The sequence below is a fragment of the Setaria viridis genome, chromosome 9, assembly GCF_005286985.2.
Source record: "Setaria viridis chromosome 9, Setaria_viridis_v4.0, whole genome shotgun sequence".
Classification (NCBI taxonomy): Eukaryota; Viridiplantae; Streptophyta; class Magnoliopsida; order Poales; family Poaceae; genus Setaria; species Setaria viridis.
Window position 1 is genome coordinate 31,645,052 of NC_048271.2, and position 72,089 is coordinate 31,717,140.

The 72,089-nt window shown below is 45.2% G+C and overlaps 3 protein-coding genes and 1 pseudogene across 4 annotated transcripts; 2 read left to right on the forward strand and 2 right to left on the reverse strand.

Annotated features, from left to right (window-relative positions):
- Positions 1-2,718: 2,718 nt before the first annotated feature.
- Positions 2,719-4,247, reverse strand: LOC117836722 (polyubiquitin-like; annotated as a pseudogene).
- Positions 4,248-32,211: 27,964 nt separating this feature from the next.
- Positions 32,212-37,304, forward strand: LOC117839665 (auxin transporter-like protein 3). Its single transcript, XM_034720059.2, has 4 exons — positions 32,212-32,544; positions 32,641-33,221; positions 34,378-34,843; positions 36,586-37,304. Exons 1-4 carry the CDS (start codon positions 32,344-32,346, stop codon positions 36,961-36,963), a joined length of 1,626 nt encoding a protein of 541 aa, XP_034575950.1. The 5' UTR covers positions 32,212-32,343; the 3' UTR covers positions 36,964-37,304.
- Positions 37,305-40,556: 3,252 nt separating this feature from the next.
- Positions 40,557-41,617, forward strand: LOC117837044 (uncharacterized). Of its 2 annotated transcripts, none has more exons than XM_034716605.2 (2): positions 40,557-40,954; positions 41,407-41,617. In XM_034716605.2, exons 1-2 carry the CDS (start codon positions 40,639-40,641, stop codon positions 41,421-41,423), a joined length of 333 nt encoding a protein of 110 aa, XP_034572496.1. In that variant the 5' UTR covers positions 40,557-40,638; the 3' UTR covers positions 41,424-41,617. The 2 variants fall into 2 exon arrangements, with proteins under 2 accessions (XP_034572496.1, XP_034572497.1); XM_034716606.2 differs by having other exon boundaries at positions 40,558-40,959.
- Positions 41,570-42,304, reverse strand: LOC117837043 (pathogenesis-related protein PRB1-2). The gene has a single exon (XM_034716604.2). It carries the CDS (start codon positions 42,252-42,254, stop codon positions 41,724-41,726), a length of 531 nt encoding a protein of 176 aa, XP_034572495.1. The 5' UTR covers positions 42,255-42,304; the 3' UTR covers positions 41,570-41,723.
- Between the last annotated feature and the right edge of the window lie 29,785 nt (positions 42,305-72,089).

A 72,089-nucleotide genomic window follows, 5' to 3' on the forward strand; every position in this document is an offset into this window, starting at 1 on the left:
CAACATGCTCCTTCTCTCTCCTTGATCTGCTGTTAGAACCTTATCTTCTTTGGTTGACTCTGGTTAAAAACCGGTGTCAACACATGCCCCCCAATTTTGAAATATAATATTATGTGCCAAAATTCTCTTCTCTTGTGAGCACCTTCACAGGTCTCGAGCCGATATCCTTCCAAAACCAAAAGAGTCGTTGCTGCAATCATCACTCCTTTCCTAAATTTTGCGATAGCGTCCTCCTCATTTTTCAGGATTTATCTTGCAAACATCACTATATAATCGTTTCATCCTCTTCATCTTCTTTACCAAGCCAACAGTGATCATCTGCAGTCAAAAATCATTCTTTCTTCATGCGTCCGGCAAAGACCAAGAGCAAGCTCAACTCACTGGCAAGAGGACTGGAAGTACTTTACAAAGAAAGTTGAGGTAGAGGTGAATGGACAAAAGTATGAGCAGTTATGGAAATTCTTCCCAAAGTGCAAGCAAAGGTACACAGCTGAAGGACATAATGGGACAACTGGGTTTAAGAACCATGAAGTCGCAACACAGTATTGTAACAGCTTCTGTGCTCGTGGTCTTGTGGACGTGTGGTGGATGGTGGTGTTCTGCTTGTGCGTTGTGCACTAGTGCTGTGCTTTTGCAAGTGTGCTGAACTGCTGAATGCCTGTGTGTCAGTGTGACAAGGTGATTGTGTGAGACAATCAGACAATATGTTGTGCACTTATGCTATTTAGACCTGTTGCCTATTTGTCATGGTGAATTGGTGATTGCTTGATCGGTGAATGGTGTTTCAATGTATGTGTATAAGTGCACTGTGCATGATCGTGTGTGGCTGTGTCGGTATCGGGCTGTCGGCATGTTGTTATGCTCAACTAGGTTCTACAGGTCGGTGTTCCCGTTTTGCTTTTTCGTATTCTGACCGTGTTCTACATGTTCCCGATCGAATTAGTTCATTTTCGATATCCCATAAGTTCGTGTTCGTTTTCGTTTTCGTTTCCGACTTTTCTGAATTGTTTTGTTTTCGTATTGAAATGTAAAAGTGAAAACAATATTGGTGTTATCCTGACCACTATCAACCCTAAGTATGAGTTTCTTTCAAAGTCAAGGTCCACATCATCAAAGGTACATACCTCAAATCAAAAGTTTCCAGCAGCTTTAGCACTGCTCCTCGGCTTAGAACCTTCAGCTCTGCTCCAGTCTTACCATATGTGTAACATGTCACTTTTTAGCATCCTTTTAATTACACTAAAAATATGATATTTTTCAAAAATTTCAACAAAACTCAATTCATTTTCTTATTTACTTGTCTAGGAATAATAAAAATTACTTTCAAATCCAAAATTTTCATAAACACTCCATGTTATGTTGCACACTGTTTGCTCTCAAATCTTCAACCTACATCTCTGCGGGGAAGACTTCAGAAACGTTACTGTTACCAGAATGGGTACGATAATCTCACTTGATAGTCAGATGCTAGAAAAGCAAACGAGCACGGTCGTGGTATGATTTCAACCAGACAATGACAAGGACGCCTAGAAGAGGGAAGACATAACGTAACATTTCTCGAGAATACGCAGGAGAGCTGCGTATCTTTGTATTAAGAAGAAATAACGATCGAACGTTAAAATACAATGTGGGCCAACCGGGCGCACGCACACGGATTATCTTATCTAAATGTTGTACCTAGAGACATAACACCACAACCAAAGAGCAATGAGCAAGCAGTAAGAAACAAAGAACTAAGCGCCTAGCAGGCCTACTGCCCCCAGCCATCGAAGGAGTGACAGATGCTTAGCGCCAGCACTACACCACAAATGAGCTTGCTCAGTAATCTCCCGGACCAACTGTCCATGAAGCTTGGCCAGCGACCTGTTGAACACCCTGCTGTTACGCTCCTTCCAAATGCTCCATGAGATTAGCATAAATGCCGAATCCAATCCTCTCTTCTTCAGAGCATCCAGGCCATTCCTCTTGTGAAGCCACCAGTCGATGATGCTGAGCTCCTGCGCAGGAGGCTGGTTCAGAATGTTCAGGGTTGATCTAATGGCCTGCCAAACCTGCAGTGTAAACCGGCATTTCGTGAAGATATGATGTGATGTTTCCGGTTCTTGTTCACATAGAGCGCAGGCAGTATGAGCTTGCAGTCCCCGATGGCGCCTCCGTTCAGATGTCCAGAGCCGATCCTTAACAGCTAGCCACATGAAGAATTTAATTTTCAGAGGCGCTCAAGCTCGCCAAATGATCTTGTATGCAGCAAATTTGGTCGCTCCTTGAAAGAAGGCCCTGTAAGCCAATCTAGCGGTGTAGTTGCCAGAGGGATTCCATCTCCAAGACACAATATCCTCAACCCCTGTGGCTAACTGAATCCCGCTGAGCGCATGCCAAAGCTGAACATACTGTGATAGCGCCTGTACTGTAGCAAATCCGACAATATCCCTGATCCATTGCTTTTGATGCAGAGCTTCAGCGACAGTTCGCTTTCTTCTGATTTTTGGCCTTATAAGTTTGCAGAGATGTGGTGCCATGGTACAAGGAGAAGAATCCCCAAATCATCTATCTGTCCAAAATGAGGCCAAATTCCCATCTCCCAATTGAACTTCAATGGATGCATGGAACATCTGTTGCAGTACAGGATCTTGTCCAAAGTCCAATTGCATATGGCTCCAGGGTCTGCTAGAGTCGGTCCTTGCAACCAAAGCCACCTGAGTCTTAGGGCAAAGGAGGCAAGACGAAGATCAGTAATTCCCAGACCCCCAAAATCAGTTGGTCTGCAGGCTGTGGTCCAGGCAACTAGGCAACATAACGCAACATAAAACGACACCAAGTTTAACCATCAAGCTGTAGGGTGAACTTGCCCTGGATATTGTAATCGGTAAGTGTCCGCTCATCCTCAAGCTTCTTGCCATCAAAGTTGAGTTTCTGCTGAACTTGAACCTTTTCCTTCACATCGTTGATCGTGTCATCAAATGGCTCCACCTCGACTCCTCGGGAGGGATGGTCTCACCATTGTCCGTCTTCACAAAAATCTGCATGCCACAGTCAAGGAACAGGGTTGATTCTGTCTGGATGTTGTAGTCGGCAAGCGTCCTCCTATGCTCAAGCAGCTTGCCTTCATAGATAAGCCTCTGCTGGGCCTGAATCTTCGCCATCACATTGCCCATTGTTTCCATTGTGCGAACCTTCTTAAGGCTGATGTCCTTGCTAGGGAGCGCCTTCACGAAAATCTGCATGGCACCATTCTGACAAAGGTCAAGGTGCAGGGTGGACTCTTTCTGAATGTCGTAATCCACAAGTTTGCTGTTATCGTTGAGCTTCCTGCCGTTAAAGATGATCTTCTGCTGGTCCCGTATCTTTGCCTTGACACTGCTGATGGTGTCTGATGGCTCCACCTCGAGGATGATGGTCTTACCACTGGGCATCTTCACGAAGATCTGCATGTCGAAATCATCATAAATGGTAGACTCTACTGGGATGCCGTAATGTGCAATTGTAAGTTTTTCCTCAAGCTGCTTGCCATCAAAAAGGAGCCTCTGGTGGCTACGAATCTTTGCCAAGAGGTTTGTTAATGGTGTCCGATGGCTCCGCCTGGAGAGTGATGGTTTTGCCAGTGATCATCTTCACTTGAATATTTCTTGGACAAGGTCCACAACGAAGGCGCAGTGTAAGGCGTAGCAGGCCCGTACATTATACGGTGCAAACGGCGCGACAGCGCCGGGCCTGCTAGATTGAAGGGCCGCCTAATGAGCAGTTAATCACCACCTAAGTGCTGGCTGACCTCTTTCCACGTTCTTCTTCCATGTTCCAAAGCCCACATGCGCTTCTTCTATGTTCCAAAGCCCACAGCCCAGAGCCAACAGAGGAACGTCGGTAAGATTCACTCTTTACTCATTTAGCATGAAATGCTTATGCTAGTTTTTAGTATTGCAAAACATATGGAGTTATATAATGAAATATGAAATCTAAATATGTTTTGGTTATTCATATTTTTTAATATAGGATCTCATTTTGTATTTCGCACCAGGCCTCCAAAATTTTGGTACGGGCCTGAGGCGTAGCATGGACTCCTTCTCAATCTTGTAAGAACCAAATGTGTGCTCATCCTCAAGCTGCTTGCCACCCCATATAAGGCGCTGTTCTCTCCAGGGGATGCCATCCCTGTCCTGAATCTTTCCTTTGATGCTTTTAATCGTGTCAGAGGACTCCACATTGTAGGTGACGGTCTCGCCACGGAGGCCCTTCACAGATATTTGCATCTGAACGCAGCAGCAAATATGTTAGAATAATGGCCCAAAGTTATAGTCATCATTAAATTCAGAATAATTAATGATTGTAGATTCAGGTTGTATTGTGATAGCAATCACCCTGGAAAAGCATTATCAAATATCAAACCAAACGGCAAGAGAAGACGTACACGAGGAACAATTAGTGTGATCTCCTACTGCACACACACGAGCAAACGAATAGCCTGAATTGTACTTAAAAGGAATGCCTACCTTGGTTGATCCACCATGCATATTAACGTAACACAACACAATTAACAGATAGATAATGTTAACTCAAAAGACATGCATAGATCTAGTTGGAGCGGACAAAAGAATATCTTGAAGTTAAACATGGGCATCGATCAGGTGTGTCCCAAACTTGCTGTTGCAGAGTAATAGGAAAACTGTGTGCAAGAGAAACAAAAGTCTTCGATACAAATTCATTAATGCATGTGCGCCGGTGAGATTGCCGACGTCTGCACGATGCGAGGGGGTTAGAGGAGAGGAGGAGCGCACCTCGTCGGCGGCGATGACCTAACGCGATTGCGCCGTCTGTCGCAGGAGGACGTCGCGGCCGCGGCTAGTTTGAACCCTGGAGAATTTTATTTTAACCTAGCCTGCTACAGTAGATGGATCCAATAGACGTCTCAGATCTCAACTCCTGAAAGCGAGAGTAATCAGGGAAATTTTTTTAGGTTACTTTTGGATTTACTGGGCTGACGTTGAAACAGACCGGTCACGTAAGAGAATGACGAGATTCGAGCCCAGCCCAACTGCTGCTATTAAAATTTTAAATTTTATATTAAGCCTGTGACAGCCAATTTAGGATACATAGCGTATGTGCGTTTCGTTGAAACTCAAGGTGACTGTTTTTGTGCCCGTAAGCCCGTGTTATAAAATAAATTAGTAAGGCCTATTGGAATTATGTGGCTTTTTCCTGTCGGATTAGATGAAGAATTCTTCTCACATTTATTCTGTTGTAAGAAAATAAGCTCGTGTGTTGCTACTCATATGCCCGTATCTCTTATCTCTATTATTTTCAAAGTGATTAATGATTCAACTGTCCATGGGTATATCGGTAGCGTATATTCCTTGGCAAACTTATGCCTTTGACATCACAATTGACTGGGAGCTAACCTTCCCATTCTGCTTCTTGCAAGCTCTATCCTCAGACATGTCTGATCACTGTCCACTCCTGTTGGCCACGAATGCCGCATTCCATGCCAAGCGTCGTTTTCACTTCGAAAATTGGTGGATTAAGATCCCGGGGTTTGATAGCGCGATCCAGAGGGGGTGGAAGTGCCCTGAACATGTGACGGATCCTTTCACCAGAATGGATATCTTGCTCAAGAACACGTCAAGGGAGCTCCAAAGCTGGAGCCAGCGTAATGTTGGCCAAATCAAGGTTCAGTTGCTCATCGCTAGGACAGTAGTGCAATGGTTAGACAGAGCCCAGGAGCACAGACAGCTCACGTAGCAAGAAACTGATTTCAGGACAGAACTAAAGATGAAAATCTTAGGACTTTCATCTTTGGAAAGGACCATGGCAAGGCTGCGATCCCGCATCAACTTTCTGCGTGATGGCGATGCAAACACGAAGCTCTTCCACATCCAATCTAGCAACCGTATCAAAAAGAAGTTCATTGCAAGCTTGCAACAAGGAGAATACACAGCTTTTACACAGGAAGAAAAGGAGGCAATGCTTTTTACTCACTTTCAGAGCATCATGGGTACAGCTGTGGAAAGAAGTGAGTTCATCGACCTTGTGGCCTTGGGCATGCAACAGGCCAACCTTCAGCACCTTGAGGTGCCCTTCTCTGAAAATGAAGTTTGGAACACAATTAGATCTCTACCAAACGATAAAGCCCCGGGACCCGACGGCTTCACAGCTGAATTTTATCGAGCTGCATGGCCGGTGATCAAAGAGGATGTGATGGCAGCTTTCAATGCATTGTACAGGAACAACTGTGCGCAATTGCGAAGGCTAAATGGTGCATTGATCACTTTGCTTCCTAAAGGAGCCGAACCAAAGCATCCAGGCGACTATAGGCCTATAAGCCTGATCCATAGCTTTGCAAAACTCATTGCAAAGTTACTGGCCAATCGCCTTGCACCTGAGCTAGAGCGCCTCATCGACATTAACCAAAGTGCTTTCATACAAAAGCGGTCCATTCACGACAATTTTAAATTTGTCGAGCAAGCAGCTAAAACCCTGCACCGCAAGAAAAAACCAACACTGCTAATCAAGCTTGACATATAAAAGGCGTTCGACACGGTCAGCTGGGCATTCCTCCTCCAAGTTCTGCAAGCTGTGGGCTTCAGGACCAAATGGTGTGACTGGATAGCTTCACTGGTCTCCACTGCCTCGACCAGAGTTCTTTTGAATGGAAGCCCAGGACGTCTCATAAAGAATGCAAGAGGAGTAAGGCAGGGAGACCCTTTGTCTCCAATGCTCTTCATCATCGTGATGGAAGTGCTTCAACGACTGATCAAGCAGGCAGCTCTTGCAGGGGTCCTAACTGCACCGGCAGACACAGCCATACATCATCAGTGTTCGCTTTACGCTGACGACGTGGTGCTCTTTGCTGCGCCTGTTGTCCAAGACATGATCACTATTAGAGAAATCCTCAAGTTCTTCGGAAACGCTTCAGGCCTCAATACTAATTTGAACAAAAGTCAGATAGCCCCCATTGCTTGCTCTGACGCACAACTGCAGCAAATCAGCACCACTATGCCGGCTAGAGTTACTGAGTTTCCAATTCAGTACTTGGGATTACTCCTGTTGACAGTGGGACGGCTCAAGAAATCACATTTGCAGCCACTAGTGGACCAAGTTGCAAACTGCATGCCAACATGGAAGGCAAGTCTCATGAACAAAGCTGGCCGTTTGACTATGGTGAAGGCAGTAATGAGCTCCTCATGCACACATACACTGATCTCTCTGAAAGTTCCAGATTGGGTGTTCCATGAGATTGACAAACGTCGGCGTGGCTTTCTCTGGGCAGCTAAACCATCTACACACGGGGGACAATGCTTGGTGGCTTGGACAGCCTGTAGGCCAACTCATCTGGGAGGACTTGGCATTCCCGATCTCAGGCTCATGTCTCAGGCTTTGCGCATACGCTGGCTCTGGTTACAGAAAATAGAGGATAGCAGACCCTGGAAACACCTGCAGCTTCAGTTTGCGAACGACAGGGTGCTACAGCATCTCTTTCAGGCTTCCATTAAGGTCCAAATCGGAGATGACAATTTAGCCCTTTTCTGGTGTGATAAATGGAACGGGGATTGCTCACCCTGTACCATTGCGCCGGATTTGTGCAATTTAATAAGACCGCACGTAAAAAAGAAGCGAACTGTGGCACAAGCCCTGAACCAGAAGCAATGGATTTCTGATATTGTTGGACCGGCTACAGTAACCGCACTGCACCAATATGTTCAGTTATGGCACGCGATGGATCAGATTCAATTGAGCCCCGGCATTGAGGATCTGGTCACTTGGAAATGGGAACTGCCTGGCACATTTTCAACAAGATTAGCATACAGGGCTCTCTTCTATGGCGCAGCTACATTTGCCGGGGGAGAATTGATTTGGAAAGCTTGGGCTCCACTAAAGGTGAAGCTGTTCATGTGGTTGGCCTCCAAGGATCGCCTTTGGACGGCAGATAGAAGGCACCGTCGTGGGTTACAGGACAACACAGCATGTGCTCTTTGCAATCAGGAATCTGAGACAGTTGATCATCTTTTCACTCACTGTCCTTACTCCCAACAAGTCTGGCAGAACGTCGATGCACTCCTGCATTTGCAACATCATGCACCTAACGATGGAATGGGAATCATGGACTGGTGGATCCACAAACGAGAGGCAACGAATGCTCGGTTGAGGCAAGGCTTGGACTCTACCTTTATGCTAACCTCTTGGAAATTATGGAAGGAACGAAATGATCGGGTGTTCACCAGAGGCTCATTCAAGCAACCGGCACAGCTGGTGCAAAGTATTTTGGAGGAGGCGCTGCTATGGTCTTGCGCAGGCGCTAAGCAGCTATCCATCATAGGCTGGCCGGCACCAGTGGAAGCTCAACGTCAGTAACGTGTTAAGGCCACAGCTCTCCGGTTGTTTGTTTCCAAAATGTAATACCTATAAAAACTAAACCGTGTGCGTGTGCCCGGGAGGCCCGCGTTGTAATTTGAACTATTCTCTTCTTCTTAATACAAAGATACGCAGCTCTCCTGCGTATTCTCGAAAAAAAATATACGCATTCATCCACCAATCATGTGATTACATTATATGTATACCATTTTTCTATGTTTATTTTTCATTCAAATAATGTTATGAGTTGGATTCTAAATTTATTTCAGCCATAGCAACACACCATTGTGAATAATTGTTCAATGCGTTCTCTTATGATCCCAAACTATTTTCTGAATATGCATGGAAACACTAATAATTGTAATTTAATTTTATGTATTGTATGAGCAAATGGAATAGGTGATTAATAGACCGGATATGTGTTTCTTCCACTCGTGATAACCATTCACAGCTAACCTAAAACTAAAAAAAAATACAAATATAAAGAGTACACCGGTCAAAGTTAAAAAAAACATATTAAAAGATAACTCGCCCCTACAATAAGCATGAGCGCAAGAATTACTTAAAAAACGAAGACAAGAGGGGGAAGATATGAACTTTTAGAGGTCATAACGGCTTAAATGTAATAAAAACTAAGTTTGAGTGGCTAATACGAAATTTCCAGAAGAAGAGAATGTGGGTTGATTCGCATAAAGCTACTGTATTTTTTAAAAAAAAAACTTTTTGACACGGCTGTTGACCCAACCCAATAGAGGAATGTGGGCTGGTCGATGGCCCAATACCTTTTTGGCCCAGCACAGCAAATGAAACCCCAAAATGCCACGCGTATTCCAGTCTAGCCTGTCCGATCCGAGACAGACTCGGCGAGGGGGCGACCAAGAAACCTTAGCAGCTACGCTCAAGCCCATGTCGACCGCTTGCCGTGACGCCGGCAGCCACCCAGCCATCTACCCTGCACCATGGTTCGTGGCGTCAGAGATATCACGCAGGACCACAGCCGAAGGAGAGTGCCATTTTATTGAGGGGGAGGAGCAGCGGCAATGCCGGGCGTAGCTGCTGCTGCTGCTGGGCGCGGCCGCGGACGTGGAGGGGCGCCAAGCAGCGGCTATTTGGTTGGCGTCGGCGTTAGGTGACGGCGACAATCTTCTCAATCGTGCCTGTCCTGCGATTGCAAGACTCATTATTTAGCATATCATACCAGGTACTCAAATTATGATGCGTTAAATGTTCTCCGTCAGTAAAATACTTAAGCCTTCTACGTGTTACTCGTATATCTATCAATTAGTCACTTTGATCGCTATGATCTATCAATTAGACGACGTGATTGGTGATCTGCCGGTCACAAGAGCAACCTTCCCGATCAAGTATTTGGGGCTACCACTAACAATAATGCGGTTGAAAAAAGTGCACTTCCAGTATGTTGTCGACAACGCTATTACCAAGCTTACCGCGTGGAATGCAAGGAACATGACCATGCCACCTAGCTCTCACAAAATCAGTGCTAACCTCGCATGCGGTGTACCTCCTCTCGGCGCTTGACGCCCCAAAAGAAGTGTAAGTGTTGAAGGATATCGACCACAAGCGAAAGAAATTTTTCTGATCCGGGGCTGCGGAAATAACAGGTGGAAAATGCAAAGTTAATTGGGTAAGATCTGCAAGACCAACTAGGTTGGGGGAGTGGGGATACTAAACCTCATAAAGTTCGCAAGAGGACTGAGACTGAGATGGTTGTGGCAAGAGTGGAAAGAGCAACATAAACATTGGGTGGGATCAGAAGTTCCCTGTAACAGTACATATAGGAAGCTCTTTGCCGCTTGTACCACTGTCCAAATAGGTGATGGAGCGAGGACCTCCTTTTGGAACACTGGATGGGCGCAGGGGCAGTGGCCGAGAGATGTAGCTCCTCATATTTACAACATTTCTAGAAAAAAGAACAAATGTCCACGAGATGCACTACATAACAATAATTGGATCCACGACATCAACCTTCGGCACTGAGATTTCTCTGTGCAGCACTTCCGGGAATATGTCCTCCTATGGATTATACAGCTTGTGGAACTTCAACTAGGGAAGGCGGATGACATCAAATGGAAGTTAAGCGTGAACGGGACTTACTCAGCTAAATCCACGTACAATGCGCACGGTTCATTGGCTCTACATACACAAACTTCGGCACTCTGATCTGGAAAGTATGGGCTCCTAGAAGCTGTAAGATCTTTTCGTGGCTCGCGATCCAAAATAGGCTATGGACAGCGGATAGACTACAAAAACGGGGGTGGCCCAATCAACTTAATTGCCCGTTATGCCGCAACACTCAAGAGTCGGCAGTTCACCTTTTTACTCAATGCCGAGTGACGCGTAGACGGTGGGATATGGTGGCGAATTGGATACCCTGTGTGGCAATTAAACCAATGCTTTAGGAACATGAGGATAGTTTACATCATTGGTGGTCGACGAGGGCAATGACGCCGTGTTGCTCTAGGAAATGCATGCGCTCCATGATCATGCTTGTTTCATGGACTATTTGGAGAGAGAGAAATTCGAGTATTTTTGAGCGCAAGGAATCTACAGTCAATATGATGTTCCACAAAGTTAAAGATGAGGCTGCGATGTGGACTACGGCCGGAGCAAAACACCTTTCCATTTTAATCATCGACTGTTAATTCTTTCCGCCTAGAGCCTTATACATTTGTATAAATTTTCTTTTCTTGAACTTTCACCGCTTGGTGCTTTGTATTTCTAAACCATCTTCTTTTTAATATAATTGACAGTTCTCCTGCCTGATTCGTTTCGAAAAAAAATACTTTGAACTACCGTTCAAATTTGTCGCACGAGTTCACCCTACCTAAAGTTCTAGGCGAGCTCCCCCACCACAAAGGGATGGGGGATAGGCCATTTCATCTGACTAATTGAACATAGTTCCCATGTTCATATCTGGAACTCCAAAAAAGATATCATTAGTGAACAAACATTACGAGGGTTTGGTTTTCTTCGTAGTCCATGGATAATCATATGGAACAGGAGTAAAGTAATACTCCCTCCGTTCCAAATTATAGGTCGTAGATATTATTAGCATCTAGATATACGCTATATCTAGATGCATAATAAATGGATAAAGTCCAATTTACTACCTCCAAGTATAATCAAAGTCCAAATAACCCTCTAATGAAATAAAAGGTTTATTTAACCCCTCATTTTACTTAACCAGATCAAAATGCACCTTTAACACATTCTGGAAACTAGATTTGCTGACGTGAAAGTTGGCTGTTCGGTTTTGCTGACTAACAACGATACGTCACCAGCCACTCCCTGCTAATCCAACTTCGTGCCTATGCTCCTCCCATGTTGCTTTGGTTTCTCAGACAGCCAGCCCCGCCGCCGCCTACCGCGCTAAGCCCGAGCATCCTCGACCTTTGCGCTACCTGCCGTAGAGTGCCCGTACTCCTGGCAGCCTGTGCTCCCGCACGACTACTGCAGGACGCACGGGCTCGTATGCCTCCACGCAACGGGTGCGGTTATATGTCACCAGAGGCGACAAATCCGCGTTCGTCGCCTGGCGGTATAATTAGCAGGCCACAATTCAACCCAATAAGAATGTTTCTTCGATGATTGTCGTTGAGCTGGTGCATGCATGTAAGAAGAGATAAAACTGCTGATGTCATCTTACATGCAAAACCGTTTGGAACTAAAAAAACTATAAATTTTACACCAAGCATCAAAATTAAATTCCAATTGCACCATTGGATTTCTGATAATAAAAATTTCACAACAAGATTCCACTTGATTATATTTGGATGAACTTTTTTTATTCATATTTTTAATCAAGGTTGCATATTTTATGTGACATATACACATAGAACAAATTCTACAAACTCATGGAACAAAACAATCATACGCGTCAAACAAAATATATGAACTCAAAGAACAAAAATGTATACCCTTAAAATAAATTATACAAACTCACAAAACAAATATAACGGGTGCATGCTTGAAACTGAATAGAGGATGAAATTGATGACATCACCCAACGTGCAAAGAAAGTTTGCATCTAAAAAAACTATAGAACCCTACATCTAAATTAAATTCCGATTCCACCAATAAATTTCTTACAACAAGATTTTTAAAACAAGACCCACTTAGTATATTTGGATAAATATTTTTATTAACTTTTTACAAGTTGGAAATTTTTCTCAAATATATGTATCTAGAACATATTTTACGAACTCACAGAATAAAATAATTATTATTAGCGGCAGAATAATTAGTTCTGACACCTCCGAACAAATGACTATTTTTTGCAAATAAAAAGATTGTGCATCACGAACAAAAAGATTGTGCATCACGAACAAATAGTGGTATACCACAAATGAAAATATTGAATTTCCCAGAGAAAGAAAAAGGAATGAGAAAAAGAAACCGAATATGGTGTGAAAGTTGCCTGCATGCAGTTGCAATCGAAAATAAAAGAAAAGGCAAAAGAAACAAAAGATGAGAAGAAAAGGAAGAAGAGAAATATAAGAAAATAAATAGTATTACCAAAAATACAATAAAAGTTAAGAAGAAAAGAAAAGGGGAAAGAAAGATAAGAAAATAAATAGTATTCACCATAGGGTATACATTTTATTCTATGAGTTTGTATAATATGTTCGCTACGAATGATTGTTTTGTTCCACAGGTTTGTATAATTTGTTCCACGTGTATATGTCTCACAGAAAATATGCAACCTTGATTTAAAAATTTGAATAATTTGTCCAAATATAGTCAAGTGGGATCTTGATGTGAAATTTTTATTGTCAGAAATCCAATGATGCAATCGGAATCTAATTTTGATGCTCGGTGTAAGATTTATAATTTTTTTAAGTTTCAAATGGTTTTGTATGCAAGTCTCCTACATGGAAAGCAGTTGTCCACGGTTTAGAGCTTCTGAAACAGGGTGTGCGCTGGAGAGTGGGTACGGGCGAATTGGTGCGAATATGGCGTGACCCCTGGATTCCTCGGGGATGGACAAGGAGACCGACGGGGAAGAGACGTCCTTGTCGCCTCAAATGGGTATCGCAGCTAATAGATCAGACAAGGATGGAATGGCGTGAGGAGGTGGTCCGGGATTATTTTAGACCAAATGAAGCCCAGCAGATACTAAACATTAGATTACCATCCAGGCCTATAGTTGATTTCATAGCATGGCAGTATGAGAAGTGCGGTGTTTTCTCAGTGCGCAGTGCTTAAGCTTGCAAAGGCAATACTAGAAGAAGAAAGAGGAGGCAGGAGCTCAAGTTCAAGGAATCAAGATGGCAGACCAATTTGGAATAAATATTGGAAAATTGCATTGCCTCACAAGATTCTTGTATTTGGATGGAAAAGGTGGTGAATGAGGGATTAGCAACTTAGGAAAGTAAAAGAAGGCGAACCATAATAACATCTAGCATCTGTGAAATATGTGGAATGGAAGAGGCACTACGGGAAAGCTACAAATTGCCGAGTGCCCCAGGCACTCGGCGAAACCTTAAAAACACTCGGCAACGTGTTTGCCGAGTGTAACACTCGGCGACGAGCACACGGCAAAGTTTTACTCGGCAAAGTTAACTTTGCCGAGTGTCTTTGGTCGGGCACTCGGCAAAGGGTGTGCCGAGTGGCACAAAACACTCGGCAAACAATATTTCCAGAAAAAATAAAAAAAACATACCCTGGCCACCGGGGGCAGCTCCAGCTGGCCGCCGCCGCCACGCCCAGGCCATCCACGGCCACGGCCACCACACCACCCGCTGCCGCCACGCCCGCTGCTGCCCGCCGCTGCCGCCACGCCGCTGCCGCCCGCCGCCACCACGCCGATGCCGCCACGCCGCTGCCGCCGCCACGCCCGCTGCTGCCACGCCACTGCCGCCCGCCGCTACCGCCTGCCACCACACGCCAGATCCGGAGGGGAGAGAGGTGGGGGCCGCCGGATCCGCGCCGGAGGGGAAGAAGGGGGCGCGGATCCGGACGGAGGGGAGGGAGCCGGGGAAGGGGAAGAAGGGGGCGGCGGCGGCCAGATCCGAAGGGGGCGGCAGCGGGCGGGGTCGGGCGCTGGGCGGCGGGGCCAGGGGCCGGGCGTCGGGCGGCGGGGCGGGGGGCGCCGGGCGGCGGGTCGGGGGGCGCCGGGCGGCGGGGGGGAGAGAGGAAGAAGATTCGAGGGAGTTCGGGGGCGGGGCCGGGGGCCGGGTGTGCGGTGCGGGGATAAGGGCCAGGTGAACGGTACGGTGCGGTGCGGGGATAAGGGCCGATTGGGAAAAACAAAAGGTCCCCGAGTGTCCTACGTGGACACTCGGTAAAGGGTTTCTTTGCCGAGTGTCCAACGTAGGACACTCGGCAAACTTATTTTGAAAAAAATTTAAAAAATATCCAACCATTTTAAAAAAATACCAAATTTTCACACGAACTAATATATGTTCTCTATTGACTATACAAAAAGTTTTGTAGTCAAATCAAAACTCGACCGTCATTTTGACTCCAAATCTTATGCAATCCTTCTCAACGTTACTAATCTTCTTCTGAGATGCTTCGGTTTGTAAACATCGTATGTGACGAAATGTGCAAAATATTCTCAATTTTTTTCCACAGCCTCCACCTATGATATCATGACATCATGACAAATCTCATAATTTTCAAACTTTGCTTGTTTTTTTTATAATTTAAAAATACCACTACCACACGTTCGTGGTCGTGTTTCCTGAACAAGATGTTCGAAATTTCTTGTCATTTCATGGGTCAGGTCTCAAATAGGGCCGAATAATATGAATATCATTTTTCTACTCATTTTGTTCCATAATTTGAATCATTTGCAGTTCAAATTTGACTTATACCAAAAATTTCCTTGAAATTCAATTAATTAAATAAATATAGCAAATAAATCCAAAAATATACCAAAATTTAACATGGAGTACCACATGTTGTATGTGGGGAGTAGAAAAAATTTCATGGCGAAAAGAGGAAAAAAAATTATTTTTTTGCCGAGTGTCAAAAAAAACACTAGGCAAACCCCCTATTTGCCGAGTGTTTTTTTTGACACTCGGCAAACCCCCCCTCTTTGCCGAGTGTTTTTTTTGACACTCGGCAAAGAGGGGGCTTTGCCGAGTGTTTTTTATTTGACACTCGGCAAAGCCCCGATTTGCCGAGTGTTTTTGGCTTGGCACTCGGCAAAGAGCTTGTTTGCCGAGTGTCCGAAAAAAACACTCGGCAAAAAGAAAACACTCGGCAAATTTAAGGTTTCCTGTAGTGAGGAATCGGCCATGCATGCCTTGGTCAGATGTGGCCATGCAGTATCACTCAGACAGGCAATGAGACAGTATTGGGACTTGCTGGATGAGGAACAGTTCTTGCATCTTACTCCAGAAAATCTGGTGCCCCTAATAACAGAGCTGCAAATTGATAGGGGAGCCCGGATGCTGGTGCTACTATGGCGAACATGGCAGGTAAGGAATAATTTAACACATGAAACTGCCAAACTATCGGTTGAAGGCTCTGTTAGATTTTTGCAGAAATATTGGACGGAACTGTGTAGCGTCCGGCAGCTGGGGGATTGCAGTGACCCCAAAGGTAAGAGGCCAACTTCTGATTCCTTGTGTGTAGGGAAGAGAAGGGCGCGGGAGAATAAGCCGGATAGATGGAGCGCGCCGCAAGAAGGGTGGGTGAAAATTTATGTTGATGGAGCTTTTGACGATAGCTCAGGGGAGGGTGGCCTGGCATCGGGGTGGTTATCCGGGACTCGAGTGGAGCAGTACAGCTAACCGCATGGAAAAATGTAGCCGATGGAAGGGATGCGGAGGAACTGGAGTCGCTGGCCTGCAAGGAAGGATTGAGTCTGGCTGCAGACTGGTGTCAACAATGTGCAATTCTGGAGACAGATTGCTGCTCCATAGCCACCAATGCCGGTGAACAGGGATGGCTTAAGATCGCGTCTACGTTTCATCGTGGATGAAGCGATTGCAGGGGTGATAGGCTCCCCCAGTGGAAAGTCTTCCAAGAGAAGAGAGAGAAATAGTGTAGCACATGAGCTCGCACAATTGGCTCAGCAGTGTGGTGTTTTGTGTGGAGCAAAAGCTCTTTTCTCCTCAAAAAAATAGTTTTGCATGTGGGATGACATCATCAGTTTTGTCTCTATTGCATGCATCCACCAGCTTTTCCCACGCGCGCCATAGAAGATGACAGGTGGTGAAATTGAAGTATATGCGATATATAGCATCTGCCCCGCGCGGCACCAAACCCTACCTGGCGGCGTAACGTGTACGAGGAGCCGGTTCAGAGTTGGACAGAGGATGATTGCTTGAATGGAGTTATGGGCCTTTGGCTCACTGATATAACGTATAAATTTCTCTATATATTTGTGAACTCTGAGAAGCTACTTCGATTTGCAAATCTGAAAACTTACGAGGGTTCCTTTCCCAATAAAATGCAGGCTCGCTGGTGTTGAACGGCCCCCTACCTGGATGAAGTTCGACCCAATGCTTGGTTGGATTCTGCATTTACTATTGGACTCAATTTGCTCCACATATAATAGCTAAGGAAACAGACCTGGAAATCTTGTCGCCAATTAACTTGTCCGCTCCTTAATCATCCGCTTGATTGATCTGACCACCGGCGCAGGAACCTAATGACGCCGAGCAAGAGCAAGCGAGAGGCAAACCTAACGAGGGGCCGACGAAGGAGACGCTGCGAGGGGGTCGGGCGGGTGCTGATGTGTCCGTCCTAATAAGCAAAACCAATTTTGTAAACCCACCACGTAAGCAAATCTAGTTCCCATTATGTGCTAAAGGTGCATTTTGATCTGGTTTAGCAAAATTAAGGGGGTTAAGTAAACTTTATGTTCTTTAAGGGGTTATATGGACTTATGTTAGACTTGGAGGTAGTAAATTGAACTCTTTTTAATATCTATGAACCTAGAAAAACTAAAACGATCTACAATTTGGAACGGAGGGAGTATTATTCAAGAATTCTAAAAATTATTTTCTATCCGGACAAGGATTCAATATCTTTATTTGAAACGTGCACGTGCGCACGACGTAAACTGCAAGCCACAATTAGCAAAAGTACGAAACAGAGGAAATCAGCTAAAAGAAAAACTTGTTGGATGGAGAAAAGTAAATATTTGGCATAATAATAAAATCTGTCCCTCATTAATTGCATTATGTTACACAGGGGGTATTGTTCTTACATTTGGAATGGTTTGGCTTCCCCTCCTGATTTCTCTTCTTTCTAGTGCTATCTACTAGTACGTTGAGTCGTCGTTGGCTAAATGGAAGTTCTTTTTTTAAAAAAAAAACAAGAGATGTCAGGTATACATGTGTCCCTTTAAAACGTGCTATCTCCTCTAGTAGTCGATTCGAAGGGTGAAGCAAAGCATGCGAAAAGGCGTCAATCAGCTGAACAAACAAAATGATGCGTTTTGCAGAGGCGATGACTAACGCCCCTACATTTAACCTCCTAATATGATGATGCGCACGGCGCTGCATCGGTGGCAAAGCTCCCTCGCTTTGTTCGGTAGCCGCTGCATGCGGCCGGCCTGCTGCTCCTGCCGGCGGCCCTCCATCCGTCCGGGCAAGCAGCCTCTGCGCCCACGTTCCTGTGTGTGCGGGCGCTTCGCTTGGGCTAGCTTGCTGCGAGAGACAGGGTGCTGGACCAGCTGATCGGCCAGCCATGATGCATGGACGCAGGCATGCTGCTGCGGGATCGGGGTCACCGGAGAGACACAAGTGCAGGTGCTCCCTGGGGTGGTCATTGCGTCGCATCCCCCAGCAGATGGGTAGCGCATGTGACGTTGTGATCGCTGCCCGCGCGCTCGCCTGCCCCTGGTGTGCCCAGGACCAACAAAAGCAAGCAATAGCTAGCCTGCACTCGCCAACAAAATATGCCAATGAATAATCATTCCGAGCTCAAAGATTACGCGAATCTCTATGACGTGGAATTAATATAGCTGCCGACTGTACGCTGTAAAACATACGGGCGGGTTTACCTGCAGCATGAACCATCATCAGGGCGACCTGCTTGAGGATTTTGCACACCAAAAGACATGTAGCTAGCTAGCTTGGAGCGAGCGAGCAATGAGAGACGGCATGATGCCTCATAACCCTGCGTATCTTTGTGGAAGTCATGCGAATAAGATGAGGCTGCAGGGATCTCCCAGAGGAATAAAGTAAGCAATATAATTCAACAAGGGTCGACAGGACTGAATGCTCAGGCCTGTATAATACTCGATTCCCTCAGCCTCAGATCATGTACGATATATACATGTCAAATTGTCAATGTCGCGCCCTCAAGACGAATCGATCGATACACTTTAGCGCCGTACCATCACATAAAGTGGCCTTTGACACTTAGTCGAGAGTCGCTTTTGCCAAAGGCGTTGTCTCATCTACACCACTACACGTTCCAAAAGCTACCGTCACGAGCAGCGTGTGTGGTCGATACACTCATTCGCCGTCACGTTCTCCCTCCCTCTCTCTCTCTCTCTCTGTCTCTACAGCTGCGCAGCATCTGCCATGAGATCGATGGATCGAGCATGGAGATTCCAGCTGCTCCAAGTGGAAGTATGTATGATTCGTTATGAGTAGAAACATACGGTAGTGGCGCGTAGCCAGGCGCGCAGGGATACCGGCTTTGTCTTGAGTAGGAGCGGCACGGCAGCCCACGAGACGCGGCGGGCATCATGTCCCCTTCCGGCGGGTGCCCTCGTCTCATCCGTCGTCGCTGCTGCCGCGCTCGCTTCCATGATGGAGGAGGGTGCAGGCCGGCCAGCTCCGCTGTCTGCGTGCCTGCTGGATTTACATGCGCCTTCAAATGCCAGCATGTACGGCACATATGCTTCTGGCCTGACAGTGTGGGGACCGGAATTAGTTTAGATTCAAACACAAATTCAAATGGTTAGCTGAGTTTATATAACTGGTAAAAAGGTTAAAATGGACCGTTCGTTGAACTAGTGACTCGTCATATGAACATGAAAAATTTATAGAAACGAAATGCAGCATACTGTCTTGTGTCTTCTTTTTTTCTGAAGGTGTTAGCACATTTGTTTATTATCATTGCATTGCAAAAGATTCATAGGATCAAAATCAAATAGTCAACAAGGAATCCAGCCATAGCTTGTGGTTGCTGATGGAAACAATCAGAAATATAGTACTTCAGTCACACGATATGACTCCTGTATCATTGAGCTAGAAGCTAATATATATATATATATATATATATATATATATATATATATATATATAATGTTTGGGAAGATGCTGAGCTAATAGCCTGATTGTGAGTGGCCATTCCAGTTGGAGATAAATTAGAATCCGAATAAAGCCTAGCCGGGACTGCTAATACTAATACACATGAGCTCACTGCAAACATGGCGGCAGGAGACGGCCGGCGTGTCGGCGAGAACATGCGGCCATCATTGGTGAGGCTGCTAGAGGAGGAGCCCGGCCGGCCGGACCATCACTTCAGCTTGACCGGTCATAACCTTAACATGCCTTGTCGTTAAGCAAGGTACCCAATAGGGCATGCGTGCCGCTTCAACAAGATGCAGGTTTGGACCGTGTTTGTGGATGCGTTATCTCCCTTGTTTCTAGGATCCTAGAATTAGGGGTACGGGTACCTAATAGCTGGGCTATATAGCTCCAAAATGATGCCTTGCCTATGATAAATTATCTGAAGATTTTGTTTGACCACTATCATGAATTCTACTAGCTACCTTTTGCTTTAATTAATTGCCATGAACATCTATTAAATCCCAATTGCATATGCTGAGATGGGTTTTCAAACTTATGTTAAGACGGGGTCTTCATTTTTCTAAAAAATTTCACTTGAGGTCCAAACAAAATTCTAAATTTAGTTTATTTGACAATTCATCTGGGACTCAAAAACTGAACTTCTAGTTTTGAGACCTTCACTGTTCGCTCCATATAACAACTATTACGATCTTTATATTAGAACCAGATTGACACCTTTGATCTGATGAGGTCATATAAAAAAAATCTCCCAATTGAAAACATCAACTAAATTAAACTATTTCAAATTTGAAGCAAACAGTGCAACTTTCAAGGATATGGGGGGTTTCATCTTTAAAATGGAGCATTTGAACTCCTAGTTAAAACTCTTTTGCCTTTTTGTGAAGGGAAGAAGAGAACTATATTGAAGACATACAATGGTTCATCCCCCTTTTACATGAATAACCTGCTGTCGTCTTCCATGGTGCCTCGGGTGGATGGGACAACGTAGAATGCCACAGCCCCACACCAATCCTCAACAGCCATGTTCAAGCTAGCGTTGGTGAGGAAGAAATAAAACATTTCCTTTCGGATTAGCAAATTAAAATCCCTTGCATGTACTATGAAACAAGTAATTAGGCTCTTGGTCCCACTATATAGAGAGAATTAGAGACTGACCAAGTTGCAGTTGTGTGTCGTGGCCGCTAAGGTGAGTCCCAACCCATGGTGTCGATAGGTAGTATCCTGCCACATAAGCAAGATATTATTTTAGACATTATACTTTACAACCCATGATTTCTTAGTGCGGATCCTTAATAAATTTATCATCTCTCATCTCAACTAATCATATTTGTTCCTCATCAATTACGAAGACATCATCTTCTCCCAATCCAAAATTTGGCAATACCTTATGCATACGTTCTCGTGTTGATATGGATCTTGTATGAGATCTAGTTTCTTGCTCCTTTCGATCTCTCTCATTTAAAATAGTGCTACATGAACTAAAAATTCTATGTGGCAATATAATTAATGCTATAGAAACTACCCTAGTTGGAGGGTTAGGACTGCCCTAGATATTCTATTATGCGGAATCTAAACGTAGTAGTAGGCTCGACGCATAACTTGCTCCAAGCATTTGCATCGAAATGGCCAAAAGAGAGCGGGGAAAGCGGAGACACTGTGGCGAGCGGGGCGAAGGAATGTCCCCCAGGCCCAGGTTGCCGCCGTGCCCCCCGCCCCCCCGTGGCACACGCTCCAACTCGTCTCAGTCTCGCCTCCTCCAGCATCTCCCACTTACATCTGGGTCCCATCTCTGCGTACACGTTGAGAGGGCCCACGTTCTTGCTTCTGGCCCCACCGGCAGCGGCAGGCTGATGCTAATGAGTGCCATGATGAGTGTGTTCCTTGCCGCTGCGTCACTGGCCTCCATGTGTGCAAAGTGCCTTTGGAGTTTGGGAGCGCTCATATAGCAAACTCTCTCGTGCATGGAATGGATGGACGCAGCAACTGAGATAAGGCGGGTGCACTCCGGCTGGAGAGAAGGGTAAGAAAGATATTATATATAGTAAATAATTAAACAAGAGGAGGGAACGCATTTGCAGTTCTCAAAAGCTGGTGACACGCTCGCCACAAAACGCAATGATGCGGTTCTCCGCTCTCCATGCCCTCCGGTCCTCTCCCCGATGCCCACCAAGGATTGTTTCTTTTTACCATTCCTTTTCCCTCTTCTTGTTTCGATGCGTTGATGCAGCTCCAAGTCTCCATTCTCCAATGAGACGCCATGCATGCTCTAGCTAGCTTGTGTTGGGTCGAGGTGCAAACCATGTATCCATCACCAGTAACCAAACTAGTGAACTATATAAAACGCAATTCCATATACGCAAACTGGGTATGCATCCTGGATAGCACTAGCAGCTCTTGTATGCATCGCACAAACAGTATTGTATCCCCGATCGCTGTGCTCAAGAAATGTGGGGAGCGCCCCTAATGCATTGTTTCACAACGGATGGAAGAACGTGTGCGTGTTTGACCACAGACCACCCGTGTCCAAAGGGATTTGTTTGTCATCCAAAGAGAGCTACAAAATCATTTTGGGGGCGATGAAATAGACAGCCGGTCTTATTATTAGTGTGTCCGGTACTCGTAAGTGATCCTACTAGATAAGGTGTGAAAAAATCATTTGCCATTGTGATACCAATGGAAGAACCACAAACAGGTTTGTACACACACCAGCGTCTGATATGATCAAGAACCTCCCTTGCTTTGGTCGTACAGGAAGTGACCACGTACGAACACGTTCCAAACTCGTTCCATTCAGACTCTAGAGTCAAGCATGTGTGTTAGGGCTTTCATTTGATAACACGGAGGAGGGGGCCTAGATTCTTTATCTGTCCCGCTCTCCCATCATTGGGACGTATGGGTACCTTGCCTCCTCTAGGTTAAGCATGCAGGCAAGACGCACCACCGTGAAATGAGTTCCAAGTCGGCAAAAGGGGGCTTGTCTCACGGCATGCCGGGTTGACCGCTGCCCCACTTCATGCGTAATGAGACAGACTCCATGCAGCCCAGACGGACTGCATTCGATCTGCACACGCAGGACATGCAGATCGATGATCAGGCTGCCTCTGTGTGTACATTTAGTCGGCTTTCTTAAGTGAAATAGTTTACTTCCTGATCCGAGATAGGATGCACTGATGGGAAAACGGCTTGTGTAAATTTATTTAGTACACATCAGCTATAGACTACACGTATCCAAAAACAAACTGATAAAGTTAAAAAAAATGTTCCCAATGAGCAGGAAAAAACATGATCTCAAAATTTTCATTCAAAAACCATCTAGGCATTGTTCATGCTGATGGAGGCATTGGGTGGCCCTCCTCATCGTCGTTCGGTGGGCAGCAACACTACATAAAGTAACCACTGAAGGACTACATAAGCAGATACATACAGTCTCCAGCAATTGCTTCACATTTCTGGCAACTACGCCCTTAGTGACAACCCCTTAAGTGTGTATGAGATCGATGGCAATATCACCATGATGACAGGCTGCAAAACACAAAGCACAAGTATCTGTACAATATGACATGATTTTGCATCCGCATATAAATCAATAAGAAAAAAATTATTGGATTCCCAACGGGATACAATGCATTAAGAAAGAGAAGACTGCTTTTGCTTCGGAATGGAAGCGAGAATGGACTTGATGCCGTCATCTACACCTAGATATCAGATCTCACTGATTTGTCATCCAACTTAGGTACTCTCCATATCCGCAAGTTCCACATCTTGGTTCTTCTTCACGCCATCTACAGTTTGGTGGAGAAGAGTGGAGAGAATGTGAGGAGAATGAAAGTGAGCGGTCACTACGTGATAAGGGAATGCATATGAGAACTCATTTTTATGCATAAGGTTTTGGTTTCTGGGTTCGAGAACAAATGATGGGTCAAAATTTCACCAATGTTCTATAAAAAGCCACCTAAAAATTATCAGATAGGATATGGCTTTATTTAAAAATATATGTCAACACGGATATAATTGTTGCAAACTATTTTTAAAAATTCCATTTGTGATTATGCTTTGCAAACCGTTTTTTGGAAAAATCCATTTGTTACATGTATTGCTGACAAAAATGACTTCTGTAATTTTCTAACTAAGTCAAATTTGACAATGAAATTTTGTGGATGGATATACCATATCCATCCCCATCTCTAGTAAAATTTATAAAATATCAGCAGACTTTTTGGAATACTGAAAATCCAATCTACATAACTGTGTTATTTTCAACAATATTTACTTCTCCAATGAAAATGTCATAATGGAACATATCATACTTTCACTAGTAACAAAATATTTGCAAACCTTTTTAAAATTTTATCAGAGATGAGGGTGGACATGACACACATCTTCATCATATATATCAAATCTCATTATCAAACACAACGTAATTTAAAGGAAAGAATAGGTCCTTTAATTTATTTTGCAAATTACCAACAGATGTTTGAAAACCGCCTAATGACTATATTGCAAATAATTCTTTCAAAAACAATATGTAGTTACTAGACACATATTAAATGGTTTTTGTATAAAAACCCGTATGTGATATATAACAAACAATATCTAAAAGACAACATCTGCAATATCGGATTACCACTAATGGATTTGTCACCATGGAATATAGTTTAGAGATTAATTGGTTCAAAAATTATCTGCAATCAACAAAAATTTTGAAAACTATGTGTAATATTGACCATTTTGTGAGTTCATAAATATCACATCTATTTATCTGATCTTTTGGTTCTAATTATGTGATCATCCTTGCAAAACGGTGGGAAGAAAAAACTTACAGTAATGGGCATGTCAGATTTTGCTGCTCACCTTCTCCGATGTTAGCATCCTCATACTTCGTTCTAACCATTGACTGGTCCTCGTACCCATCCCCATTGGTGAAGTTCTTCGTGTGGCTCTATTCTGATTCTCCCTCCATGGTTTCAATATTTTGGTAAAATAGATTTACCCGATCCCAACACTATGTCCAAAATATCAGATATATTGAAACATTTTTTTTCATGATTTGCTAGAAACACTACAAAACAGCTTCAGATGTAGAGACACTATCTTTATCCTATAGAGACATTTTTTGTTGTCTATAGAGTCATAGAGTCGTTTTCCAAGATGTCATAGAGGTGCCACTACAAATAGTGTCTCTTTGAATGAAGAGACATTTTTATAAGTGTCCCTATATTTTATAAGACAACTTATAATGGCACAATATTATGTCTTTATCATTTAAATGACTAGAAATATATTGAAAAAATATTGTATTTTTGGAGTGATGGGTCTTCGTACTCAAGACCTCATATTGTATTGCATTATACTCCACCTACTAGCCAGCTCAACCTCACACCAATTCTTACATATTTACTTAGTATAATTCTCATGAGTATGCCTCAATAGTCTAAATAGTGTCTCAATATATTACAATGAATGTCTCAAACTATGTCTCTATGGGGGTAAGGTCAAGTTTTAAGTGTCTCAAATATGTCCCTAATATCTGTATTCGCATTTTACAAAAGTGACTTAAGAAAATGTCCCTATGGTTGAAAATGCCTCTAGTAGTGTCTCAACACATACGACATTTTCTAAAGTGTCACAAAAAGTGTCTTCATAATACGTTAAGACATATTTATAAGGGCAAGTCACAAAATGTCTATAAAAAGTGTCTCTACTTGAGGTTTATGTTGTAGTGAAACGGTCCCTAAAGCATCATACATCATAATTTTGCATGTAACAACAAATAAATATGAAAATATATCACAAGCTTATCATATTAGATAATTTTTTTGTACAAAATTTCAGTTAATAATTTTTGTCAAATCCCGAGACAAAATTTTGGAGATGTCATCGAAGTTCGCCCAAAATGTTTTCCCTACTCCCTCCTAGATCTAAACACTTATCTCATATCTCCTTTCCTCCGTTCACTAGGGTATTTGGGGGCTTTATTTTATGGAACTGGGTCACATGGTTGTGTTGTATAGTGCAGTCACCCTTATTGCCCTTCGTCTAGATTTAGCATAACTAAACCCATTGCCATTTATGTAGAACAAAATATTGTCGATCTAGACTTATAATACTGGTAATTTGCTGCACTTTATACCTCACTACCCAACCCATGGCAATGGAAGTGCCGGGCTACCCAACATGGATAATCGCAAGCCAAGAAAAGCAATTGCAGTGTTGTTGATGTTCAGCATATGCAGTCTAGCTACCAAGGGGATATCCAAGGATGTAGATTGTCCGGAATGGATTGTTGGACCAGTAACTTGATGATAACATCAGCGGCGGACCTAACCATGAACTGAGAGGGAGGGGGGTTACCTCAATTTTAGTTAAGTTAGTAGATGATCATCTGTTGCATGGACTATGTTACAGCATTTCGATTGGCACTAAACCTCTTTGCATGTCTAAGTAGCCATTGTGTCTCTTTTCTTGATGTTGAGGAAGAAGGTCATTCGGAATCAATCATAATTGTACCAGGTAACATGATGGTACGTAACATGATGTAATTCTAGTTCCTGCTAGTGCTAAAATGTTTGATCTGGTAGTAGTCCTTGCTTGTGCTAATGGATTGCAACCACCTACTAGTGAAAAACTTGCACAAGCAAGGGGGCCGTGGCCCACACATAGAACTGCCTATGGATAACATAGAGGCGAAAGTCTTTAGATGGGTCCGGGCCGTAAATGGAGTATAATATCTTTGTCCTACGTTTGGATGGATTTTATTGCTTCGCATATGTAACACATAGGTTTTGGAGGGGTACCTCATTTTATATAGTTGGGGGGGGGGGGGGCGGTAGAGTTTCAAGTTGGCCTACTCATTCACAAGATAGTACATCCTACTCATTCACAAGATAGTGCATGATTTGATCTGATTACAACAAAAGACTTCCTACAATGTGTCCCTATATATATATCAAGATGTCTTGTGGCACACGCCGACTTGTACTGTGTGCCACTCGTCTTATCTTTTGTAGCCAGTCCGCCCCATTTGGATGGTCACCTAGGCCTGTCTTGTGGTACTCAGGTTTATATCCTCCACAAGTAACATTGCAACACATCATTTGATCATGTCTAGCACAACCACAACTTTGTATGTGCCATTGATGCTGCCGCCGTTGCTAAGCAGTCTGAGTAGCAGTGGCTAGGTTGAAAAAAAAACTACATCATCGATGGTACGACATGTGAACAAGAGCTCACCACACTTATCCGCATTGCGGTGCCACATCGTGGCCAAGCGCTCCAGGCACATCTATTGGGCTGCCAAAACGTGGCCTTCCTTTGACACACCATATGCACATTCGTGGTCTGAACATAAGTATTCGCATGACAGACATGCCATGGCACATAGCCATATAGGCAATGTGGCGCCACTAGTGGCAAGAAGGTTGGCATAGACACTATGGTTCACATTAGGGAGGGGAGGCGGTGCGGTAATCTGATTTCTAGAAAGGTTGGGTGGTGGATGGGGTAGAGATTAGGAGCTAGTGAATGGGTTTTATCTAGCTATCCTAGCTGGCTTGTAATACAAATTAAACTGGCAACAATAGTCGGTTGCTAACAAGTAACAAATACTGGCAAGGATACTCTTGTATCTAGTTGTGGTCTTGGTGAATAGTCTAGAGAGATCACATATAATAGAAGTTGGTGTAATTAGGAGCAAGGATTACAGGGAGAGGGTGTTGCAACTGGCGTATCAGAGTGAGATTGCTATCATAATTGGAAGTATACTTGTGGTACGATATATAGAGGGGCGTTTAGGTGCATTATATCTGTTAAGTTCTCAAGTATATGTAAAGTACTTTCCAATGAATTAATAAAATGTAAAAACTATGTTTCAACAGAATATATATACTACTTAGAAGAAATAAGGTCCTGCAAACGCATGAAGTATGTTTCGGGTCCCAAACTAGAAAAACAAATGGATTAAGTCGCACCTTAATTAACCAAAGCAGGTGAGGGAAAAGGAAGAGACAATTCCCTATTTGACACTTGTGTAATGACTGATTCCTTCCTTGGTCCTCAAAATTTCAGCTTCCCTTATTTGACACTGACTCTAAATTTCATGCCCTATATGACATTTCATTAGTTTTGCTATCCAACGGCTGTTAAATGACATGTGAATAGACCAATTTGCCCACGTTATCTCATGCAGCAATCATCACATATTAATATTACATGATATTTGCTCATGTTGTCTCCTGCAGAAACAACATATTAATATTCCATGATATTAACCCGCTCCAATCCCCGATTCTAGATCCCCAGCCCTGGCCCTGAAACTCCAATCATGAAAAAATCACCCCGGTCCTGCGGATCCCCGTGGATTGATGCACCAGCATTCCATTCCAGCAAACTGAAGTATTGTGCGACCAAATTAGAAGTTCAGACGAGCAAAAATCAACAAGTTTTGAAGGAGCAGATAAGTTCCAAGCATTCCCAACAACCAACGCTCCAGTTCAATGTTCAGTTCCAGCAAGCAAACAAAGTAGCTATTTACTGCTAGCCAACTGCAGAAAACATTAGCTGCCGGATGTGAATGGTCGTCGACTTGCACAGGGACTCAGGAGTAGCGGCACTATAGGCTTGATGCGGATGGTGGACAGAGGAGTTGGGGCAACACGTCATGGGTGGAGAAATTAGCTACGTTGATAGCTTCCCTTCGGTGGCACCTGCGCATGGATGGAGAGACGGAGGCACGGAGTATCCTTGCACCCTCCGGACATCTGGATTCTGGAGTTGCGCTCGTCGCTCATGAAGGGGTGGTGGCGGCCTGGAGCTGTGGGCGCGAGAGGTGGCGGCCAGCGGCGAAGCTCGGTGACGGGACGGCGAGGAAGCGCAGCGTGCTGCGTGCAGAGGCAAGCGGGCTGCGCGCCCGAGCAGCCAGTGCGCCACGGTAGCAGATAGGGGAGGACGAGAGAGAAAGGTCCTGACACAAAATCATCTTTTCATAAGATATTTAACTAAAAGGATGGAAAACTTGAATGTCATACGAGGGATAAAATTTAGATCCGATGTTAAATAGGGAAAGATAAATTTTTGAGGAAAAAAAAGTAATCGGTCATTATACCGATGTCAAATAATACCGATGTCAAATAAGGAATTCTGAAAAACACACAATCCCAACCGACCGTTGGCCTCATCACGTGCAAGCAAAGGCACATGACACGACATAATCAGCTACCTTTCCTATCTGATCCCTGCCATAATTCCCCAACTAAAGCCGCCAGCAGAGCCACGAAGCGGCAAAAAGACAAGCGGCAGATGCGATTAGCAATTGTTTAGCGACGAATTGAACCGGATGGAGGAATTGTTTATAGCTCCATATCCCCCCAACAGGTCGCCAGCAACATCCGCTCTAATCAACACGCTAATCGCGGCCCACGAGGCCGGCTTGCCGGCGCGGGCGCGGAGCCGGCGCGCCTCGCCGCGGGGCCCCGAGTGCATGCGCGCGCGGGCGAGAACCCGAGCCGAACGAGACCCGGCCGAGCACCCGCTCGTGCAGCGTCGTAGACCACGCCCCGCCCGACCCGTATGGGACGCACGCACCGGCGCTAATATTTTTCTCTAGTACGATCTCCCAGGGCGATGCTCCGCGCCGGGCCGCACACGCACGCCAGCGGCGGAGAAGTACTGGAGATCCAAAATAAAGGTCCACCAACCGAGATTAAAGCTCAATAACTGATGGGAGCTTGCAAAAGCTAATAAAAAAAATCTGAGAGGCCTTTTATCCCGATTTAAAACACCAATCAGGATAAAAGATCCCCTTTTATCCCGGTTGATGTTACCAACCGGGATAAAAGTGTCGAGGGCCTTTTATCCCAGTTTATAATACCAAGCGGGATAAAAGGGGGGGTTTTTACCCCGGTTGGTGTTTCAAACCGGGATAAAAGGATCCCCCACGGGGTGGTTGAAAGAGGACTAAATCCCTCGAACCCTTTTACCCCGATTTGTAATACCAATCGGGATAAAAGGGTCCCCACGAGTTACTACAAAAGGATTGCATCCCCTATATAGTCAGATGTATTGTGTAGGTGAGACGATAAGGATGCTACGCACGAGGATGGAGGTCGTGGGTTTGAATCCCACGCACCGCGCACGTGCATATTTTGCGTGAAAAATCACGTGACTTACCAACCGGAATAAAAGGGGGTCTTTAGTCCCGGTTGAGTGACCCGGGTCAACCGGGACAAAAGACCCCCTTGTCTCGATTGGTTTATCCCGGATGGATTTTCGAAAGATTTGCTCCCTACCAACCGAGACTAAAGGTGAGTTTTCTACCGGTGCCAGATGGCCGGGCCCGCTGGGTGGCACGAGGTCCGGCACGAGGGCAATAGTGCGTGGGTTGGGCCGATCCTATGCTCACGCCAGTGCCTGGGCTGCAACCTCGGCATCCAGGCTAGCCCAAGCCCGGCATGGTTTTTGCCGCCCCGATGCGACCGAACAGCCTATTAGCAACCCCACTACCCCTTATATATATATATAGAGAGAGAGAGAAAATCCTAACCCTATCCCTTCATTCCTCCACTTCCCCACAATCCAGAAGCCGCCTCTCCCACTCTTGCTCACACATCCACCGCCGCTCGTCCCTTCCCTACTTCGAGCCGCGCTGGCGGCCGGTCACTGCACCCGCCGCTGGAAGGCACGCCGGCTGTAGCTGTCGCCCGCGGGGGCCCCGCCGGAGCTGTCGCTACAAGGGCGAGGGCGCAGTCGGGACCCGCTGCTGGGGCCGCCACTACCGACTTGGGGGCTCGACCGGGAGCCTCCGCCAGGGGACGCCGCTGGGAGGCTGGCAGGGCGGGACTGGGACTCGCACCGACGGCCGCGGAGTCTCGACTAGGACTCGTGCTGTAGGCCACCGCTGGGTGGTGCCAGCCGTGGCTGGGAGTCATGCAGCAGGCTGCCGCTGGGTGTCGCTAGCCGCGGCCGAGACTCGCGTCGCCAGGACCCGCGCCTACTGCCGGAGATTCACTTCCGATGGATTTTGTGTGATGAACTTGAATTGTGTGTATTTATGTGATGAATTCATGGATCTTGGTGATTGGTATGATGAATTTCTTGATTTTTGGCACCTTGATTCGATTTCTTCTCATTTGTTTGTAGTGTCTAGCCCGACACACTACCGTGCTAGCGAGCCGGTCCGGCATGATAAAATTAAGAGGCCATAGTACCATGCCTAGGCCAGCAGTTCGGCACACAGTGCCAGCCCGGCCCGGCAGAAAAAAATCTTCGAGCCTAATAGTGCAGGATCTAGTAGGGCGGGGTCAAATTGGGCTAGTGCCGGACAGCCCATCTGGCCATGTATAGGCCTACGGTACAATAGGAAGAGGACACAGCAGCAAAACTCCGGTGTTCTAACAAAAAACACTCTTCCATTGTGCTGAATCAGAATGTTCCTTTTTACTACCACATTTCTCTCAACAGTATTTCCTTTTGGGAAAAATTAATAAAAATGGTATCTCTCCCAACTAGATCCTGTGACAATGACACGATGTTTCGCGTATTCAGGAGCATTAAACAATAGAAAATTCATGCAAGAATTGGGAGGAATTCTGCCGGGATGCACCTGAATTAGCTTGTTACATTAAGAAGAGAATTGCATGTATGGCAGGGCTCATTCTTTTTGTCAAAAGTTTGATGAATTCTCACACTCTGATTTTGCCTTCCATAAGATGATTGTGATGTTCCATCTCATTATATGGATCGGATATGTATATTCAGTATTATAAAATGTTGTCAGAGTCTATCCAATAACTGATCACATATTTATTATTTTGTACACCTAAAGATTTTTATAAACTTGATTGAGTTTATCAGCCTGGATTTTTATGCGACATTCATGTTTGGGCATGAAAATCTTCTCCAATGCCATTGGAACAACTTGCATTTTAGGTTACACTCGATTCCTTGCAAATTAGGTGCAAGGTGATTGGATTGGTAGACCCAGCAGAATAGTGAGTTGCCAAAGACAAGAGAGGATGGGAGTGGCGGATCGATGAGAAGATGGGTGTGAGTTGGAGGTGGTGAGCAGATTAGGGTAACATCACATAGGCTTATGGGCAAAAGAAAAACTCTCGTTGTGGCTTGGAATGCAAGAATTTTTTTACCAAACCCTATAAGAATAAAATTATTTTCCTAAAATTATTATGAAATAATTATTGCATCCGAAATGGGTGCTACATGTGAAGACAGTGTGGTGAGAAGATCTCAGCCGTTGAACATCCATCCAATGGACAGCACGTTAAGCTAGGACTTTTAGGGACATCACTCAAGTGATCCACATACTTTACCCCAAAAAAGCGAAGTACTCCTACATTGCCCCACTTATAATGTCCAGGAAGAGCACACTTTCTTCGTATGCTCCCAGCTGACATGTATGTCCCACGAGCAGCCCCTCCTTTCCCCAAGATTTTTCACCCCATCTTTTCACCCTCCTTTCGTTTTCTTTTCTGATGAACCCAAATAAAATAAAGGTAGAGAGAGGCCGGGCATGAAAAGGAAGGGCGCGCTGGGTTTCTTTATGCCCCAGCTGCTGGAGTGCTGTCTCCCCGCGCCACCCCGGGCGTCCCTCCATATATACGGCGCCACCCCCTCCCCTGCTATTCACACTGCTCCAACCAGCAAGCACCACCGCACACACAAGCCCATCAGTGAGAGTAGAACTAGCGAGCGAGCGAGCTCAAAGGCGCGCGCACTAGCTTAGCTAGCCAGCAAGAAAAGAATGGCGGCTGGTGGTGGCGTTGGCGGCGTCGCCGACAAGAAGGCCCCCGAGGCGTTCGGGCTGAGCCGGCACGTGGCGGAAGCGGAGATGGAGGAGGAGCACGGCGGCAGCGGCGAGTCCAGCGTCAAGTCCAAGCTCTCCGGCTTCCTGTGGCACGGCGGGTCGGCGTACGACGCCTGGTTCAGCTGCGCCTCCAACCAGGTATGCATATACTAGTAGCTTAGCTCTTGTGTTTCTGCACGAACTGAACAATAATACTCACCGAAGCGCGACATGGCTGGATTGGATTGCACACAGGTCGCCCAGGTGCTGCTGACGCTGCCCTACTCGTTCGCGCAGCTGGGTATGCTGAGCGGCATCCTGTTCCAGCTCTTCTACGGCCTGCTGGGCAGCTGGACGGCGTACCTGATCAGCATCCTGTACCTGGAGTACCGCACCCGTCGGGAGCGCGACAAGGTGGACTTCCGGAACCACGTGATCCAGTGGTTCGAGGTGCTGGACGGCCTCCTTGGCCGGCACTGGCGCAACGCCGGGCTCGCCTTCAACTGCACCTTCCTGCTCTTCGGGTCGGTGATCCAGCTCATCGGCTGCGCCAGCAACATCTACTACGTCAACGACCGGCTCGACAAGCGGACCTGGACCTACATCTTCGGCGCCTGCTGCGCCACCACCGTCTTCATCCCCTCCTTCCACAACTACCGGGTCTGGTCATTCCTCGGCCTCGTCATGACCACCTACACCGCCTGGTACATCGCCGTCGCCTCGCTCGTCAACGGCCAGGTCGAGGGGGTCACGCACTCGGGCCCGACCAGGATCGTCCTCTACTTCACCGGCGCTACCAACATCCTCTACACCTTCGGGGGACACGCCGTCACAGTGTAAGCTGCTATTGCTTCATCTTCATGCTCCTAGTTTCATACTGGTCCCCACATGTTTAATTAGGTATAATTAATTACTAATACAGTTAATTAGTCGTGGTTAACCGAAAGTAGCTAGCTAGAGTGCCCTAGTAAAGTACTCCTACTCCTACAACGGTCACTGGTAGCGTGCGACGTGCGTGCGCGCACGCTAGCTAGCTGTGGCACTGCATCGACCAGCATGCATGCGAATGATGCGGGACCCATGTGTTTCTTGGGGACCACTCGCTGGTAGACATGCATGGCGACCATGCCGTAGCCCCAGAGAACACGCAGCCGCACGGGGGCGCCATGGGCCACGGTGATTAATTAGTCGCAGAAGATAAGTTACTATTAGCTGATCTCTGAGTCTGAGGCCGGCCAAAGTACAAGAGTCCAAATATGAACTGATGGTGTAGTTGTTTGAACAGCTAGCATATCCGTGCATGGTCTTCAGGCGCTCAAGTTCACTATCATACATGCATGTGTACACGTAGTTCCCCTTTGTGACATCAACTGCGAAGGTTTCCAGAGAGAGAATTGTAGCTGCCTCGTGGTAGTATTCCCTAGAACAATAGACGCACAGAGCTAGCTAGCACACAGCAGTGAGCCAGTGACTCACTGAACAAGTGGGCCCCCTGGGCCTTGCTGCTTCTTTTCACCGCCTGCTTCGACAGGCCCCCAACAAGGACAAGACCGTTGCATGCACCGCCCGCGTGCCCGCGGCCAACCAGCAGTTCCTTCCTTGCACAGACCACAGTTGAGCTGATACATCAATCCATCCATCCCCTGTTGAGCCGGCAAGCTAGCTCTAGGGGGCCGTACCGAGACCCATGCACCGAGAGGCATGATTGTCCCACCGACACTTGGGCCCCACCCCGGCACGAGGCACCATGACACCGTGCTTTGGCAAGCCCGAAACACCCACCTTGTTTGCTTCTCCTTTGTCCTGCTCTCGACGACCCATGCATGTGCATATATATATATGCCATGTAGTACTTGTCACTAACAATGTGCATGATGATCCATGGTCGTCGTTGCAGGCTTGCAGCAAGGGCTGATCCTGGCCGTTCAAATACAATTAACTGACGCTGTGACGCTATATATGTAATGATGATGTGCAATTAATTTTCTACAGGGAGATCATGCACGCGATGTGGCGGCCGCAGAAGTTCAAGTCCATCTACCTGCTGGCGACGGTGTACGTGCTGACGCTGACCCTGCCCTCCGCCGCCGCCGCGTACTGGGCGTTCGGCGACGCGCTGCTCACCCACTCCAACGCGCTGGCGCTGCTGCCGCGCACTGCGTTCCGCGACGCCGCCGTGGTGCTCATGCTCATCCACCAGTTCATCACCTTCGGCTTCGCCTGCACCCCGCTCTACTTCGTCTGGGAGAAGCTCATCGGCCTCCACGACTGCCGCAGCCTCTGCAAGCGCGCCGCCGCCAGGCTCCCCGTCGTCGTGCCCATCTGGTTCCTCGCCATCATCTTCCCCTTCTTCGGGCCCATCAACTCCGCCGTCGGCTCCCTCCTCGTCAGCTTCACCGTCTACATCATCCCGGCGCTCGCGCACATGGTCACCTTCAGGTCCCCACAGTCGCGGGAGGTACGTGGTGTATAGATTACTTCTCCTTCGTCGTCTCGTCCATATACCGACATACATACTGCACTGCATTTTATTTATATATATATATATATATATATATCACATATATACATATGTATATAAAAAATCCTATAGTATATAGTAGTACACTGTGCAGCTTTAATTCTTGTCCATGTCGATCTGCATGCAAATGCACGCTGTCTTGATCGACCATCAACTTGACGAGACACTTTCTTGGACGTGCATGGCTACACTGGGGCCCGTGCAAAACAGATAGCTAGTCGCCATTGTCGCAGTCGCAAACAAGGTTGCAGGCGACGATAGACATGTCGAACTGCAGTTTATTTGCTCGGACGGTTCTCCTAGCTGCTACAAAACAGGGCCCACCTGTCCATGACCTGCTGCTGCATCCACAGCCCAATCAGCCTGCATGGAAGCAGGTTGGTGAGGCGCGTCGGTGGCCATGGCCTGTCTTAATAGTTGCACAACACATTGATTGAAGTCCATGCAAACCTGTAGCGAGATCTCGTAGCATCCACAGCTCGATACATACAGTATACCTTTTGTGTAGCATAGTGTATTGTTTAGTATATGTGCATTTCTAGTACTGGCCGGTGCAGTGGTGTCGTGTCACTGAAGGCAAGACAAAACTGCAGCGACAGCAATTCCTTTTCCAACAGCACAAGTGGTGGTGATAATAATAAACTAGTGTTTTCTAGATAAGGGAAAAAAGTTCCAGCTTCTACACCCATGGATCATGGATGTATACAGCCTCACACAATACAAGGTAGTACATAGACTACAAACATCATAATCATAAAAAGGAAAAGGTCTTAAACAAAGCAAAAAGGACTGAATGCTAAGCCTCAATCCTATAACTGAATTTCCATCCGAAGTCGTTGAAAAGCTCCATAACAGTAGCCTCCATAATAGTGCATCCTTTTCTTAACTCATCTCTCTCTTTCTCTTTAAACAGCAATAATGACCACTCCCTGATGCAATAAGTCCCTCTGAAAACAACTTGCAAGGAAGATTTAAGTAAAAGTTCTATTAAAAAACATATCATTCCTACTCAACCAGATAGCCCAACATAGAGCGGCTGCACCAATCCTAAACTTTGATGAAAATCCTTTTAGCCATGATCGAAATAAGTCAGATACAAGGTGGTCGAATATTGAAGTCAATGTAAATGGTATTCCAAAAGAACCGAGCCACATGGCAATCAAAAAAACAAGTGCTGCATTGTGGTGTACTGGTAATAAAACAAGTTTATGTACTGGAAAGCCACACAAGGGGTGCAGAGAGGTGAGCAGGAGCCTTTGTACCTTGTGGTGTCCGGGAGCCCTTGGCATGGACGGAGCAGGCGCCCCATGCAGACATAATTCTGCTTGGGCCTATCCCATGGAAGAGGAGGGAGGACACCAATGATGCGGCCCACCATGGCAGTGGTAGACTACTTGAGAGAGCTTCAGCTCTCAGCAGCAGTCACATCCAAGTCCCTGGCTCACTTTGACATCGATACTTGAGAGAGCTTCAGCTCTCAGCAGCAGTCACATCCAAGTCCCTGGCTCACTTTGACATCGATCATTACAAATATGCATACCCAACTCGAATTTCCCACTTACATATTATGATGTCGATATCTTCTTTTTCATGAAAGCAAACAAGTTCATTTCATGATCTTTTTCTTCACTAGTAGCAGTTGACTGACAGTGGCTGATTGACAATGGTAACTGATGCAGAACGCCGTGGAGCGGCCGCCGAGGTTCGCCGGAGGGTGGACGGGCGCATACGTGATCAACTCCTTCGTGGTGGCGTGGGTGCTGGTGGTCGGCTTCGGCTTCGGCGGCTGGGCCAGCATCACCAACTTCGTTCAGCAGGTCAACACGTTCGGCCTCTTCGCCAAGTGCTACCAGTGCCCGCCTCACCTCACCGCCCCGCCGGCGGCTCCCTTCGCGCCGCCACCCATGGCCCCGGCCCCGGCCATGCTACCGGCGACAGTGTTCAACGCCACCGGGTTCTTCCCTCCGGTTCCATCGCCGGCTCCGGCGCCGTCGCCGATGATGAACTTCTTCCTCCGCCACCACCACCACAGGCACCACGGCCGCCACGGCCTCTGATAATATGGTCACCTCACTCAATCCAGCCGGGCCGCCCCGGGCGGATTAGTGATGGATCAGGTTTGCTGTAGTTTTAGCTAGTTGTGTTGAGATCAGCAGCAAAGTTCAAGGTAGCCTTAGTAAAAGTCCTTTGTTCTACTGCATGCCAATCCCTTCATGTTCAGATAAAAAGACAGAGTCTGGCCGATGACAAGAGAGGCTATGTACCGGTAGCATGCACGTCACGCAGAGATGTGATAGGTTTGAAGAGTCGCTTGTCCTGTACCGTGTCCTTGTGTGGAGCTGCTTTCGAGAAAGAAGAAAAAAGAGAAAAGAGAAATGCATGGAATGTTTCTGAGGCAGAGCTCTCTGTTGTTCACGCAGTCGTATGCCGGCCTGCCGTTCTCACTTCTCTTCTCTCTCTTGTCACTGCATCGCTGTGGTAACAATAGTGAATGGTCACACGGGGAATGGTACGGCACTACGGCATGCTTTGGGCCACTCAGAAGTGGTGTGTGCATGAAACACAGTGAGAACTCTGTCCACTAGTGTGTGGGGAACAGTAGCATGAATTCCTATCCATGGAATGCTTTACTGGCTCCCATGGAATGCATGTCTGCACTGTTCTTGGTTGGAGTGCCTAGTAGGCTAGTACAGGGCACATGTGTAGCAATTCAGGGGAGAGGAAACAAAGAATAGCACGAGTCTCGGGCTTTAGATTAAGATTATTACACTTTATTCGAGAAAATAGACATTGGGAAAAGATATGTACAAGCCCACAATGTAAAATCTTTTAAGCTGATATGTACACTCAGCATTTTGAGTACTATCATATTCAAGCACTGGCTCCGGTTCTGCCACACATGACACACCGTAATCGTAATAAGAAAAACATTAATATTAATTATTATCATCTTACCGAAATCTAAATTCTGAAAATTAAGTAACTTTCTTGTTTCCACCAAGATACGCTGTTATCCTTTTTTGTTATCAGCTTGTCTTTTCTGTAGTACAAGGCCTTACCCAACACTACACTGGGCCCAGGTCCATTTGCCGTAGGTGGAGGAAAGACCTCATGAGTCAGACTAGACCGGGCTCCAATTCAGCCCATAGTTCTTATGGCGTTTTCTAGGCCTCCTTTGGAATGGAGAAATATTGTAGGATTTTCAGAGGATTCAATTCCTGAAAGAACAGAATATATATATGTGTATATATATATATATATATATATATGTATGTATGTACATGCCCTATGAAACAACAGAATATCACCCAATATTCCTTTGAAACTTCTATGTGATAGGCTATTTCAAAGGTATTTGGAGCAAACTAAATACGAGATACAACAGCATGCATTTCTTGCTTTGTGCCTGCGTTTTCTGAAATTTTCCTATGCAGCATTCAAACGTTACTTCAGACTACGCAGCAGTTCCAATTCCCACAAGGTTCCAAGTATGGAAGTACCAGGCCAGTCGGCCAGTCCAATCATGTGTTTTTTTTTTCATTCATGGTTTCGTAAATCCTATGTTCCGAAGAGGCCATTATATCTAAATATCTATATTCCACACTTATCAAATACCTCATTTCATTGAACACTATCCAGTACCGGTTTCAGAAGGTGGTTTCTTACAAAACTATGTTGCTCAATTGTTGAATCTCTAAGAATGATATATTAATATATTTTCTTTCGTCCCTAGCTACAAGATAAACCAGGTCTCTTGACCCGAAAAGAACTTATATGTAATTGAAAACTTGGGAGGAATCTTTAGGACTTGGATAAGCTCTACTGCCTTTTTTGTTTATGCAATGTGATTCTTTCTCGATAAGGCGTAAGGTGGTTGTTGACGCCCAAAAGTGGTAGGTTTGGGAGAATCGGATTAGATTTGTTCAGACCAGTCTCCCAACCGGTCAGACCGGTTTGGGGAGTTCCCAAAATGCAAATTGGACTTCACCATGGTGTAGCTATCGTCGAGAAGATCAAAATTCATAAATGGAACGTTCGATTATGACTTTGGATGAGAGAGTTATGCCCTCGGGAAGATCAGCACCATGTGCAGACAGGTCAGACCGATTGACCAAACCGGTCAAACTGGTTAGATCAAAGTACTCCAAATGAAGATTTGACTCCACCATTGTGTAGATCTCGTCGAGTAGAATAAGATTCATATATAAAACGTCCAATTTGGAGTTCGGATGAGGAAGATACGACCTTTGCAAGATCTGCATCCGAGCAGATCGGTTGCCCACGCCGGTCTGACCGGTCCGGATCTGTGTAATCCAAGTAGGAGTTGTAATTTGACACAATTTGTATGGATAAGACCTTCCCTCCCTATAAATATAAGGGGATTCAGTCGATTGAGGATAACAGAACCCAATCGACAAAAACCAATCTACTATTTTATATCTTTTCCTTTATTCTTTGCCCAAGCTTTTCCAATCTACTACTTGCTGTTCCTCCTTCGTCTCTATGTCGATTAAGGGTGCTCTAGGCCTGCCAATCTTAGGGCAACCCTGCGTGCGCCTGCCCCGACGGGATCCTTCCCGGGTGAGCGTTCGAAGGTCTACTGCTAGCTTTTCGGCAAACCAGTCTGACCGGTCCATCAAACCGGTCTGACCGGCCTGTGCAGAGGCGCTGCATCGAGCTCCTCCGCGCGCTGCACGTTTGAGTGCATTCGTGTGTTGGTCCAAAAAAACATCAACAGTAGTAGTGTGGAAGAACATAGTACTACCCTCTGTTTTCTCTTCAAAGATGTTCCCATCCATTTCTTGTTACAAATGCAGACCCGTTTGGAACTGAAGAAAGCTTTTAAAGGATTATATTCCATTTAGAAGATTTTGTTTGTTCGGGAAAAAAATTGAAGTGAACTAACGGTAGAAATCAATAGTTTTCTTTAGTTCAAAAGTCTTTTGCGTGTTTGGAAAAAAAATTTAAAGTGAACTACGGTAGAAAGCAACTAGAGGCTATTATGAATAGGTACAACAGTTACACATGTTCATACGGAATATTCGAGAAAGGATTTTTGAAATTGCTATAAAAGTCTTACATATTTATGAGACACTTGGTGTGTGTGTTAGGAGTCTTGCAAATTAAAGATATGAAATTTGTGAAAAGTTGGGGAAAACCAAGGAACACCATGTTGCGCTGCCATTTTGCAAGCATTTGACAGTGTACAAATAAGACCTGTACATTAGTTGAACAATCATCTATTCACTCCTGAATCCTGATACATGAACCGGTTGAAGTTTCCTCTCTTAAATTTTTTTACGGGAAGTTCCTGTTAAACTTATTAGCCTGCACTTTTCCCCCAAATATGTCAAAGCATCCCCAGCTGAAATTCTCAAATTCCCAAATGAAAATCTTATCCCTTCTGGTTCCTTGGGTTTGGATGTAGATGTTTTTGCTGCCTGAGTGACCGAAGGCGGGGCGGCAGCACGCTTGGCATTTTTGCAGTAGCAAGGTTGGCAAATGGCAACGACTTCAGGGTTTCAGGCCAATACCCTAATTTTTGGGGTTCACACCCTTGGCATTTGCGTCAACACTAGCTTGACCACAGTTAGATTATAGTATAAACAATTAACCTCTGCATGGACCGGGCACTACAAATAACAAGTGCAGCTTCACATCATCACAACAGTCAACAGGAGCAAAAAGACCCAAATTAATCAGGAGAGTTTATCAATCCACCATCCACCAAGATGTCGCAGCTGATCTCTGTTAGCCGCAGCGTGGCTGCGACACTCCTCCTGCTCCTTTCTGCAGCTGCCGCGGCAGAAGCTCAGGCTGGCGCGGCCTGCCACAACGACATTGTAGCCCTGCGGACCACCTGCTACGAGTACGTCCAGGAGGGTGGCCGGGCGGTGCCGCCGTCGTCCAACTGCTGCGCCACCTTGATGGGCCTCACCAACGTCCCCTGCGTCTGCGACTATCTCGGTTCCGACCTCGACATTGACCTGGACAAAGTGTTCTACATCGGCAGGCACTGCGGAGTCGCCATCCCCAGGGCCTGCGGAGGTCAGGTGAAGTGAATACCTTGCCTCGGTGACATGGCCTGTAGGATAGAGCTGATGCTGACATGCTGGTCCGCACACTATTGCAGTCTGCAACTCGAACAGGGCCTGCATCACGTCGGTTTCACTGTGCTGTTCGTTCTTACATGTGGCATTCATCATGGTTGGATAATCTCAGATCAGTTAGACAAGTAGAGGGAATACACCAGAATAGAACAGCACTGCAACTAGCCATGCAATAGGATATCAGATGAAATGCTCAACTGAAAGACTATGCTACAACAGGAACTGCCCAATTCAAAAAAGGGGAATTGTTTGTTGGTATATATACGTGAATTGAAGCCATAGAGAATTACAGGATATACATGTGCGAATTATTGTAAATTTCATTTTATGATTGCTACTGTTGGCGAAACTAGAATATTGAAAATGATGGTATTTTCCTTCTTGTTACAGATGTAAAGCAGGTCTGAGACAGAGAACCAGCTGAATGGAGAAGTTGGCTAACATACGCCAAGGCAGCACGCAATGCTCGGATTAATGAATAAAGTTGGAAAACTTTTAGTTCGATGATGTTCAGATATAAGAAATGTATTGGTGTTTGTAAAATTAAGCCATGTATCACAAAAACATTATTTAGTATTTTACACGGACATGACAAATTAAATGTGGCCACATACAATAAAGATACTGTCGGTGTGCGCATACACACATACCACGACCAGTATACGTGCTTATTTTCGTACGTACGTGTACGGAGACGTTGGATGAATTCACTTGGCAGCCGCGTCAAGCGTGAGGAACGGCCGCTGGCCGTTCATGTTGCCCGGGGGGTCGTAGCTGCAGACGATGAAGACCCCCCGGTTGGCGGCGCAGACGACGCGCGCGCAGCCGATGCGGGTGGACCTGCGCCACACCACCTGCGTGTAGTGGCCGCACACCTTGCCGGGGTCGCAGGTGTTGGTGCTCAGGTGGTAGTACCTCTTCTCCTCCACCCACGACCGCAGCGCGTCGGCGGCGCTCCACGCCCGCCCCGCCGAGCCCCAGAAGATGTTCTCCCCGAACGGCCCGCCGGAGTGCACCAGCCTGCAGTCGCCGGCGCGCCTCGTGGCGTAGTCCTGCGCGTACCTCGCCACCCGGGCGTCCCACGTCACCGGGCCGACGCCGTCCGCCGCGCGCGCCCGGTTGTGCAGGTTGACGAAGTCCCGCGGCGTGTTCTGGGCCGAGGCGGTGGTTGCTGCTAGGGCCATCGCCATGGCCACAGCAGCAAAGGCAGCTAGTAGACTATGCTTGGGAAACGCCATGGGTAATCTTGCTGTGATGTTTGTTGGTTGTCTGATGGGGTGAGAGAAAGCTGGGTATTTATAGCCACTGAAGTTGAAGAGTCTATGGTTAGGTAGCGCTAGCCAAGTTCCTTCTATTCGTACGCTCCTGTAATATTCTGATCTACTATATACTTATTGTTATGCCAGCCACCCCGATTCCACGATTCCATACAAGTTTCCAAAATATTAATTAACTGTGTACTTAGGGTTGTTGGTGATCAGTGGATGTGCAGTGTGCATGTGGTTGTATAGTATGTCAACCTAGATCACAACCTCTCATTGGATGGAGAAGTCAATAAATGGATACAAGTATTTTTCCCTTATCCATAATGAATCACTTGTGTTCCACCATAAAAGTACAGAGGAGTTTCCGTTTAACCTAAGCAGACTGCACTACTTAAACAGTCATACAGTGCTAGTTACATACCATGTACATGATAAAATTGTACGACGCATGTTTATATGCAATTCGAGAATTGGGCAAGAGTTGAACCAGTTACTTATTAACTGAAAACTATGCAATATTTTGATATCGAATTTGGTGACCTATTGCAATCAAAGCATGCAACAAGAAAACATTTTTGAATATGTACTTCGCAGTCGTGCATGCTATCTTGAAGGTTGAAAAGTTTAGGGATAATATATATATTTTGAGGTCACTCGGTGGCACGTAGCAGTTGTTTTATAAACATACTTCTTATACATTTTTTAACGACAAGTGTCGCAAGCTGAAGTTTCCTTTTCGCACCACGGCATCAGTATTGCCATTACATACTCCTATTATATTGCAGACAGTTTGATCTTTTGCAACTTGCTAGTTCAATTCTGGCGCATGACATGACTAAGTGTACACGCCATACATGAATGAAGCAATAACTAGTATTCTTTTTGAACTACCCTAACTTGTCCTCTCACCGTCGAGGGGCTGCTATGGCATATAGAAAAAGAGATCGTTGATACAGAAAAGAGAAGTTGCTTGGAATGTGCTAGGACTATTTTTAGTCTGCTTGAAGATAGTTCCTAGCTTACCTAACTTGAGACCAAACAAAATTGGGATATAGTAGTTCGTCTAGGTTCGGACTGCTACTTAATGAACTTGCACAGTGTATCCTTTAATACATTAAATTGCTAGTCCATCGATCATTGCTCTATATTGGCTCGTATTTTTTTTTAAAAAAACAAGTGTTAGAAGTTCTTCCACTTCTCTTGTAGTTAGGATAGAGTTTTCAAGGAAGATTTTGCTATAGTTATCCAAAGAACAAAGTGTTCCAATCGGTGGACCAAAATGCATCGGTCATTTAGATGCAACATGAGCAGTGGCGGAACTGGAGAGAAAAATCAAAGGGGGCTAGACAAACATTTGTCATTCAAGAATTTGGTAATTTACCATAATTTTTCATTATCCACACAAGTATACACTACCTAGCCATGACTATATATAGTAATTAATTATACAACGGCAATACACAAAAGCGAATAGTTTGCAAAGGTGGTCAGTATATCTTGTTCATTTAAATTTCACTGCGCGATTCTTCACCGTATTAAAAAAAATCAATAATCGAGTCTGTCGTGACTTTTATTGCAATCTCTCTCTCAATATGAGATAAGAAATTATATCAGAAATAGTTTAGGGGACATATATTAGGGAATAAGCTTGCTTATACATTGCTTTGAGTTGGAGGAGAAACACCAGGAGGCCTGCTGACCATGGGTTGACAAAAGGATAGTAAAAAAAAATTGTTTGTTAGTAATAAAACATTTAGGAATCTAGTACTGAGACATATGACTAAAAGCATGAGTAGGCTTAACACAAATATGTTTATGATAAAATTCAGATTTGCCTTTCCTTGTATTATTCCTAACAATAAAAGGTGCTTGCTTCAGCCTATGCACAAACCTTGGTGCCACGACCTCACGGGAAACAAAATCTGTACTTCTAAAATTAGATCTAGCCTTAGCTCTTTCTTTTCTTTGCTGTTTAGCTAGTCTAAAGCAAAATTCTACTAGATGTCCATCTCTCTATCACAATGGGTGCAAGTGTATTTGACTTTATATTTAACTTCAGAAGCAGAAGCTACATTTACATTCATTGTGCAAGTAGATGATACAATTCCAGCAGTTTTGAAAAAGCATCCTTTTAGATTCATCACGAATTTCAAATTTACCATGACTAAAAGATTTAACAACTTTAGGTGCTATAGTCTTGGGGTGAGCATAAGGATCAAAGCCTAGACCACTTTTATGTTTTAGAGAGCTAGTCTTTTGTTCCCAGATTTGATTATTACTTTTAGTTCCCATCTTGTTTTGTAGATATTCAATACGTTTTTAAAAGGGTGGAACAATTATCGCAAGAACTAGATATAGAGCATGGAAGAACCACATGTATAGAAAAATCATTAGTTAACTTATCAACTCTAGCATTTGCATCTTTCAACTTTAATTCAAGATCATTGCAATTATAACAAGTTGGTTCATCAATTACACAAAAATGGTTCCCAACAAAAAACTGTGTACTACGTACAAATGTCTATGAAGAGGATATAGAACATTTGTTCTTTTCATGCCCCTTTGCACATACCTGTTGGCAGAAACTTGGAATTCAATGGGTCCAGAACATTCACGAGCGCATGACCAGGACCTAGTAGGCATCGCAAATGGGAAATTTGGAACCTGAGAAATGGTAGGATTTTTGATAATGTCCACCCCTCTTTCAGACTTTGGACTGTGAAGTTCAAAGACCAGATAGCTCTCCAACTCCATAGGGTTAGACCTATGATTGTACAATGGCTAGAGTCGACATTGTGATGTAATCCCCACATCCCTCTCTCTCTCCGTAAGTAACTCCTCCTTCTGCATAAACTTTTGTTTGCCTTTTAACGCGAAGCGCTATGGCGAAGTCTCCCATAGTTTTACTTAAAAAAGAGGTTCCTTATGCCTGGAAGGGGTATGCTATACATGTGTATGCAAAATTTGCTACAAGATGTTGAAAATGATGTCGATTTTGCTGATAAACACCATCAAAATGGGCACATTTTGTGACAATTTGCTAGAAGATACCATCTCGATTAAAATGGTATTTTTGGCTGAGGAGAAAGAGAAATATGATGAAATGTTGTTTTAACCCCATGGCCCATTGGTCACTTTCTTTCTTCTTCCTCCCTCCCCTTCTCCCCTTTCTTCTTCCATCTTCCCTTTCTCTGAGCTTATAAAAAGGAAAAACAAGAGCTATTTAGGCAAGCTGATGAGCTTGAAAAAAAGGCTGAGGTTCATATGCTAAGTCAGCAAGAGTTGGACCTAAAGCAAAGCATTAAGGAAAGACTTGCCCACTTCCTAGAGAGGAAGAATTAAGGTGGTTCCAAAGAGCTAAAACTACTGATATTTTACAAGGAGATAATAACACAAAGTACTTTCAATTGGTGGCAAATGGCAAGAGACGGAAAACTAGGATTTTTCAGCTTGACAAGAAGAAGGGATAATTGAGGGGGAAGAGCACCTTAAAAAATGTATTTCAAAGTATTATAATGGCCTCTTTGGACATCCTAAAAGAAATAATTTTTCTATGATGGAATCTATGATGGAGGACATCCCCCAAGTATCTGATATGGAGAATGCAGCCTTGATAGCAGATTTATTGAAAAAAGAAGTACGAGATGCTATTTTTCAAATGAAACACAACAAAGCCCCGGGCTCTGATGGGTTTCCTGCTGAGTTCTACCAGGTTTTCTGGAGTCTCATTAGAGACTTTCATAATGGTGACCTTTCTATTTTCAGCCTTAACTTTGGGATAATAACATTAATCCCAAAACAAAAAGAGGTAAAGAAGATTCAGCAATATCGGCCCATATGCATGCTTAATGTTAGCTTTAAGATTTTCACAAAAGTGATATCTAACAGATTATCCTTGGTTGCAAGTAAAGTAATTCGACCATCTCAAACGGCGTTCTTGCCAGGTCGTTTTATACTGGAAGGTGTAGTTATATTGCATGAAACAATACATGAACTACATAGGAAAAAACAAAATGATCTTGTTCTCAAACTAGACTTTGAAAAAGCATATTATAAGGTCAATTGGTTCTTCCTACAACAGGTGCTAAGAATGAAGGTGTTGTCACCTCGATGGTGCAAGGGGATTGAAAGAATTGTCACTAGAGGAAGTGTAGGTGTAAAAGTAAATGACGAGATTGGATATTTTTTCCAGAATAACAAGGGCTTGAGACAAGGTGACCCTCTTTCTCCGGTCCTCTTTAATTTAATAGCAGATATGTTGGCTGTTTTGATAGAGAGGTCCTGGAAACATGATCATTTCAAAGGCCTAGCACCTCATTTAGTGGAGGGAGGTCTCTCAGTTCTACAATATGCCAATGACACAATTCTTTTCATGGAAGATAATCTAGAGGAGGCTAAGAACTTGAAGTTAGTACTATGTGCTTTTGAGAAGCTCTCAGGCCTCAAAATTAACTTCCATAAGAGTGAATTGTTCTATTTTGGGAATGCAAAGGAAAAGGTTAGTGAATATGTAAAGCTTTTTGGTTGTATGGAAGGTTCTATGACTTTTAAATATTTGGGCATTCCCATGAGTCCACGCAAAATCTCTAATAAAGATTGGGGGCTGATTGAGGAAAGATTTCAGAAAAAAATTAAGCAGCTGGAAGGGCACAATTTTGTTAGTAGGAGGGTAGGAGGTCGGCTGGTCTTAATTAACTCTGTGCTTTCTAGTCTACCAATGTTTCTGCTATCTTTTTTAGGATACCTAATGGTATCCTCAAGAAATTGGACTATTATAGGTTGAGATTTTTTTGCAATGCGATGAGCACAAGAAAAAGTAGACTTGCCAAATGGTGTATTTTGTGCAAACGTAAAAGTGTGTAAAAGTGTAGGAGGTTTGGGTATCATTAATCTGGAAATACAGAATAGATGCTTACTGAGTAAATGGTTGTTTAAACTTTTAAATGAGGAGGGCCTATGGCAAGACATCCTCAGCAAAAAGTACCTCAATAATGAGACTTTGTCTCGAGTAGTAAAAAAGAAGGGTGACTCACAGTTTTGGACAGAGCTAATGGAAGTTTAGGATCAATTTCTTGTAAGGGGTCGGTTCTGTGTTCATAATGGCTGCCAGACTAGATTCTGGGAAGACTTGTGGTTAGGAAATGAGCCCCTAATGAAGAAATACCCCTCTTTGTACAGCATAGTTAGAAAAATAAGACGGTGGACAAAGTACTAAGTACTGCTCCTCTCAATATTTCTTTTAGACAAGCTATAGTGGGTGAAAAGTTGGAGAAATGGCTTGAGCTGGTAGGAAGCGTGCTACCAGTTTGGCTAGATGATCGAAAGGACTCATTTGTTTGGAATATAAACAAAAACTCTTTTATAGTGCAGTCCATGTACAATGATCTAATGCGAGGAACAAGGGTCCCTTCTAAGTGTTTGACCTGGAAAGTGAAAGTCCCTCTAAAAATCAAAATTTTCCTTTGGTACTTAAAAAAGTGGGTCATTTTAACCAAGGATAACCTTATTAAAAGGAAGTGAAAAGGGTGCACAAAATGTTGTTTTTTTAGCTCAGAAGAGAACATTCAGCATTTATTTTTTGATTGTCATGTGGCATGGTTTGTTTGGAATGCTGTCAGTGTCTCTTTTGGCCGCTTTCGACCACCATCTAGTATGGCTGATTTGTTTGGTCCTTGGCTTAGAAGTTTTCCTTTTAAACTAAGAAATCAAATTTTAATTGGTGCTTCTGCCCTATGTTGAACCTTGTGGTTGAGTAGTAATGATGTGGTTTCCAAAGATCGAAATCTAACTCGTTCTTGCAGGTCATCTTCAGGGATATATTGGATCAGGTGTTAGTTAATGCTATCTAAAGAGGAAGAGAGATGCAGCTTAAAGGAAAATTGTCAAAAATTGGAGGTCATAGTCATGGATGTGTTCAGCAAGGTTGAGGTGGTGTTTGGATACGAGGTCCTAAACTTTAGGAGGGTCACATCAGATGTTCGGATGCTAATTAGGAGGACTAAACATGAGCTAATTATAAAACTAACTGCAGAACCCCTATACTAATTTGCGAGACGAATCTATTAAGCCTAATTAATCCATCATTAGCAAATGGTTACTGTAGCACCACATTGTCAAATCATGGACTAATTAGGCTTAATAGATTCATCTCGCGAATTAGACTCCATCTGTGCAATTAGTTTTGTAATTAGACTATATTTAATACTCCTAATTAATATCCAAAAGGTACTAAAGTTTAGGAGTGTGTATCCAAACACCCCCTGAGTGGAATCTCAGGAAGCGAATCACAGGCTAAACTGTGTGGCTTTTAGTCTCTTGTTTTGTTTTGTTTCAAACTCTAGTTTTGTCTGAGCTGTAAGCATCCTAAGTACTGCAGTTTCTATTCACTTCGGTTGTAAGCTCTCCAAATACTGATTTATTTCCTTACTCTAAAAAAAATTCTTCCCTTTCTCTGTCCGTGTTGGTTAGCAGGAGAGTAGCAAGTGGACTCAAGGAGGGGAGGCGCGTGTGGGCTCAAGGAGCACAATGTGGCGTCCGAGTTCTGGACAACAACAACTTGGGGCGGCGCTGTGGAAGCGGTAGAGGATGGAGAGAAAGCGGGGGGCTTGGACAGTGAGGAGGTGATGGTTTCAATTCATGGGTGAGCTTCCCTCTACTCCAGTTCCGCGTCGGATGTGGTTGGTGGGGGTGGTGCATGTGTTACAGAAATTGGGAGGGAGCCCATAACGGGGGTTGAATCAAAGAGAAGAGGATGAAGAATGATGAAGAATCTTACCTGGCAGTGGAACATGGATGACGATCCGATCCAGAGTTGGAGTGAGACTGATTTGTTTTGGTGGTGCCACTGTTGTTGACACCTATTTTTGACCAGGGTCAACCGAAGAAGGTAAGGTTCTGACAGCGATGAAGGAGAGAGAAAAATTCTATTGATAACCCAGCGGTGACCAAGGCTAACTACAGGTGACCGGATTCTAGAAGCCGATAGAAGATCGAGAGGATCCAATCTGAAGCGAAATCGACTCCACCAAATAAGGGAAAGCGTGGAGATTTATCTTTAGTAGTTTTTAGATTTATTGTAATTGTTCATGTCATAACTGAATAGGATTTTAGCTTGCTGCAGGGTATAAATATAAACCCATGAGCCTTGTAACCAATAATCATCAATCAATCAATACAACCTTTCGGTGTCACACCGCCAAAACCCTAGGACTAGGAGTAGAGTAGAAACCGGTGAGTTTCTTCTAGCGTGCAAGGCTACATTGGCTTCGATCTCAGGCGAGCTTGTAAGTACCGTCACCCGGTCATTACGTTATATGTAGCAGAACTTTCGAGGTATTGTCCAATATTCTGATCTATTATCGTGTGGCTAGTTATCGAGTTAACTTAGATTGAAAGTAGAACTTTCTAGGCTTTATCCAATATCCTATTCGTCTTTGACGTTGCTCACAGTTATTGAGTTGCCAGGTTTTGTTAAATTGCATTATATCAATCTCTTAGTTTTACCAAGTGTTCGCCAATTATCTGATCGTATCGGCTGGTTAGATCTTGCATGCTTTTTTTTGCTTTACATATACTACGTCCGATAGATCTTTACTTCTGCCCCTCGCATTGCTAGCCATCGAATCCTTAACGTTAAAATGCTACCTATGAGAGCCGATGCATCGGCTGGGTCTTATCCACATCTCCTGGTAGCAGGATGACATCATTGAGCCGATGGTGGGGTGTGCGAGGCCTTGCTGCCATGAATTAGTCTGTTAAGTTAGTGGGTCAAAGTTAATGCTCTCTCATTCGTGTTACCTTGTCTAAGTTCAATACACGTCTCATGACATTAATTAGATCTGTTAACTTATTGGCTTATAAGTGGTGGGCAAGAGGTCTTTGCTGTTGTGTTCTAATCTTTTAGATTAACAGATTAAGGCTAATGCCATCTCAGCCATGTTGCCTTATCTAAGTTCAATACACGTGTCATGATATTGATTAAGATCTATTAATTTATCTGACATGCGCATGGTTAGCAAAGGCTCTTTTATGGCTGTTGTTTTATATTGCACTTATCTTAGCTCGCCGGCTCATATAGCCAATGGCACATGCTATTAATGCTTCTTTTAATTTACACCACATGCTTACATTGAAAATCTAACTGCTATGGTATTTATTCAAAGTAACGCCTGTCAATGACCTTGAAGGCTTAGCCACCTATCGGCTCAAGAATTTAATGTTTCCCTTATCAATTTTAGGTCAAATTGACTGGCATGCCTTGCACCTACACGAGCTGATTTGGTGCCTGCACTAGAGTTAAGCATATCTCCTAGATCCTCCATGTTGTTCAACGTAGTAGAGGAATGAGTTTAAATCTCCATATACAATGAAGGAGTCGATGCAGATGCCGACGCTGACACTGAAGCTGTTGATCCTAGAACCAACTGAGTAAAAACAAGGTATTAGTGTACAAGTGTGATGAGCAGGAAAAAAGTTGCTAAGGATTGTACCTCTGTGATCAATTTCTTCAGTTGGATATGAGTTTCTTCTTCCGTTGGTGCCCTCTCTGGTTGTGGGTCTACCAGTGTATCATCGACTGGTGGCATTTGGATCTCTCTAGGAGAGTTTATCTACAAAAGCTAATCAGGAGAAGGTATTTTAATATGGAGAGTGAATTGACGAAAGGAGATTGGAATATCAGTACATTACCAAAGCCGATGGAGATCCAGATCTTGGAGATGTGCTTGGTGAGGCAAGGACCTTCTTTTTCTTCTTGCTCAGCTGTTTGGAGGGTAGCTTACACTTAACAATAGTGGAAACTTTGAGCAAGTCTGAGACTCGGGGGGCATTGGCTCCCAAGACAGGATGTGTTGTGGGAGGAGCATAAGCAATCGGCTCACCACTTAAACTTGTGAGAGGAGCTTCCGCGTTATTTTCCTAGAAAGATATGAAGTGTTATAGTAAACTAAGGAAAGAAAGGGGAATGAAATGTGTAAAGCAGTTACCTCTCCATCGGATGGTGTGTAGTCAGGGAAAAGCCTTTTGCAGTAATGAGCTACTGCCTTGTTCATCTGGTGATTTCTCCATTTATTCCACCATAGGTTGAAAGATTCAAATGACACTTCAGTGCTGTTCCAAGTTTGCAAATCAAATGGAGGCAATGATGAAGTCAGAGTGGCCAAGTAGTCGTATATATTCTGCACTAGTGATGACTGTGTCCCTTGCCTTCACTTTATCAACAAAGAATAAGCCAATTGGGACCTAGCCAAATCCAAGCTGTTGTGCAAAGGCGGAAGGTTGGTAAAACTCATAAGAAGGCTTGTGAGATCGGCCATTGGCAAAGCTGACTGGAAGGATGCAAGGAACTGCTGATGATTTAAAAGCCAATGTGAGGAGTTCCTTTGAGCTAGTCTTTGAGAAGATGGAATCCTATGGGAAACCAAACTGGTTGATGTATGCATAAGCACACCATGTTATAGCATTCTCTTCGAAGCCATGGAAGAAAAGCTTGAAAAGTTGAGATGTCTCTTATGCCGATAGGGAACAGCTTGTGATGCTTGACGATGCTTCTCCATAAGATTTGCATTGGCGTCAGGATTCCTCTTCTCCTTCGGCATAGTTACTGGGAAAGGTGCATGCAGAGAGATCTATCCCTTGACCCTTGGCCATATAAACAGTGAGCCAGAGTTGAATGAACCACCAAGGACCGCAGGTGGCAATATTTTCGCTAGCTTGCAATTTGATTGCTGTGTTATGCATCAATCGGTACACTGATCCTAGCAGAAATTGTCCAAGGGTGAGTTTTTGGTTCGGAGATAACTTTTCTGCAAAGACCAGCATATTTTCTATAGGACCTGTAGTGGATCCACAGGATACAAATTTCTTCATCCACATTTTCACGGAAAGAGCATGCTCTTCGTCAGTGATCATGCCAGCCGTTTTGGTATATGAAGCAAAATATCTGGACCATCCATTCTGGCTCTTTGATTTTACCATATAAGAAGTTTTGGTCCTTAGACTAAAATGGTTAATTGGGGTAGTGACGTTCAAGCCTGTCAACATGAACACATCTAATAGGCTTAGAGACATTGGGCCATGACCGAACAAAAATGCATTTAGAGCGTTAGACCAGAAATATGTAGAGGTTACTAACAACGGCTCGTTCTTTTCCATTTCGGCTAAGGAAAGTCTGATGCAAGGCTGATTCTAGAGTCCTCCCAATTGTTTTCCTTCTCGACTACAATGCAAAGGTACCAGGATCTCCAACCCGAGATTTTGCTTGGCCATGAACGGAAGGTACTTTTCCAATCTGACAGATTCATGTTGGCGTGCTTAAAAGGAACCCTCTGAGTTTCGGTGTTTATGAAATCTATCGGATCTTCACTACCCATGGGTCCGAGAAAGAAGTTTGCTGGAGTATTGGCTATGGGGATCAAGAGGTTATGGGGCAGGGATCAAGCAAAAGCGAGTGTTTAGTATGCAATAGCCAGATCAGATCTAAGAAAGGGAATGGATAATGAAGATGCTTGGTACCTGCAGAATGGAAGACACTGTTGCCATTGCCAATCTGGAGCGTCTTAATGGTTGGAGCTTGACAGTGAGAGAACGGTGGAGTAATCGTCGGGCGTGTGAAGAAAGATTGATTTTTAACTGCGTATGCTTACTGTTGGTTTGGTAAAGAAGACGAAGTGGACGAACCGGTTATATAGTGGTCTTTGCAGGGTAAATCCTGAAAAAATGAGGAGGACACTATCGCATATTCGAGAAAGGGCTCATGATTGCGGTAATGATTCTTTTTGTTTTGGAAGGATATCGGCTCGGAACTTGTGAAGATGCTGATGAGAGAAGAGAATTTTGGAACATAATATTATATTAAAAATTTGGGGGGCATGTGTTGACACCGGTTTTTGACCAGGGTCAACCAAAGAAGATAAGGTTCTGGCAACCGATGAAGGAGAGAGAAAAAGTCTGTTGATAACCCAGTGTTGACCAAGGCCAGCCGCAGGTGACCAGATTCTAGAAGCTGATAGAATATCGGAAGGATCCAATTTGAAGCGAAATCGACTCCACCAAATAAGGGAAAGCATGGAGATTTATCTTTAGTAGATTTTAGATTTATTGTAATGGTTCATGTCGTAACCGACTAGGATTTTAGCTTTCTCTAGGGTATAAATATAAACCCATAAGTCTTATAACGAATTATCATCCATCGATCAATACAACCTTTCGGCGCCACGCCGCCAAAACCCTAGGAGTAGGAGTAGAGTAGAAACGGACGAGTTTCTTCTTGCGTGCAGGGCTGCATCGGCTTCGATCTCAGGCGAGCTTGTATGTACCGTCACCTGGTCATTACTTATCTGTATCAAAACTTTCTACGCATCATCCAATATTCTAATCTTTTATTGTGTGTTTAGTTATCGAGTTAACTTAGATTGCAAGTAGAACTTTCTAGGCTTTGTCCAATATTCTGTTTGTCTTCAACGTTGCTCACAGTTATCGAGTTGCCTGGTTTTATTAAGTTACATCATATCGATCTCTTAGTTTTATCAAGTGTTCACCAGCTATCTGATCGTATCGGCTAGTTAGATCTTGCATCATTTACTTACATTACATATGCTAGGTCCGATAGATCTTTACTCCTGCCCCTCGCATTGCTAGCCGTCAGATCCTTAACGTTAAAATTCTACCTATGAGAGCTGATGCATCGGCTGGGTCTTATCCACATCTCTTGGTAGCGGGATGACATCATTGAGCTGATGTCAGGGCGTGCGAGGCCTTGCTGCCACGAATTAGAGTGTGTTTGGTTGGGCTGTGAGCTATGAAAAAACTGCTATGGGATGTGAGCTGTGGAAAAAGCTGCTGTGAGGTGTGAGCTGTGAGAAAGCTGAAAGCCGTTTGGTTGGAACAGCTGTGAAACCTGTAGGGTCCGAGAGACCGTTGATAATTTTAAAACACTGTGTTGGTCACTAATTCGCATGTGAATTACCCTTTTAGAAAGGGAAACTTATTTTTTTTAAGTTTTGCCCCTAGCTACTCGCTTGTTGCACGTAGGAGCTTTATATTTTAATTTAATTTATAATAATGTGATTCAATCATAAAAAATCATTAATAATATAATTAATTAACTAATAATTTATTATTCCTCTCATTCTATTTTGCCTTTTCCCTCTTTTCCATTTTTTCCTTTTTTTCTCACCCCACCGTATCCAATTGCCCGGTCCTTTTTCCTTCCTCCGCCTTCCGTTCCCCATCCACTTCCCTGCCTGCCGTGTTGCCCCTGGGCGCGGTACCGGCCGCGCCTCGCTGTCCAGGGAGGAGGGGCGCTACTTCCCCTCCTTCGCCGTGGCATCTTCATCCACCTCCGCGCCACCCAAGGCCCCTCCCGCACCTCAAGATGGGCTGCCTGATCCGCAGCCTGTAGGTGCTTGCGCCTGGGATGAGGACGTAGGAGGAGAGGGGCCGAAAGGGCCTGCGCCGGTGACGAAGTCCGAGCGACGAGACGCCAGCCACCAATCACGTCGCTAGACCTTCTCCTTGCGCCGACCAGGTAGGAGCGGGTCCGGAGGGTGAGAAGAGGGCTGTCGGCTAGGGATGAGAGGGCCGCTGGCCAGGAGGAGGGGGGCTGCCAGCATACAAGCCCCACCGCTGCTGCCGCATAGGAGGAGAGGGCCACTGGCTAGGGAGGAGGGGCTTGTTGCTCTGTTGTTTTTTTGTTGAGCCGACACGAGGAGACACCGGGGGAAGGAGAAAAGGCAACGAAGCGGTACGCAATGGTAGGCGGGTAATTTTGAGGGAAAGCTACCCTCACAGCCCATAAAAGTAAGGCTGGACCTGCTATGGAAATTACATTGAGCAAAAGTAGCTTTGGGTGGTCGAATGTGGTAGTACCCAAGCCCTTTGATTGGTTTCTACTTTTTTTTAAGCCAAAGCAACCTCAAAAGATCAACCAAAGGGACCCTTAGTCTGTTAAGTTAGTGGGTCGAAGTTAATGCCCTCCCAGTCGCGTTACCTTGTCTAAGTTCAATACACGTCCCATGACATTAATTAGATCTGTTAACTTATCAGCTTATAAGTGGTGGGTAAGATGTCTTTGCTTCTATGTTCTAATATTTTAGATTAACAGATTAAAGTTAATACCCTCTCAGCCATGTTGCCTTGTCTAAGTTCAATACATGTCTCATGATATTGATTAAGATCTGTTAATTTATCTGACATGCGCATGGTTAGCAAAGGCTCTTTTATGGCTGTTGTTTTATATTGCACTTATCTTAGCTCGTCGGCTCATATAGCCGATGGCACATGCCATTAATGCTTCTTTTAATTTACTCTGCATGATTACATTGAAAATCTAACTGCTATGGTGTTTATTCAAAGTAATGCCTATCAATGAGCTCGAAGGCTTAGCCGCCTATCAGCTCAGGAATTTAATTTTTCCTTTCTCAATTTTAGGTCAAATTGACTAGCACGCCTTGCACCTTCGTGAGCTGATTTGGAGCCTGCACCGGAATTAAGCAGATCTCCCAGGTCCTCCATGTTGTTCAACGCAGAAGCCTGAAGCCCAAATTTTGCGTCAACAACTGTCGACTCCAAGACTCCTCCGCCCAATCTATACTATAAAGAGCGAGAGAATTGGAAACAATTCCCACCGAGTGTAACACCCCCGTACCCCTCACAGAGGACCCACCTGCCAGGCTAGGAGGGTGACAAAAAGGTGTGACGAAGGGTGGGAGGATGAAAAAACTGGATGATAGAAAATGTTTCTACCAAAAACCTCTATTTTTTCTCACCTTTCTTTTCTCCTTACCCGCCCACGTGTACCCTCCCGCGCGCCAATCATGTTCCTGATATTTTGGCCGAGGTCTCCTTCCTTTTCCGCGCTGTGCCGTCCCGTGACTCCATGATTTTCTCCACGGTTTGCTTCTTTTATAGGCTCTTTATTGATTGGTAGCCTTCATATGGGAGCCTTCCTTTTGAGAGCCTTTAGTTTATAGGCATGGCGATGACAAGTTCTCTCCTACGTCCATGTCTCCTTCTTGCTTCACATCCTCCTTCCATCGAGGGGCTATCACCGGACCTCCACACCCTCATGCTAGAACTCAATTGAGATCAAAGGGCTACCGCTCCTTCCACCGAGGACTATTAGCGTCCTGGTGGTGGAACTACACGCTAGAACTCAATTGGCTGCCAGCCCCTTTTGATCAATTTTGCAACCACCCGATGAAGGAAGGCCATTGTTGCAGGATCACCACGGCAATTAGGTAAGACCCTAAACCTTCATATTCTTCCTACAACATGTTTGATCATGTAATTTCGTGATGTGATGAATCCAGATGTTCTCTGCTCTAAATCATTTTCATCTACCCTGATAGCTACAACTTGCTCCATTGCAGGTGCATTGTACCTCCTTTGATCAACTGAAATACTAGTGTTCAGCTCAATTGTGTACTCTTGAATATTCGTTATAGTACCCAAGCTCGTGAACAATTGGACGTACGGGTTATATCCGTAGAACACCTCGAATCAAGTGAATTAGATTCCATATAATTTCGTGATCAGGTAAGACCCTAAACCTTCATCTTCTTCCTACTGTATAAGGTAGTACTGCATGTTTGATCATGTAACTTCGCGACGTGATGATTCCATGTGTTCGCCGCCCTAGATCGCAACAAAACATTGTCAGATTGATTCGTCAATGGCCTAGATATCTGACATGAATCCATCAATGCCCTATATCTTGTGTTTATGCTGCAGACTTTTTGCTGTTACATATTATTCCATTATCATGGTATCATGTTACTTGTGTTGCTCTACAAACAATGATAAATTCTTTTTTTTACTTGCCAACAGTATATTCATCCATCGGATCTTTCATTACGTGATATCTGATCAAGATGGGTCGTCGAGCCGTGCTTGGAGATGCGACGAACACGCACATAAGTAGAGCATCGATCCGTGGCATTAAGAGACCTAGAGAAGGTATCTAATCTTTTGTTGAATCCCAATGTTCTGGTTGCACATAACATATTAAGGAGACTTATCCATGTATCCTTTTGAGCGCAGGTGAAAATGTTGATGATGCAGAACGTAAGCGGCAGAAAGCAAGGGAACAATATGCAAATATGCCATTGGAGAAGAAGGCTGAGTGGAATGCAAAGAGAAGGGAAGATTATCAGTGTAAAAAGGTGGAGAGACAATCGAGCAATGGCATGCTGTGACCTCTCGAACAATCAGGCAGTTTGATGCATGAACCTCTAGGAGAACCATCTTGTGATGAACCACCTCTGGGACAATCAGGCAATATCTTAAACATTCGTTAAAAATTGTGAGTCAGTATAGTAGGATCCTTAAGTTATGATATAGTTTTTTTACTTTCACAGGGATATCCCATGATATTGGATTGGGTGATGTTGGTGGGAATTGGCTTAGAAGGAACCCCAGCTAACAAGACGACCGAGAACTTATCATATACTACCAGCTCACATCTCTGTATCAGGTTTGATAGTAGTACCTTGGGATGATGTTCAATAGTATTTTTAATCCATGTCTTTAAGCAATTACAATTTGCATCCCAGATCTTGATGTGGTGGCTCTGGATGTTCTGGGATTGGATGGAGTCAAGGAAACGGATGACGAGAGAAGGCAAATATTGAATTGTCCGGGAGAAGCAAGCAATGTGGGTGTACAAACATCTGACTTTGCATTTACTGGTATGGCTTATATGAAACCCTTGTAGCCCTAGCATATGATCATACATGCAGGATATTGCCTCTAACAATAAGCATGTATGTTTTGATATTTGAAGATGTACCAGTGATCAGCACTGTCCCTAATGATCTGTTACTACAAGATCTAAGAGTGGAGGAAAGCATAGAAAACGAGAGGAATGCCAAAAGAAGACCAAATTACCATTGCTCGAAGTACCAGGAACACGCAATCTGCCTCGACGTAGAAACACCTAATCTCGCCTTCACTGGTATGGACGTTAATTTTTGCTTATAAATTAGATGAATTTTGATGGAGTTCCAACGACTTGCAATTATGCTAATTTTGCGTTGCAAGCAAGAGAAATTGGAACTAGACAATCTGTGGTAACGGCAAATGTTGCAACTATAGATGCAGGTTTGAAGTTGTACTATCTATGTTTAAAATTTTATTTAAGCACATGGATGTGTATATAAGTTTTTTTAATAAGGTGACCAACATATTGGAGTAGAGGTGTCTCCGGAGGAACTGATGAGGTTAAGAGAAAGGAAAAGATACGTTGAACTATCTGACTTTGAAAGACAACAGAAGATATTAAAAATTACCAGTGGACAACACAATAAAATTTCTAAACAGGGTTCTATATCTGAGCTATTTTCTCAAATTCCATTAATTTTTTTATACTATATATAAATATGTTGTTCCATTTTTGATTTTTATAGCGGAAGTGTTACATACACCTCCGAATGGAACTCGGCATTCTGAAATAAAACAACTGAACACTGGTCCAAGAACAAGAGGTTCTACTTATACAATAGTTGGAGGAGAAGAGTACAACAGCAGCATATGGGAACCAGAGGATCCAATGCATGGAGTAAGGTATTTTTATACTATATGTCTTCAGAACGTCATGGTTTTATTAAATATTTCTAGCTATATACAATGATTATATTTTCCCTTGCAACAGAGAACGATCTGGACCAAATGGCTCCAGACGATGACGGACCTAATATCCTGCTAGATGATGAAGCAAGGGTGTTTCACTACCTAAGAACCATCATACATATTTGGGCTTTATGTTATCTTACTACTGGTTTTTTTGTCATATACAGATTTTGTATGAGTATTCCAGAGATCCAGAGTATGTTGCAGGGACCTGACCCTTTTCATGTAGTGTACCGTAACCTACCTGAGAACCATCATGTGTTGAGGAAGGTACAAAATTGTTATTTCTGCAATGCTAAGAGGTTCCCCAGTGAAGGTCCAATGTTCTGCTGCAAAAGTGGCAAGGTGCACACATATATTCCAGAAGTGCCAGATGAGCTTCGTCGTTTTTTTGGAAGTCAAACAGATAGAGATGCAATGTACTTCAGAAAGCACATCCGGTACTTCAACTCACATTTCTCTTTCACTAGCTTTGGGGTTTCTATTGATCAGTGTTTAGCAACCGCAAAAGGTAGTGGTGTGTATTGTTTTAAGGCGCATGGCCAGATTTACCATAAGCTGGATCCACTAACTCCAAGTGGGAAAGGGACGCGTCATATGCAGCTCTACTTTTACGACACGGATGATAGTATTGATCATCGTGTTAAGAGGTCACCTAATCTTGATAAAAATCTGATTCACTTGATCCGAGGTGTTCATGGAGGTATAACCCGTACGTCCAATTGTTCATGAGCTTGGGTACTATAACTAATATTCAAGAGTACACAATTGAGTTGAACACCAGTATTTCAGTTGATTAGAGGAGGTACAATGCACCTGCAATGGAGCAGGTTGCAGCTATCTGGGTAGATGGGAATGATCCACAACATAGGTTCTCAAGGAGCATAGTCATATATGGCAAAGAAAATGACCCACACTATATTAGGGCGTACCAGGCTGCTATGACCCATTAGCATATCCAATGTTTTTTTTGGGTGGTGAGACTAGTTGGGAGGATAAGAAGATAGAGTTTCGCATACCATCACTATCAAACCAAAGCGGAAGTATACAAAGCCTGAAAGGAGAGGTTTGTTTCTTTACATGCGTCTGAAAATATATAACTCTATCATATACAAATTGATTTCCACATTATGATAATATACAGAGTTATTTTGATAATATGCGTGGTAACATAGATGGAGCTGATGGCGATTTGGGTGAGAGTGCAAATGATAATCACCGTGGCATGGAGGGACGTAAAAAATGGAGCACTCGTGGTATTAACTTATTTTCACAGTTCTTTCATGCTTAATTAATAATTAATTATAATTATTAATTGAATTATCTACTTTTTGCATGTATCCCATTCGTAGAATCGCCTGCCCATGAAGTACATGAGGGTGGATATGGACTGTTGGGTTCAGATGACGGTTATCAGTTTAATTATCATGTCAGTTTAATTTATACTGAATTTCCATTGAATTTCCAGGAGCTGAGGATGGGGCTGGCAATGAAAGTGATCACGAGGAAATGATTATGGTGACGTGGACGGGCTAGGTAAGAACTTTCCACACAGTTTTATTTCCATCTTTTAATTTTATTTTCTAATTACACAAGTGCTGTCCATTTTTTTTCTAAGTTGGTCTAATATGTATACTGGCTTTAGAATCTGGAGGATCACGCCGTTGGGTCAGTGCGAGGGAATACAAGTGTTACAAGCTTCAGATCCGCGACGGCCAATTCAATGTATTCTTTCATGCTGGTCATCTCTTTCAACAATTATTGGTTGATTGGTATGTTAAGGTGGAGTCAATGTGTCTAGACTGGTACTCAAAGCCTGCGCACCAGGCTTTGATTCGTGCTGATCTCTATCAGGTGAGAATGAGAATTGATTGTTTTATTTGAATTGCTATGTGAATGTCCACAAATAAAATATCACCATTATGATGATTTGTGTTGTGTGTGTGTATATATATACATATAACATATTCTCATTCATGATGGACAGGGACTTCTCGACAATCTCGCCACCAGGGAGGCTGATGCTTCCAAGGCAAGGCTTAGGATTGTCCTCAGTAAATAGTTTTCGGGGAGTGATCGTGATGTTCAGTCCCGGTTCCTGGATGCTTTGACTTGGGTAACATGCTATGGCAAGCCTGATTATTTTGAGACTATGACATGCAATCCATATTGGGATAAAATTGTGGCAGAGTTGTTGCCTGGACAGACACCACAGGACCATCCTGATGTTGTTGCGCGGGTTTACCATGCTAAACTCCTGGATATCCATGATTTCTTGATTAAAAAGGGTCATCTTGGTACTGTTGCTGCATGGGCACACGTGACAACGTTCCAGAAGAGGGGTCTTCCACACGAGCACTTTCTTTTGGTTATGGAGTCTGGAAGCAAGTTAAAGAGCCCTGATGATTATGATAAGTATATATCAGTGGAGATTCCTGATCCAAACAAATACCCACGGTTGCATGAGCTTGTTGTTAAGCACATGATGCATGGTCCTTGTGGTACCCTCAATAAAAGCTGCCCTTGCATGGTTGATGGTCAGTGTCGTTTCTAGTATTCTTGGCAGTTTAGTGAAATGACCGAATAAGGCAAGGACACATACCCAATATATAGAAGAAGGAAAGATGGGCAGAAAGTCAAGGTTAGAGGAGAGGAATTGGATAACAGGTGGGTGGTGTCAGGCCTACACCCCAGACCCACGAGTAGACCTTGGACGGCCCACTAAGGGGCGTACTCGAACATGATCAGAACAAGGGATAGGCGTATCCCGCTCGGACTAGTCAGGTATGTTTATGGAAAACTACTCAGGCCTTATCGAGTAGAACTCTGTAATATTACTCGACTAGGACTCATGACTTGTAACCCTACCCTCCCGTGTATATAAGGGCGGGTAGGGACCCTCCTCAACAACAATGCCAGTTCATCCAAGATCAATACAAATCAACACACAGGACGTAGGGTATTACGCGATCTAGCGGCCTGAACCTGTCTAAATCGTGTTCCTTGCATCACCATTGATTCCTTGATTCTCGACGACCCTTACCGCACAGAAGACCACCTAGGGTACCCCCTAGGCGGGTTGCCGGTCTAAAACACCGACAGCTGGCACATCAGGTAGGGGCACTTGTCGAGTTTCTTAGCGCAAACTCAATGGCAAAGGTCATCATCAGGCCCGTTTTCTTCATTGAAGCCGGCGCCACCTTCGTTTTCGGATCCTAGCTTTGCGTTGTCGAAGGCTCGGGTTCGTTCTGGCGCCAGATCGTTGACGTTCAGGAGAAGAAACCAGAAAATCCGATCAGAAAAAACCAAGATTTCAAAGTCGACGAGTTCGAGTTCGACTACGCATCGGATTCGACTTCCCCTCGGACTACTCCAACCCTTTTCTCAGGGGTCGGGCGCACCCGACCCCAGGACTCAGGGTCGGGCGAGGCGGAGTTTCACCCCTCCGGGTCGGGCGAAGCGGAGCTACTCCCCCAAAGGGTCGGGCTCAGCCGACCCTGGGACTTTGGGTCGGACTCGCCTCGGACTAGTCGGTTCCAGCCAGTGTCCAAGTCGGTTCCGACTTCAAAGCGGTTCCCGCACGGACTCCGCAACGCAACCAAAGTTCACCAAGACTTTCTTACTCGAACCCGACTTGAACTCGGGCATGATGAAGACGTCGACTCCGACTCGTCTTATTCGCCAGAGATACCATTATTTGGTCCAGCCCAAGGATTGGTAATAACTTCAACATCCCAAGGCAGATTCGTCCACTGGCTAGGATTGCGACCATCTCTCCTTGACCGCGACTACGACTCGCGCCTTGTCGCCCATATAGACAATCTCCCATATCAAGAAGGCGTTCCACTCACTTCCAACCACGAGGAAAGCTCTACAGAGATTGCAACGTCAAGCTCCGGAAGCTACTACCCGGATAGGGAGATACTTGTTATTACTCAGAATAAAAACCCTGGTACTAGCCAGAACAGAACCCCCAGGAGATTAGCACAACTCGACAACATCTCCGAAGATGAGTCTACAGCTGACGCCCCTCATGATGAAACCTCTGAGCAACATAACCAAAGAAGGACGCGCAATGCTACTCGAGCCGAGCGACGACAGTCGATGGCTACAAATATTCCCATTACAAATCTTGAAAGGGCTTTCAACGCAGTTCAAGCTCAGGAGCACAATACTCCACTCGCGGCTATCGCCTCCATCAACCTTTTAACAACGTTGATGCCCCAGGATAAGGATAATGAAGCCACAGCTCAACTCGTGCAGCGCAACAACGGACTGATCGCACAACTCGCGGAGCAAGCTTACAAGTTACTCGACAAAGAATCACCAATTCCATTTGTTCCTCGCATCACAGCTCACCAAGAAGGCAGCAGGGGAGCTGCAGATAACAACAATGGCCCAAAAAACGGCAATGAAGTTAACCAACCTCGGCAGCACAACCAAGATCCAAGCAAGCACAAATCCCAAGCTCGCCATAAGGATGTTGGCGAGGTCAGCTGCACCAACGCGGTTAGAAGCATCCGACCTAATCGGAAGAACCACGAAGTGTCCAACTTTAGTGATCTGCGAGAAATTCTCAACAGTCGACGCAAACGAGAAGTCGACAACTACAACCACTTTCCTGCTTTCACAAACTGGGTAATGAAAACAAAATTACCCGAGAAGTTCAAGCCCACCGGAATCACCAAGTACGATGGTAAACAAGACCCAATTCAATGGCTATGATGCTACTCGCTAGCCATCCAGGCAGCCGGGGGCAGTAACGATACCAAAGTTATCCACTTCCCCATATGCATGGAACCCGCACCACTGACCTGGCTTGAGTCGCTCAAACCCAAGTCCATTGACTCCTAGGCAGACTTGACAAAGGCTTTCACCAACAACTTCACCGGCTCCATGGCTAGACCAGGCAACAAGATTGACTTAAGTCAAATTAAGCAAAAAGAAGGCGAGACCCTACGCGACTATCTGCGATGGTTCTTCGAAAAGAAGGCTACCATAGTCGACATCTCCGAAACAGACGTCATCGAATGCTTCTAGAATGGACTCTACGATCGACGAACATACCAAGACTTCGGTCGCCGACGACCAGCTGATGTCAAAGAACTCAAAGTCATGGTGCAACAGTGGGCGGATGAAGAAGACAAAGAGCGAGAATGGTTCGGCTCCCACCGCAACCGTGGACGCGACAACAACCACAACAATGACAAAGATAGAACTCGGCATAATGACACTCGAAACAATTATTCGAGTAATCACAATCGCAAAAGGAAGCCCGACAACACTGTTGCTGCCATGACCAACTCGGGGAAAAAGGGACCCCGTAAAAATGATGAAGGGCCAACCTTCACTGAACTACTCAAAAAGCAGTGCCCATGGCACCCGACTAGCAAGCACTCGGCCATAGACTGCTACGGCATGCGCCGAGTCATGCAAGACTTATCCGGACCACCACCTCCTGAAGAGTACACCAAGAAAAAAGATAAGGGCAAGAACAAAGACCACAACGACGAAGACGAAGAAGGCGATTTCCAGACCGCCTCAAAAACCGTCAACGTCATCTTCAGCGGTATCCCAGGCACCCCATCCAAACGAGCCAACAAACTCGTACTTAGGGAGATCATGGCCATCGAACCAACGGATCCTACACCATTAAAATGGTCAGAAGTTCCCATTTCTTTCAGTAGAAAAGATCAATGGACCAAATTCTCAGAACCAGGCCGTTTCCCACTAGTCCTGGATCTGGTTGTGGCAGGCTCAAAGTTAACCAAAGTACTCATCGACGGTGGAAGCGGACTCAACGTTATTTTCGCCAAGACATTGAGGAAGATGTGCCTCGACGTTACCGAAATGCTTACTCCAACAAATTCACCTTTCTACGGCATTGTGCCCGAAAATGCGGCTATACCACTAGGACAAGTTGTCCTTCCAGTCACCTTTGGAACTAAGGAACATTACCGTACCAAGTACATCAGATTCGAGGTCGCCGACTTGGAGACATCTTACCATGCTATACTCGGAAGGCCAGCACTCGCCAAATTCATGGCCATACCACATTATGTTTACCTAGTACTCAAAATGCCAGGTCCCAAGGGAGAACTCACGCTACGAGGAGATCTACGGCGATCCTACGAATGAGACACCGAAGCCGTGGAAATTGTTGCGACTACTCAAGCACCTAGTCCCATGCAACAAGTCTTCACAGCTTCCAAGAAGCTTCATCCAACCGAGCTAGAGATCCCAGAAAACAAGTCGGGGTCCACAAAGGTGAAACCCGCTAGTGAGCAAGACTTCAAATCAGTTGACCTCCAGACGGGCGATCCTTCCAAGATAGCCCTGATCGGAATAGGGCTAGATCCTAAATAGGAATTCGTGCTCGTCAGCTTCCTTTGGGCTACCCATGATATCTTCGCTTGGAAACCGGCTGACATGCCAGGTGTGCCTAAGGAGCTGATTGAGCATTCTCTCAATGTCGATCCCAAAGCTACTCCAAAACGGCAACGACTGCGCCAGTTCGCTCAAGATAGACGAGAAGCAATCAAAAAAGAGTTGGCCAAGCTACTCGCGGCAGGGTTCATCAAAGAAGTCTTTCATCCTGACTGGCTCGCCAATCCCGTGTTCGTTCGTAAGAAAAACAACGAGTGGAGAATGTGCGTCGACTATACCGACCTCAACAAACACTGCCCAAAAGACCCTTTCGGGCTACCCAGGATCGATCAGGTGGTTGACTCCACCGCTGGGTGCGCTTTACTATGTTTTCTCGACTGCTACTCCGTCTATCACCAGATAAGCCTCAAAGAAGAGGGCCAAGCCAAAACAGCGTTCATCACGCCTTTCGGAGCTTTCTGCTACAAAACAATGTCCTTCGAACTAAAAAATGCAGGGGCAACTTATCAAAGGGCCATACAGATGTGCTTCGAAAAGCAACTTCACCGCAATGTTGAAGCTTATGTCGACGACGTAGTCGTCAAAACAAGAAACCGGGAGGAACTCATTGCTGACTTGGAGGAAACTTTCTCTAGTCTACGCGCTTTCCGATGGAAACTCAATCCAACTAAGTGCGTGTTTGGAGTACCTTTCGGCAAACTACTCAGGTTCATCATTAGCCATCGCGGCATTGTGGCCAACCCGGAAAAAATATCTGCCATCACAAACATGCAGGCACCAGCCAGCATTAAGGATGTGCAGAAACTCATAGGCTGCATGGCCGCTCTCAACCGGTTCATCTCGAGACTTGGAGAACGGGGACTACCCTTCTTCAAGCTTCTCAAATGCCAGGACAAGTTCAAATGGATGGAAGAGGCAGAAAAGGCACTAACACAACTCAAAGACTTCCTGTCAAAGCCTCCTGTACTCACCGCTTCTTCTCCGAACGAAGACTTGCTCCTATACATTTCAGCTACTACTCATGTCGTCAGCACGGCAATAGTAGTCGAACGGTCTGAACCGGGCCACGCTTACATGGTCCAACGACCTATCTACTTCGTCAGCGAAGTACTCTTGGACTCCAAAACTCGGTATTCACCGATACAAAAGCTCTTATACTCAATTTTGCTCACCTCCCGGAAACTGTGCCATTACTTCCAAGAGCACAACATCACAGTCATCTCCGACTTCCTGCTCGGCGAAATTCTCCACAACAGAGATGCCACGGGTAGAATCTCCAAATGGGCAGTTGAACTCGGAGCTCTCACCTTGGACTTCAAGCCAAGGACAGCTATCAAATCCCAAGCTTTGGTCGACTTCATAGCTGAATGGACTGAAAATCAAGTGCCAACACCAGTCGAACGACCAGAACATTGGGTAATGTACTTTGACAGATCCCTCAAACTTGAAGGGGCCGGCGCAGGCGTATTGCTCATCTCCCCCAGGGGAGACTAGCTCAAGTACGTGCTGCAAATATTCTGGGAAGCATCTAATAACGAAGCCGAGTACGAAGCACTGCTACATGGCCTTCGCCTTGCAATCTCCCTCGGCATCAAATGACTACTAGTGTACGGCGACTCTCTAGTCGTTATAAACCAGGTCAATGACGAGTGGGACCGGAACAAGGACAACATGGACGCTTACTGCAAAGAAGTCCGCAAACTGGAAAACAAGTTCTCAGGCTTGGAATTTCATCACATTGTCCGCGACAACAACGTTGCCGCCGACGTCCTATCTAAAATGGGCTCCACTCATGCAGAGGTTCCAGCATGAATTTTCGTACACGAACTGCGCAAGCCGTCCATATTCGACCAAGTCACACCGCCAGCAACCCTGACTGCTGATGTCTCTCGTGAAGTCATGATGATAGATGTCGACTGGAGGACACCCTTCATCGACTACATAAAAAATCACCAGCTACCATCCGACAAAGATAAAGCTGAGCAAATCTCCCGGCGAGTAAAAAATTACGTCCTAGTCAGAGACAAGCTCTACAGGAAAGGTGCATCGTCTGGAGTACTCATGAAGTGCGTCACCAGAGAAGACGGCCAAGAAATCCTAGAGGAAATTCACAGAGGAATCTTTGGCAACCATGCCTCCTCAAGGACACTAGTTGGCAAGGCTTTCAGAGCAGGCTTCTACTGGCCAATGGCTCTGGCCGACGCTAAATAACTAGTTCAGAAATGCAAAGGTTGTCAATTCTTCACGAAACAGCAACATGTACCGGCCTACAAGCTAGTCACAATACCTCCAACATGGTCGTTTGCCTGCTGGGGGCTCGACATGATAGGGCCGTTACCAACTGCGCCAGGAGGATTCAATCGAGTACTCGTGGCAATCGATAAATTCACCAAGTGGATCGAGGTCAAACCAGTCACTTGCTCCAAGGCAGACCGGGTCCTCGACTTCTTGGATGAAATCGTACACCTCTACGGTTTTCCCAATAGGATTATCACAGACCTAGGGTCAAACTTCAATAATCATGACTTTTGGGAGTATTGCGAGAATAACGGCATCGACGTCCGCTATGTCTCGATCGCTCACCCGCGAGCCAATGGAAAAGTTGAGCGTGCTAATGGCATGATACTCGACGCCCTGAAGAAAAGACTACATGACGTTGGCAACACCAAAGGTGGCAAATGGCTCAAAGAGTTACCCAATGCTCTGTGGGGCCTACGTACCCAACCGTGCAAGACTACGGGGCTATCGCCCTATTTCCTGGTATATGGCTCGGAAGCCATACTACCCGCTGACATCATGTGGCAATCACCATCCGTTGAGCAATACGACGAAGAACTGGCAACAGAAACAAGACGAACAGATATAGGCAGTCTAGAAGAAACAAGATGCACAGCCCTAGTGCAATCTGCCAAATACCTTGACGGTTTAAGGCGTTACCACGACCGCAACGTCAAGGAAAAATCTTTCAACTCGAGCGATATGGTCCTTAAGCGTATCCAAGACACGTCAGGGTTACATAAACTCAATTCACCATGGGAGGGTCCTTACATCGTGTCAAAGGTGACGGGACCTGGATCTTACAGACTCCAAGAGCTTTCAGGAGAACAAGTACCAAACTCTTGGAATATAGAACATCTCTGTCGCTATTACCCATAGCAGCATCCGAGTAATCACTTCAAGGCAATAACTCATGATGACTACTCAGGATAATTGCTCGACTACTCGACACTCGGTACTCGACACTCGGAAGAACTACAAGCCAAGCGCGGCCTCCCGCTCACACCATTATCTCGGGGGCTTGGACTACTCCGACCCTCTGCTCAGGGGTCGGGCGCACCCGACCCCAGGACTCAGGGTCGGGCGAAGCGGGGTTTCCCCCCCCTCAGGGTCGGGCGAAGCAGAGCTTCCACCCTCAAAGGGGTCAGGCTTAGCCGACCCCAGGACTCAGGGTCGGGTGAGGCGGAGCTCCTGCCCCAGAGGGTCGGGCCCAGCTGACCCCAGGACTTTGGGTCGGACAAGATAGAGTAAAGCTACTCTTCGCAAGACAAAAAACTTCAAGCAACAAGACCAATGGGCAAGTATTCATTTATCAAAAGTATCGTTCAAAATACTCAGACACAAATACAAGAGTACATACAAAGCTCACGGCTCTTCTAGAGAGACAAACTCCGACATCTTCGACGCAATAGGCTCCGCCTCCTCGATGTACTGCGCATATGCTTCTTCTGTGCAGTTGCGAGCCACGCCATCACCAGCTCGCCAAGTCTGCCCTCGGGTAGTAGGACTTCGCAACTGCAAGGACCTATTTGCAAACAGTTTTGCAGAGTCCCGCCACTCTACTCGAGGCAGCCTTCAATCGCTCGACTAGTGATTGCGGCCCTGCGCCTTCTTCCACGGGGGCTATGGAGTTCACCAAGTCTTCAGCTGCTGCAGTTAGCTCCTGTAGTTCGCCTTGAAGTTTTCCCATGGTCTGGGCATGATCTCTGCATGCCACCATGGCCATGGCAAGCATCACGCCATTCTGCATCTTCCTATCCCGCTGATGCTCGCAAGCAGCCTGCGCTTCCGTCAGCGCGGCCCGAAGATGTTCAGCTTCATCTGCCACTCGATCGTGCGCGTTTCTCCAATCGAGAACTTGGCTCCTTGCAGCCATCTCTTGCTTCTTGAGCTCTACAAGCCCAAACAAGTTCAACCACAGCCGACTACAATCGGACATACTCAGAGTATGCAAAGTGCTTACCTTGATACTTTTGGTTCAGCGACTTGTAGTGGCTCTCCAGTTTTTGCTGCAGGACCGCGTGATCCGTACGTTCCACAGCAAAAGACTTCGCTCCAACCTCATGAACCCTCAGAGCTTCTATCAAACGGGCACACTCCTGCTCCAGTTGATGACTTCGTTCCTGAAAAGGTCTAAGTATGCAAGGTACTATAGTGAGTCAAAAGCCTCACAACTATTCGGTCCATGTGACAACTCAAAAAGGAAACTTACCTGGAAGCTCCGGAAAATATCGATGGCCTTCTAGAACTCCAAGTTGGATGGCAGGCTGATCACCGGTCTTTGAGTACTTTCCGCAAGATGAGGAGGTGTACCCAAAATGGCACCTACAACATTTATCATCAGTCAACTGCTTGCTACGACTACAATAACAAGACTACAGAAACATACCTGGAGCAGTCGCCTCTTTGGCTGTTTCAACACCCACTACGGCCAGCGATCCGCCAGTAGATGTTGATAGGGCAGCACTTCCTGAACCCGATGCAGCGGCGGGAACCTCCACCGAACGGATGACATCTTGAAGCATCGACATAGTAGCTCCAAGATGACCGGCGTCAACCTCAGGTACCTCTTCAACAGTTAAGTCCTCAAAAGGAGCAGATAATGTAGTCGGGGGATCCGGCCCTACCCCTATTTCTACAGGGATAGTTTCCTCTGCATCTCTGCACATAAATACATCACTACATGATTTCAAGACAACTTAAAAGTCATCCAACAGACAAGAAAGCTCACCGGGTTGAGCGTGGCGGCAATCGCACACGTTTCTTCTCGGCGACGGGCAGTCGAGTACTGGGCGCTGCGGGAACAGCTGCCGGCGCTGTCTTCTCGACAAGGCCTGTGAAGCAGGAGTCATGACTACAATACAACTCAAACAAATACATTTAGAAGGGACAATGCTTACCACTAGCGATCACATTGGACAGCAAAGTACCAGTAGCAAGTACTGGCGACACCGCCTTTGCAACACCCGCTACTCTGGCAGGCAGCCCCAGGACCGCTTGGTCAGCAATGGGCAGCATGGCAGCCGACAGAGCCGGTGCGGATAGCTCGGGGGCTACTCCAACTTCTGTTGATGGCACCTTCTCTGGCACCATATCAACAGATACATCACCGAGGTCCAGGTCGGTTACGACTACTTCTTCAGAAGCAGCCTCATCACCACCAAACGCCGTGTCAACAGCCTTTATGACAAAGATGAATTAGTCATAACAATAGCAAGTTCAAATTTATCAGCTACAGATAAGTTCACGACTACATACCTTGGTACCCCGAGACTTCTCAGGGGTTGAAGCAGACTTAGCCGCAGACATCTTGCGGACTACTCTGCGTTTCTTGACAGGAGGAGAGGGTTCATCCTCTGACTCCTCAGCAACAGCCTCTGACTCTTCTTCCGACTGCGCCAAGTAGCCGGCAAGAACTCGAGACTACAAACAACAAGTCAATATCAACAACAAATATCACACAAGTCAAAAAAGAACAAGTCAAGTGCAAAGACATACCACTTCTAGCTCATACCAGGCGTCATACTGATGAAGGGCCGCAGGGATTACTGGTACTCCCTGATAGTTCCTGAAGAACTTGGCCAACAACGCCTCTACGTCATCATCGGATATATCCTCATCGGACATACGCGATGGATCCTTAAGACCTACGTACTCACTTCCCGAGTGAGCACGTTGTTGAAGCGGCTTGACCCTTCTCTTCAGAAAGCTGGCCGCCACATTGATTCCAGTCAGACTGAGTGCCTTCAACTTGGTAATCTACTGCATCAGGTGATCGAGCTCAGGGGTGTCTTCAGGTTCGCTCACCCAGTTTTCTGCGTGCTTGGGCGCGTGACCAGTCACCACAGGCAAGCGAGGATTATGGTTCCCAATATAGAACCACCTTTTCTTCCACTCACCATGGGAGTTAGTCAAGTTGTACTCAATGTATGCGCCCGAGTTCCTGAGTTGGAACCCAGCGCCTCCAAAGACTTTTGTCCTTTGGGCACTCGGCTGAGGCTTACAGCGGAACAACTTCCTAAACAACTAGAGGCTTGGAGGAACTCCCAAATAAACTTCGCAGAGGTGTACGAAAATAGACATATGCAGTACACCATTGGGGTTCAAATGGACGAGTTGGAGTTTGTAGTACTCGAGGATACCTCTGAAGAAGTCGGAGGTGGGCACTGCCAAGCCCCTCTCCAAAAAGTGTGCGAGCATCACTATCTCGCCTGGATGTTCCTCAAATTGCCACGCATTTGGAAATGCGGGGCGCCACTCAAGAATCTCCTTCGGCTGCAGAAGCTTTGCATCGACTAGTGCTTGCACGGCTTCCTCCTTCATCACCGAATGTTGCCACGTTGCCCCAGGCGGCGGCGACGCAGTCTGGTTCGTCGGCCCCACCTTCAGCGCCGGCAGCACCAGCTCCTTTCCCTTCTTAGATTTCACCTTGCCCGTCGCCGGAGCCTTGCCCTGGATCTTCTCAGGTTTCTTGCCCATCTTCTTGGTACGCATTTGACAGACCCAACCTCAAGCTAG

Excerpts from the sequence above, each read along its gene's own strand:
- LOC117839665 (XM_034720059.2), top strand. The coding sequence starts at position 32,344 with ATGGCGGCTGGTGGTGGCGTTGGCGGCGTCGCCGACAAGAAGGCCCCC. Across the intron at positions 32,545-32,640 it reads TCAGCTGCGCCTCCAACCAG|GTCGCCCAGGTGCTGCTGAC; the intron begins GTATGCATATAC and ends GATTGCACACAG. Across the intron at positions 34,844-36,585 it reads GGTCCCCACAGTCGCGGGAG|AACGCCGTGGAGCGGCCGCC; the intron begins GTACGTGGTGTA and ends TAACTGATGCAG.
- LOC117837043 (XM_034716604.2), bottom strand. The coding sequence starts at position 42,254 with ATGGCGTTTCCCAAGCATAGTCTACTAGCTGCCTTTGCTGCTGTGGCC.
- LOC117837044 (XM_034716605.2), top strand. The coding sequence starts at position 40,639 with ATGTCGCAGCTGATCTCTGTTAGCCGCAGCGTGGCTGCGACACTCCTC.